Below are 71,837 nucleotides of genomic sequence, written 5' to 3' on the forward strand. Positions count from 1 at the left end.
ATGGCCCGCAAGTCCACCAGGAGTCTCCAGCGGCCTTTTCCACCGCGTTTTTTAATGACAAAGGCAGGAGAATTGTAAGGGCTAGTGGAGGGCCTAATTTGGCCCTGAAGGAGCAGACCCTGGACAATCTCCTCCATTACGACGAGCTTTTGCAACGGGAGGGGCCACTGGTCTACCCACACTGGCGTGGTAGATGTCCAAGTGATTCGGGGTGTGGGGGTGCCCGTGTCACGATCAGTGGCCCTCAAGAGTTTAAAGTATCCGGGCCGGACAAGGTAACCTCAAGCTGTGCAAGGATGTCACGACCCCATAGTGCATAGGTGAGACCGGGAACGCACAAAGGGCTAAACTGGCCCTCAAGCGCGTCCCGTCTCCAAGTCATAGGCCTGGCGGCCTCCCATGCCTCCACTACTCCTCCCACTCCCTTTACTGGCTTGCCAGCTCGTCGGCGTGGAATTTGAGGAGGCCACTGGTTGCGGGGCAGCGCGGAGCGATCGGCTCCCGTGTCTACGAGACCCCGCACTGGCTGTCCCTCCACCAGGAGGATCATCATGGGGCGGTCCATTGTGATCTTCTCCATCCAAAGGCAAGAATCAGCCTCTGTGTCCTGGAACGGCACTGCCTGAGCGAGGACCTCACCTGGGAAAATATCAACTAGAATAGGGTGTGGGTTAACTACTAGTAACGGGTCACCGGGGGCCAGCACCTGGGTGGGAACGGTATAGCGGGACTGAAAAGGGTTCCCCGTGGCCAGGAGCACTCCTGCTGGCCCTTGGACCGGGATTTCTATTGCCCCCCACGAGGGAAGGGTGGTTGAGTCTCGGGCCGTAAGGACTGGACCCGGGGGGGGCGAGTTGCCCGCTTTCTCGGCCCCCCGTGCTCGTTTCCCGACTCCTGGGTGGGGTTCCTTTGGTCGGAGCGGCAAAATTTCGCCATATGGCCAGGCTTTCCGCAGCGGAAGCAATTTGGGGTGCCTCGTCCCGACCCGCAGCTTTGTGGACACTGGGCCCGAAAGTGACCCAGCTGACCACATTTAAAGCACCGACGGTCGGATCCGGAGTCCCGGGAGACCGCGAGGCGGTTCAAAGCCTCTACCAGGGCGTCATTTCTCGCGGCCTCCTCTTTCAAGCGATCCCTCCGGTCCCGTTCTATGGCCGTCGCCAAGACTTCCATGGGACAGGGAGGAGCGAGGGACATCACCTTTTCTATCATTTGGTCCGGGGTGGCGTCGGGGGGCAAGGCCGCCAGAGCTGTCTTCGCCTCCCCCCGGAACCCCTCTCGGAGGATCTGCTTAATGATGAGTTCCCGGCCCGGCCCTGCAAACGTGCTGTCCACGTATCTCCGCACTCGCGTGGCAAACTCAAGTGCGCTCTCCCCTGGCTTCTGGCGCATATCGGCCAGGCCAGCTGGGGTTCCTGCAGAGGTACGCCCCAGCCTTTGCCATGCCTGTTGATGCACTACCCGCACATCCTCCAGCTCCTGGTTACTAAAAGTGGCCTGTACCCGGGGATCACTGTATTGTCCCCGGCCCAACAACAGGTCTACCCGCCCCGGGGGCCCCCCGGTGCGCGCTTGGAGCGCTCTAGCCTCCGATTCTTTGATAGCCTGGAACGCCGTGTAGTCCACAGGGCTCAGGACCCCCAACGCGAGGTCATCGAAATCACGCGGGGTCCAGACTGTGGAGACAGTCATATTAGAAAGAAGGCGCTGTGCCAACGGGGAAGCGGGGCCATTCTCCTGCACCGCCTGCTTAAATTCCCTAATGGTCTTCAGCGGCAGGGGCTGAAAAACTCGGGTACCATTATCCAGAAATAATGGAAATGCCTCAGAGATTTCTGAGTCCACCACCTCTCCGGACCGCATAGCTTCGCGGATCGCGCGAGGTATCAGAGGAAGGTACCCGCCTGATCTATCCCCCGGGCTGAGCCGCTCATAGCGGCTTTCGCTTTCGCCGTCAGAGTGGGGAAAAGAGGAAGTAGATCTGCGTTCCTGTTCTGGAGGGCGGGGCAGTGGGCGGCCCTCTGGCACACCACCCCTCCCTCGCGCCTCCCCTTCCCCGCAGGAGGGAATCGCCCGCGACTCCTCCCTCGGCCGGAAACCGGCGCCATCTTTGCTGGGTGCGCCCACCGCTCCAAAAAGTCGAACTGCGCCTGAAGCGTGGTAGCAGTTCTCCGAGACTAGTCTTTTCGTCTCTAAAAGGGGCCATTGTCCTGTATGTTCCGCCTGAGGCCGCTCATTTCCCGCCTCCTGCATATCCTCCCAAGGGTACAACGGGGGAGCAGAGGCCGCGGGCCTTGGCCCAGTTACCACCACCTCAGTCAGATCAGTCTCCCCTCCCGGGCCCCCACCGAGCGGCCGGGTCTCCGTCTGAGTCTCTGCCGTGCTGGTGTCCGGAGGAGGCCTGGGGTCGAGCAACCCCTTAATGGCGGCCATCAAGCCAAAGTCCTCCGGAAGAAGAAAACCCGGGCACTGTTTTTGATAAGACAGCATTTGCTGCTGTAAGACCGGAAAACGGTCCGGCTGAAACCCCGAGTGTATGAGCCACGGAGCCACCACCAGCAACTTTTCCACGAGCCGCTTTAGCTGCTCCGTGGAGGCGGACAACCCCCGTTTAGACAAAGCAGTTCTGACCTGTAAAGTTAATAAGTCCCGATCCTCTGGCCGCAGCAAAGGGAGGCTGCGCGCTTGCCCCATCTCCGGGCCTTTCCCCCGTTACCTGCACGGAGAAGCTGTCTGGTCCGCCCTAGTCGGGCTAGTCCCCCCTATCACCGGGGCTCTTCCGGAACTCTGCAACGGTCCAGCCGTCCTAGGCCGGTCCCTGTTCGGGCGCCAACCTGCCGCGTTCCCCCTAGGCCTCTTCCTGGGCCGGGGGTCGCGGGCAGTCCTCCCCGGGGGACCTCTTCTGCTCCTACACCGAGCCTTCGGTCGTCACCGGCCGGCCTGGCCTCCACCCAGACCTGAATTCACCAGACAGAACGCCAGAGGATCTCGCTCACGGTCTTTATTGGTACATCTTCCACGGCGACTGCTCGACTCTGACTCTCTTCCCCTATCCCCGTACATTATATAACCTATTGCAGCCAATCCAGTGGCGAGAGCTATAACATTGCCTTATATGGACGGGCTTCATCCTAAGCCGGCACCGCCCAGCGATATACCCGGAAAAGCGTTATACCCGGAAAGCTGTAGTCCCTGCCCCACCCTCCACCCAGCCCTAAGCGGTGTCCCACCCCCACCCAAATCCCAACAGGTTCCTTTCCCACCTGCGTGATCTCTTTGGGAAACAGCCCTGGAAGTGGTATTTCTGGGTCAAAGGGTATGCACATGTTTATTACCTTTGGGCATAGTTCAAATTGCTCTCCAGAATGGCTGGATCAGTTCACAACTCCAGCAACAATGTAATAATGTTCCAATTTTCCCACATCTACTCCAGCATTTACTATTTTCCTGTTTTGTCATGTTAGCCAATCTGATAGGAGAGATATGGTACCTAAGATTTGTTTTGATTTGCATTTCTCTAATCAACAGTGATTTCAAACATTTTTTCATATACCTATAGATATCTTTAATTTCTTCCTCTGAAAACTGCCTGTTCATATCCTTTGACCACTTCTCAACTGGGGAATGTCTTGTATTCCTATAAATTTGGCTCAGTTCCCCGTTTGTTTTAGATATGAGGCCTTTATCGGAGACACTGGTTGTAAAGATATTCTCCTCCCTCAGCTTGGTTGCATTGGCTTTGTTTATACAAAAACTTTTCTATTTAGCATAACCAAAATTATCCATTTTGCATTTTGTCTATCTATCACTTGTTGGATCATGAATTCTTCCCTTTCCCATAAATCTGACAGGTAAACTATTCCTTGCTCTCCCAAATAGCTTATAGTATCAGCCTTTATTCCAAACTCATGAGCCCATTTTGGTGTTATTTTGGTATATGGTGTAAGATATTGGTCTATGCGCACTTTCTGCCGTACCATTTTCCAATTTTCCCAGAAGTTTTTGTTAAATAGTGAATTCTTAGCCCAGAAGCCAAATTCTTTGACTTTATCAAAGAGTAGATTGCTATAGGCATTGACTCCTGTGTCTTGTATACCTAACCTGTTCCACTGATCCACCACTCTGTTTCTTAGCCAATTACCAAGTAATTTTGATGACCTGCTTTATAGTACAGTTTAATATCTGGTATGGCTAGGCTACCTTCCCTAGCATTTCTTTTCATTAAGTCCCTTGATATTCTAGACCCTTTGTTCTTCCAGGTGAATTTTGTTATTATTTTATCCAGCTCTGTAAAATAATTTTTGTTAGTTTGATTGGTATGGCACTAAATACATAAATTAATTTAGGTAAAATTGTCATTTTTATTATATTACCTTGGCCTTACCATGAACAACTGATGTTTTTCCATTTATTTCTATCTGACTTTGTGTGAAAAGTGTTTCATAATTGTGTTCTTATAGGCCTTGCATTTGTCTTGGCACATAGACTCCCAAATATTTTATAGTGTCTGCAGTATCTTTAAATGGAATTTCTCTTTCTAACTCTTGCTTTTAGGCTTTGTTAGTAATCTATAGGAATGCTGGGGATTTATGTGGGTTTATTTTATATCCTGCAACTTTGCTAAAGATTTTTATTATACGAAGTAGTTTTTTCCTTGATTCTCTAGGATTCTCTATGTAAATCATCATATCATCTGCAAAGAGTGATAACTTAGTTTCTTCTTTGCCCATTCTAATTCCTTCAATTTCTTTTTCTTCTCTTATTGCTAAAGCTGACATTTCTAGTACCAAATTGAATAATAGGGGTGATAATAAACATCCTTGTTTCACCCCTGATTTTATTGGAAATGCATCTAACTTATCCCCATGACCTATAATGCTTGTTGGTGGTTTTAGGTTAGATGCTACTAATAATTTTAAGGAAGATACCATTTTTTCCTATGCTTTCTAGTGTTTTTAATAGGAATGGGTGTTGTATTTTGCCAAAAGCTGTTTCTGCATCTCTTGAGATAATCACATGGTTTTTGCTAGTTTTGTTGTTGATATGGTCAATTTTGCTGATAATTTTCCTAATACAGAACTAGCCTTGCACTCCTGGAATAAATCCTACCTGGTCCTAGTGTATCGATTTCCCTCAAGTTGTCACATTTATGAGCATACAATTAGGGAAAATAATTCCTAATTATTGTTTTAATTTCTTCTTCATTGGGAGTGAATTCACCCTTTTCATTTTTGACACTGGTAATTTGGTTTTCTTTTTTTTTAATCAAATTAACCAAAATTTTATCGATTTTATTGGTTTTTCCATAAAACCAGCTTTTAGTTTTACATATGAGTTCAATAGTTTTCTTGATTTCAATTTTTTAATCCCTCCTTTGGTTTTCAGTATTTCTAATTTAGTATTTAACTGATGATTTTCAATTTGTTCTTTTTCTACCTTTCTCAGTTGCATGCTCAATTCATTGATCTCCTTTTATTTTATTCATGTAAGCATGTAGAGATATAAAACTTCCCCTCAGAAATGCTTTGGCTGCCCATAAGTTTTGGTATATTGTCTCATTATTGTCATTGTCTTGAATGATGTTATTAATTGTTTCTATGATTTGTTCTTTGACCCACTCATTCTTTAGAATTAGATTATTTAGTTTGCAATTAATTTCTAGTTTCTCTTTCCATGGTTCTTTATTACAAATAAGTTTAATTGCATCATGATCTGAAAAGGATGCATTGATATTTTTGCCTTTCTACCCTGGATTGAGAGGCTTTTATGCTCTAGTACATGCTTAATTTTAGAGTATGTGCCATGTACCACTGAGAAAAAGGTATATTCCTTTTTATCCTCATTCAGTTTTCTCCAGAGGTCTATCATATCTGTCTTTTCTAAAATTCTATTCACTTCCTTAACTTCTTTCTTGTTTATTTTGAGCTTAAATATATCAAATTCAGAGAGGGGGAGGATGAGGAAGATAGTGTTATACCCAGGCATCTGAGATTGGGATGGAGGGAAGACAAGGTTGGGGGAGGAGTGGGGATCAGGCCATTTGAAGTATAGATGACTACTGTTGATCCCATTCCACTCTCCCTCCTACTTTTTCTTTCTAAAGATCAAGGCCAGACAAAGAGGAAAGAGGATATGATGGAGAAAACACAATTATCCTAACAAAATGTGCTTGGGATGAAATCACCCATAAAAAAAGGAGGGTGGCAGAATGCATTAGGAAGCAGAACCTGACAACATGTGTATAAGAAACACCTTTGACAGGAAAATGTACATAGAACTAAAATGAAAGGATGGCAGTCTATAATTCAATTTGGAACTATGCCCCCAAACTCACTCAAATAGAAGTCCTTTGACCCAGTGATAACCGCTAGACCTCTAAACTCAACAAGTAACCCAAAACCATAAAGAACCATATAAGAAACACAAAAAGAGAGTATCTGTTGTTGCAAAGATCTGGCATCAAAGATGCTGCCCATATATTGGGAAGTGATTGAACAAATGATGGTCTGACAATAAAATAGAAGATAATTGAGCCATAAGAAGTAACAACAGACCCAGTGTCAGAGAAGCCTGGAAAAAGTTGATTGAAATAATATGGAGAGAAGTGAGCAGAACCAGGAGAACAGTTTAGAGTCTGTAGCAACACGGATCAATACAATGAACAACCTTGACTCCAGAATTCTGGTTCCCCAAATATTTTGTTCTCAGAACTCCTAACAAGATCAACAAAAAGTTTGTTGTGGAGCTCTGCAGATTTTTAATCTATTACTGATAATATTCTTTTAAATTTATGCATTAAAGACTTATAACAATGACCTAGATCAGTTGTGGCCTCCAAAACCCCAAATTAATCATTTCATTCCTTTGTGTAATTATAAAATATAAAATTTTATTCTATCTTAAATTCTGAAAATGTACTGTGGGGCTTTCTGTAAATGTTTTTTTTTTCTAATCTGGAAAGACCCCATACTTACTATTATCTAAAGACTTCAACTTAAATTGGTTTTATAGACTTTGCTGAATAACAATAGCATTTATTTAAAATTTGATTTATATATTTTTTTAGTTTTCAAAATTCACTTCTATAAGATTTTGAGTTTCATATTCTTTATTCCTCTCACCTTTTCCCCCATCCCAAGAGGACAAGCAATCCAGTACTGCCCCCATTTACCCAGGCCCCTTTCTGCCTAACGAAATAATGAATTAGAATGATTCACATTTATACTTCACATGAAGGTTTCTCAATCAGCTTTCAACAAAACACCATCACCTCATATCTGGACTATTACAATAGCTGCTGGGGGAGGGGGTTTGCCTGCCTCAAGTCTCTCCCCATTCTGGTCCAGCCCCAAAGTCATTTTCCTAAAATGCAGATCTAACCATGTTACCTCTCTCCTCCATTCAATAAACTCCATTGACTCCCTTCTGTTTCCTGAAGCAAGTGCAAAATTCTTTGCTTGGCATTCAAAGCCCTGCATAATAACTTGGCCCTCTTCCACCTTTCCAGTCTCCTTACACCTTTCTCCCCCAGATGTCCTCTTTGATCCAGTGACATTGGCCTCCTGGAGGTTTCACTCACAAGACCCTCTGTGTTTCAGCTCCCAGCATTTTCTCTGGCTGTCCCCCATTCCAGAAATTCTCTCCACCCTCTAGTCTGACCACTGACCTTCCTGGCTTCCTTTAAGTCCCAGCTAAAATCCTTCCTTCGACAGCAAGTCTTCTACAACCTCTCTTAATTCCAGTGCCTCCACTCTGCGAAGTATGTGCTATTTATCTGGTCTATAGCTTGCTATGTACATACTTGTAAGTTGTCTCCTCTTAGATTGTAAGGTCCCTGAGGGCAGGGACTGTCGTTTGCCACTTATTCTATCTCCAGTGTTTAGCATAGTGCCTGGCACATCGTGGTTGCTCTGGAGTTCAGTCCTGTCTGATACTTCCAAGGAATATTTGCCAGAAGCTTCATTGGCATCTTGGTGTGATGACCTTGTTGACATGCCCTGGGATGTGGAAACATCTGATTAACTAAGGCCATCACCTGCACTGACTGGGGGTTCAGTAGTTATATTTGTATGATAATCATTTGTCTTCAGTAATTTCCCCATTCTTAAAAAAAGACCCACTTGCTCCAAAAAATCAATATATGTCAAATAAAACAGTACATTTTACAACATAATACACTGCAATTGTTTGAAGAAAAATGAGTTTCCTCTGTAGTTTTAAGAAATGTAAGCAAATTTCCCTTGGGGAAGACCTGGAATTCTCTGTCTCTCTGACTATATCTCTTTCTCTTTCTGTCTCCCTCTCTTTCTCGTTTTAGTATCCATGTTTTAGCCAACTGACTTTACTATAAGACTAATAGTCCAAAGAAATGAAAATCATAAAAATTACCAGTATTTCCTGAGTGATCTAATATTTGCAAAGCATTTAACCAATATTGTTTAATGTAATCTTGACAGCACTCTGGGAGGTAGATGCCCTTATTATCCTCATTCCATAGTTAGGAAACTCAGGCAGGATTAGGGGACATGACTTGCCCAGGGACATAAAAGTAGGAAGTGCCAGACACTGAACTGGAATTCAGGTCTTGTGGTTCCAAGGACAACACTCCATTCACTGTGTCACCTAGCCCCTTAAAGAAAGCAGTACAGGCTCTTTCCCCTCGGAGGCGGTGGCAGCGTGTGTGATCGGCGATCATGGCAAAAATCAAGGCCAGGGATCTTTGCGGGAAGAAGAAGGAGGAGCTGCTCAAACAGTTGGATGATTTAAAGGTGGAACTTTCCCAATTGAGAGTGGCCAAGGTCACTGGAGAAGCTGCATCCAAGTTATCTAAGATCTGAGTTGTCCGAAAATCTATTGCCTGAGTCCTAACTGTCATCAACCAGACACAGAAAGAGAATCTCAGGAAATTCTATAAGGGCAAGAAATACAAGACTCTGGACCTTAGGCCCAAGAAGACCCGTGCCACACGCTGCAGGCTTAATAAGCACGAGGAAAGCCTGAAGACCAAAAAACAGCAGAGGAAGGAATGCCTGTACCCCCTTCAGAAATTTGCTGTTAAGGCATGATTTGTTAAGGTGCTCAATAAAAAGACAAATTATTGTAAAAAAAAAAAAGAAAGCAATACAGAAATTGATGTCCAACAGATACGAAAACATTGAAAGAAGGAATTTTCTGCCAGCAAACAAGAGGAAACAAAGTGAGTACCAATTAACAGGAGGATGGCTGAAGAAATGAAGTCTATGAATGTCATGAAATATTGAGGAGGGCTGGCAAACGTTAGGATTTCAGAGAAAAAACATCACATGTGTAGGTTTTTCTGTACAGGATAGAATTTGGAGATGGTCTTGTTGGGAGGTCTAATGAAGTTTTTGCTGCAGCAGGAGGCCTTCCCTTGTTAATTAGATCCCAAAGCTTTGTCTCCAGCATGATTTCTCCAAAGTACAGTCAAGTAGGAGCTCTAGAGGAAGCCCTTCTCACATCCATTGCCTTTTTCTACCTTCATTCCGGTAGGAACAAGGCTGTCCACTGATCACCCTACTCCAGAGAAAAGCATGGCCCCATGAGCACATTTGTGAGGCTTCTCTCCACACTGAAGCCTCTGATAGAAAGTAAGAGGTGATCTCTACTTGAAAGCCTTCCCACACAGAGTCCATAGGGAACTGCTTCTCAGAATGGTGTCTCTAAAACTGAAGAAACTCAGAACTTCATCTGAATGCCTTTCCTTATTCATGACAATGATCAGATTTCTATCTCATATGACTTCTGAGATGGGAAATAAAAGATGAATGTTGCCTGAAGGCATCAGCACTTTGATTATATTCATAAGGTTTCTCCCAAATGTGGAACCTCTTCTGTTAAATATACTAAGAGCTAAAAAACTGTCATGTTCATCACACTCATGAGGTTTGTCTCCAGTGTGGTTTCTTTGATGTTCAGCAAAATCTGAGCTCAGGGTGAAATCATTCCATATTGATTACATTCATAAGACTTTCCTTCATTATCAATTTTTTTTGTCTAACAATACTGGAGCTCTGTGTGATAAGCCTATCCACATTAACTACATTCATAGGGCTTCTCCCCAATGTGAATTCTCTGATGTAAAGTAAAATGGCACCTCTGTCTGAAGGACTTTCTACAGTGATTACATTCAAAAGGTTTCTCTCCACTGGATTCTCTGATCAGTAACAAGACTGGAGCTCTTTCTGAAAGTCTTTCCACATTGATTAAATTCAGAAGGCTTCTCTCCAGTGTGGATTCTCTGATGGGCAGCAGGATTGAAGCTCAGTGTGAAATTCTTTCCACATTGATTAAATTCATAAGGCCTCTCTCCAATGTGGATTCTCTGATAGGTAGCAAGACTGGAGTTGTGTCTGAAAGTCTTTCCACATTGATTATTTTCACAAGGTTTCTCTGCACTGTGGATTCTCTGAAAGCCACTAAGGAGTTATTTGTAGGAGAAAGCCTTCCCACATTCGTTACATTCATAAAGCTTCTCCCCAGTATGGCTCTTATAAGATCTATCAAGATCTGAGTTGCAACCCAAGGCCTTCCCACACCGAGGACAGGCATATCTTTTCACTCCAGGGTGAAATCTAGGCTGGCAAGGAAGAGATGAGTGATGGGGTAAACCTGTTTCATATTCTTTATATTCATCACACTCCTCTCTAATGGGATTTTGCTGAGGAGTAATGAGCCAACAGTTCTGACTCAAGGCCTTCCCACCTTTATTACTTACAGAAAGAATTTCTCAGTATCACTTTTCTGATGTCTAATGGGGTCTGAACTCTAGCTCAAGGCCATTTCCCATTGACTACTTGGATACACTGGCATTTCAGGAGGCCTCTCCTGAGACTGAAAAAGCTCTACACGTTCATCAAAGCATTTGCTATATTCACTATCCTGAGGATAGTCATTCCCTGAGGTCATTTCTTACAGTGATATAGGATTGAAGACCTTCTGAATCTCCAATTTCATCAAATTCACAGTCACTCTTTGGATTTCCCTCTACCTTATTAGAGTCACAGATTTCTCTCAACTTGAAGTCCAATGGATCATCACTCAGGAATCTTTGCAGATTATGTTTTTCTGAAAAATTTAAAGATTTCTCATCACCTCCTTTACTTTAAACCTGGTCTCCATGTCTGAAGAAAAATAACAATCAAACATATCAAACATATACATATACATGTACGTATATATACACACACCAAAACATATGCACACATAAGTATATGCAATAGCATGGGTTATTGAGACTTACGTGGTTCATGACCTTCTCATCACCAATCTAAATGCAAAAAAATTTGGGACACTGGCATCAAATAGACTGTATCAGTGTAAGGAGAGGAGACAGGCTGTGAGAGGGGCAAAGGAGGTGTACACCCTATAGTGCTGGACCCATGAGAGACTCCTTCACTCCAAGCCAAATATTCACATACAACAAAAGCAGCAGCCACAAGGCAAGATGGCTACCAGACCTAATGTCAACAGATTAGAGTGATTCTCCATGGGAGAAGAGTTTGTTACTGCTTTGGAGAGAAAACTGAGCCAACACAGGGTTTGCAGCATTCCAGCTGAAAAGAAGTGAGGAGAGTTCAGAGATTTCTTGTACAGTGACACATTTATTCATCTGGGCCAGAACACTTGTAAACATTCGAATTAGTTTGATGAAAACAATGGGGAAATGCAAAACCTAATAAAGAAATAATGAAAACGCTACAGGGGTACCTGTTAGTTCACCCACATCTGGGAAGACAGCCTTTAACTCCATTAGAAGTTAAGTACCAGTAAAGCTTCTAGAGATGCAATGATGAAATTCAGTTTTATGCTGATAGACACAATCCAAAGAACTCACATGACGCCCTTAAGTCTATTTATGGACCAAAGACCCATGGTGCACCTCAACTAGTCAGTGCTTGATAAAGCCACATTCACTAGTGAAAATTCATGATCCTGGAGAGATGGCATGAACACTTCCATAGGATTCACAACAGAATATCCTGAATCACTGCTGAAACCACTGACCATTTACCTCTGGTTGTACTCAATCCTCTCTAGCCATCCCCCATTGATGGGCATCCCTGCAATTTCCAGTTCTTTGTCAACAAAAAGAAATATTTTAAAGCATGTAAGTTTGTTTCCTTTTGCTCTAGTCATCTTGGGAAATAGACCTAGTAGTGGTACTGGGTCATAATTTGAGCATAATTCCAGAGTGCTCTCCAAAATACATGGATCAGTTCATGATTCAGCAAGCAATGAATTAATGTCTACATTTTTCCCACATCCCCTCCAACATTTGTCATTTCCCTTTTTAATTACTTTAGCAAATCTGATAGTTATAAAATAGGACCCTGAGGTTTTTTGAATTTGAATTTCTATATTGGATTTCCCTTTTGGAATTTTTGACTGAAAACTAGCGTTCCTGTCCTTTGAACACTTACCAATTGGGGAATGACTCATGTTCTTATAGATCTTGCAAAGATCTTTGTATAATTTGATCTATGAGACCTTTATCTGAGAACATTTATAAAATTTTCCCCAATTTTCTGCTGTCTGATTGGTTTTATTTGCACAAAACCTTCCTGATTTAATGTCATCAAAATTGCTTATTTCACACCTCCCTCTGCTCTCTATGTCTTGTTTATTCAGAAATTGTTCACCTATCGGTTAGTAAGAAAAGTACTATGTTCCTTGTTCTTCAGTTTTCTTGTTGTATCTCTCTTTAGGTCTAGCTCATATATCCATTTCGACCTGATCTTGATAAATAGTCTAAGATATGGGTCTTTACCCAATTCCTGTCATATTTCCTTCTAGTTTTCCCAACAACTTTACTGAGTAATGAATTCTTACCCCAAAATCTTAAGTCTTTCCAATTGTCAAATACAAAATTTCTGTATTTGTTTGCCACTGTAAATTGCGTGTCTTCTCGGTTCCACTGACCTATCTTTTTATTTCTTAGCCAGTGCCACATGCTTTTGAAAATGACGGGCTCATAACAGAGTTCAAGATCTGGTTTTACTAAGATTCTTTCCTCTTCATTATTTCTCATTAGTTCCTTTCATATTCATGACCATTTGTTCTTACAGATCAATTTGTTATTCTTTATTTCTGACTCAGTAAAATAAGTTTTTGGTAATTTAATCGGGTTGGCATTGATGATATTAAATAGTTTAGGGGAAAATGTCATTCTTATTATATTGGCCTCATCTATGCCAGAACAATGAATATTTCTCCAATTAGTTAAATCTGATTTCATTTCTATAAAATGTTTTATATATTTGTGTTCACATAGTTCCTGGGTTTGTTTTCACAGTTGTACTCCCAGGAATTTTATACTGTATAGAGTTATTTTCAATGTTGTATCTCTTACTATCTATTCCTGCATGATTTTGTTGGTGATATATAGAAATGCTTATGATTCATGTGGGTTTATGTTATACTCTGCTACTTTGCTAAAATTTTTAGCTGCTTTAATAAAGTTTTTGATCAAGTCTTTGGGATTTTCCAAGTTTATCATCATATCATCTTCCCAAAAAAAGTTAATTTGACTACCTCATTCCCTATTATGATGACTTCTATTTCTTCTCTTCTCATTGTTGGCATTTCTGATACTAATAGAAGACATTCCCGTAGTACAGTACGATAAAAAACATGATTGTACATGAAACTACAGATCTACTATGGACAACTTCATCTTCCTTTCAAATTTACAACAAAATTATCTTTTTTCTTCCTCCCCTCAGAATTGGGTACCATTATATACACAAAAAGATGTGTGTGTGTGTGTGTGTGTGTGTGTGTGTGTGTGTACAGAGTTTCAGACACACTGCTTTCCAGTTTCCCAAACAATTTTTACCAAATAATGAATTCTTGTTCCAAAATATGAAGTCTTTACATTTGTCAAATACAAGGTAATGATGTGTATTGGCTGCTGTATTTATACACTATTCCATTGATCTATCATTCTATTTTTCTTACCTAGTACCAGAGAGTTTTCATACTTACTGCCTTAAAATACAACATAAGATCTGGTACTGCTAAACCTCTTTCCATTGCATTTTTTTTCATTATTTCCTTTGATATTCTTGACTTTTTGTTTTCCCAAATCACTTTTCTTGTTATTTTTTCTAATTCAGTAAAAAATAATTTTGCCAGTTTAAGTGGAATGGTATTAAATAGATAAATCAGTTTGCATAAAATTGTCATTTTTATTATATTTGCCCTGCCTACCCATGAACAACTAATATTTTTATTATTTAAATCTGATTTCATTTGTATACAAAGGCTTTTAAAATTTGGTTTATATACTTCCTCTTTTTGTTTTGGCAGTTGCATTCCCAGGTATTTTATAATGTCTAGAGTTTGGGGCAGTTTGTTTTCTTCCTTTAAGGAGATTCTTGGACAGCCAAGTATTTCCCATCCTCTTCTTCCACCTTGCCAGAATCCTCTCCCTTTATTTTTAGCATGGCATTTTCAGTGATATTGTTAGACCCCTTCATAGAGGATGAATATGGCTCAGGGTCAGATTGCTGGTAAATTACTTACCTTGAAAAGGTGGCAAGGGAAGACTAAAGTAGATGGAGAATTGGTGCCTGCAGAAGACTGTTTACTCAGTGCAGCTTCTGAGGTTGAGATGCACCAGAGTATGGATCCATTCTCTACCATTTGTGCTAATTGTGGCCTGACAGTTAACACCAAGAAAAGAGAGGAAATGATCTTTACCCAGGGACAGCAGGTTCTGGACCTTTTCCAGCACAACCTTCTTGTACAGCTCTTTCTGAAAATGGTCCAAGATGTCCCATTTCTCCTTAGTGAAGTCCGTGACCATATCCTTGAATGTTACCAATTCCTAAAATGGGAAAAGTCACATCATTTAGAGCTGAGAGTTTCCAGAATTCATCTAGTCCAACAATCTTCAACTTAGAGAAGGGAACTGAAGAGAAGGGATTTTCTGAAACTCGTACAATCTTTTTTTTTTTTGAAACTCATACAATCTTTATGAGTGTCACAGCTCGAACTTGAAACCAGTCATTAAGAACCCAATGGAATAAATTATGTAAAGATAGTGCTAGAATTCTTTAATATTAGGGATCAGGAGTCAAGAGACAGACTTGGATAACATACAAGAGAGTGGCCCCACCTTTGATACTTTGAATGGGCCATCTATTGTTCCAACCTGCTACATGTAGAACACATATTTAGCCAATGCACTCAGTATTTCATGTTCTTACATTTCATTTTTTTTTCTTATTTCTAGGAGAATGATATGATTCACCTTTTCAGGAGCTTTATTACTTAGGAGCAGCTCTCTTTCTTGTCCGTTATTAGTCTTTTCCTGATTCTTTTAGATTCCCAAGAATTTACAAAATTTTCCTTTTCACTGAGTGTTCTGGGTCATAATCCTTCATTGTATTGTATTTATTCACAGTATGAACAATCACTATAGAAGACCATGCTTTTATTCCTTGATAATTCCTCTCTAGAATCCCTAGCTTGTTCATTTCAGAAGCTCTCAGACTTGTCTTTCCTTCTTCATCCTCCCACATTCTCTCTTCCCCACCATAAGACCAGTGTCTCTGATAAAGGCCTCATCTCTAAAATACACAGGGAACTGAGCCAAATTTATAGGAATACAAGTCATTCCTCAGTTGAGAAATGGTCGAAGGATATGAACAGGCAGTTTTCAGAGGAAGAAATTAAAGATATCTATAGGCATATGAAAAAATCTTCTAAATCACTCTTAATTAGAGAAATGCAAATCAAAACAACTCCTAGGTACCGTATCTTTCCTGTCAGATTGGCTAACATGACAAAACAGGAAAATGATAAATGCAGGAGAGGATGTGGGAAAATTGGAACATTATTACATTGTTGGTAGGTAGAGTTGTGAACTAATCTAGCCATTATGGAGAGCAATTTGGAATTATGTCCGAAGGGCTAAAAAAAATGTGCATACCTTTGACCCAGCAATACAGTTTCTGGGGCTGTATTCCAAAAAGATCATACAAGTGGGAAAGGAACCCATATACATGAAAATATTTATAGCAGCTCTTTTTGTGGTGGCATAAAATTGGAAATCAAGGGGATGCCCATCAATTGGGGAATGGATAAACAAATTGTGGCATATGAAATTAATGGAATATTATTGTGTTATAAGAAATGAAGAGCAGATGGACTTCATTACAACCTGGAATGACATATATGAACTGATAGTGAGGGGAGCAGAACCAGGAGATCATTATACAGGATTACAGACTCACCGCATCTCTAAGCACTAACTTTGATAGAGTTGACTCCTCTCAATGCAAGGTTCAAAGATAGCTCCAAAAGACTCATGATGGAAAATGCTATGGACATCCAGAGAAAGAATTACGGAGTCTGAATGCAGATTGAGGCAAACTTTCTGCTTTTTTTTTTCCTTTTCCTTTGTTTTTGTTTTGTTTCTCCTTTCTCATGATTCATTTCATTGCTTATAATTCTTTATTATAACTGGACTATTATGTAAATAAGTTCAATGTGAAGGTACATATAGAACCTACACTGGATTACATGCCATCTTGGGGGCTTGGGGGGAGGAGCGGGAGGGAGAGAAAATTTGGAACCCCAAAACTTGTGGAACTGAGTGCTGTAAACTAAAAATGAAAAATAAAGTAAAAAAAAAAAAAAGATCCCCAGGTTACCCTCAACCTGGGTTAGCCTCAGTATTACAAGAAAGGGCGAGAAGGAATTCACGTCTCCCTGCGACAAATCACGCTAGAGAGGGATCGCTGTGTAACCCTCGACAAACTTAGCAGCGTTTTCATTGTAAGGGCCGAGGTTAAGGGGAGGGGGCTTCCCTTGATTCCGAGAAGCTGGGGACCTCTCACTGTACCCACGTGGGCTGAGATCAATGACTGAAAAAGGAACACGCAGCCCAAATGTACCCCCACTGGAATCTGCTACTTCCTATAAAGGGAATAGTTGAGACAGAATGGAGGAATCAGGAGCTTGGGATGGAGGGAGATAAGAGGTTCCGTCCCTTGCAAGGGAAGGAATAGGAAGCGAGGGAGTTCTGGGAAACCGAGTCCAGCCGTAGAGTTCTAGGACACCAATGAACAGGCGATCCGGTAGGCTCATGAGCTGCTGGGAAATGGAGTCCGGAAGTGCTACTGGCGGGGAACGCCCTGGAAGTGGAGGTTTACGGGACCAGTGGGCAGGCGGCACCGGCGAGTAAGGCCACGGGACATCCTGTAGAAATCTGTTAGCTTCCTGGTGAGGTGGGATGCCTCACCTCTTAGGAGGAAGGGTCTGACAGAGGAGCGGGGGAGACATGAGACTGTGTACCATCCTGCTCCAGGAGCCGGAGCTCGTGGGTCCGAGAGAGGGGGATCATCAGGTGAGTGAGGTACGCCTCGTTGCCCATTTGCTGAAGCCAATTTAACAGGGGGCTCTCTGCATTGTTCCTGCCGCTCCGGGGTCCTGGGGAAGGGAAGTCAAAGCCAGTCGGGGGGAACTTGTGTCCATCTCCCTCCCGGAGGCAAAGCCGATGGCGCCCTAGAATGGCTCCGGAAACCTTCCTCGTTAGTGCAGTGCTCAGCATTCCCTCCTGTCACGCGGAAGGCTGGGGTTCCATTCCCCGACTGGGAGGTTTCCTTGTATTTTAGAGCGGCTAGGTGGCGCAGTGAGTAGGGCACTGGCGCTGGAGTCAGGAGGACCTGAGTTCAACTCCCGCCTCAGACACTTGACACACTTCCTAGCTGTGTGACCTTGGGCAAGTCACTTAACCCCAATTGCCTGGCATTTCCCCTTGCAAAAAAAAAAAAAAAGGCTCCGGAATTCAGAGCTCAGCCTCAGGCCGTTTGTCCCGGTGCTCCGGAGGTTCCAGACCAGGCAGTGTCGCCAGAGGACACGAGGTGCTTCTGCGTAAGGGCGGGAAGACTGAGGTGTTCCGGTTGTGTGAGAGACGCGGTGGGGGTGAAGCCCGGGTGTGCAGGGAGCCCGGTCTGCCCTGTCGGCCTGTAAGCCCAGGGAGCTCCTGGAGCCCACCTGGGCCGAGCAGCGTCATGGAGGAGACGGAGAGAGGGGCGGTGTGTCCCCAAACAAGGCGCCCCGTCAGGAAGGGGGATTATGCCCGATCCTGTGGGAGGGCTCAGCCCAGCGTCCCCTGCAGGCCTTGGGGGGAAGGGGAGAAACCCGACCGTAGGGTGGGGGAGGGGGCTTCCCTTGTCTGCAAAAAGCCTGGAGACCTCTCACTGCGCCCACCTTGGCCCCGAAATGTGGAGGGCGATGCCGGTGATATGAGAACCCAGAGATCAAGATACCGGGGCTAGGGCCTGGATGGATACTGGGACCCGAGCAGGCTTTAAGTCAAGGTGGCAAAAGTTCATCGTTAGGCTTTAGAGGGGCGAGAGTTCTTAGGTTAAACCATAGAAAGATGAGTGCCCAATGTGCTGCTTAGGTAATGGGGGCAGGGTCAGCGCATGGTTAGTTCTTTTATGTGCACTTTGAGTATCTACTGCGCGGGCGTCTTATCCAGAGTTCTCTGGGAAATGGACCTGGGAAGGGGGGAGGCTGCCACAAGGTTTTAGGTCTGAAACATCACTAAGTCAACTCGAGGTCAGACTGACCGGGAAATACCCAGGTTGTCCCATCAGGGTCCAGTTAGACAGGCTTAGGTTTAGGATACTAGTGTTGGGTCAGTGAGCAGTAAATGTCTCAGTGACCCAGGACAAGGCCAGGTCAGCCAGGGAACAGCTGGTTCGAGCTAATACATTCTATAGGGGCAGCTGGCCACTGTGTCAGGAAGAGAGATAAACTTTCTTTTTTTTAGCTAGGGCATGCTGCCCTCAGCCTGGAGAGAAACTGCCTGAGGCAGTCAAGCACCCCATCAACCAGACTGAAAATGACCGAACTACACCTGCCTTTCAGCACTGAATCCACTGAACTGCTAACAAAAAACATGAAATGCCCAGATCTCTCCCACCTTAAAATGACCTTCACTTAACCTTCTCGTCCTTGAGCTATCTTCTTTCCTCCTTTTTACAGGTAATTTGCTAGAAAAAGCTCCCTGTACTGGATGGTCTCAGCTTTTTCCATCCCCTGCCCCATTCTCCACCTCCTGCAAATCATGCAGGCACCTAAAAGCAATGGTCTCCTTATTTGTAAAGACCCTCACCCAGGAGTGGGAACCTGTGGCCTTTGTTACTGAAAAATTAACAAATAGTTTTCATTTTTTGAAATTATTCATAGTAGTTTGAGTTTTACAAAGGAATCTACTTTCTTAAATATATCTCATTGAAGTTTGTTGAATGCAGCCTTATTTGATGATAGCTAAATTAATAACATGAAAAGGTGATCTCAGAGATGAGAAACCTGGTGGTTGGTGATCATGGTGGAATTCTGTCCGTGGGGGAAGTTTGGAAGCCTGGGAGGAGGGCAGGAGAGAAGAGGGGTCAATCTGTAGGATGGACAGCAGGGATGGGCAGAACTCTTGGGATTGGGAAGACCTAGCCAGAGCAGGTTGTCTGGGAACAGAAGTCCTAGGAGCTGAGATGTCTCTGCCTTTCTTGGATCTATGGTCTCTTTCTCTTCTTCCATTGGAGCTAAGGTCTCTCTGCCTTCTTCGTATGGAGCTAAGACCACTCTACCTTCTTTAGAGCTAAGATCTCTCTGCCATCTTCCTTTGAGGCCAAAGCTTCTCTGCCCTCTTTCTTTGGAGCTAAAGTCTATCTGCCTTCTTCCCTCAGAACAGAGATCTCTCTACCATCCCTGGAGTTGAGATCTCTCTGCCTTCTGGGAGCCAGGTCTGCACATGCAGGTGCCAGGTAGGTCTAAACAAGGGCCCCTCCCTGCACAGCTCATCTGCTGGCTGACCTTTCCATTGGGTTTCATCTTCCCTCTCTGACTTCTTGCTGAGTGTCCCCCAGGCTTTCCAGGAGCAGGCCTCCCTGCAAGTCCTTCTCTGGAGGTTGTCCCTTCTACTTTTCCAGGCTCTCTGTCACCTCCCAAAAGTCCAATTGTGCCATCCCCAGTTCTACCATTGGGTCACAGTTGCTTGACCCACATATCTCACCCATAGTATCAGGTGGAGCCAGACCTCTGGATCTGGAGTAATTGAGGCTGTGACTGTTCTCATCCCATCTGAGATCCCAAGCCCCCTCTGCTTCTTGGGTCCCTGTAGGAGGATGGGGGAGGGGCATGAGGCAAAACAGAAGGAGTTCAAGAGAGTAGCAAGTTCCCTTCCTGCTAAGACCAAGTTCACTTCCAAGCCTGACCCTCTGTGCTTCCCTATTCCAGGGGTGGAGTCTCTCCCCTGAGGGCAGGGCAGGGTCTTTGTAACTGCTCCTAGAGCTCACCTGCTGTCACTCCAGCATCCACTCTAGGAAGAGAAGGTAAAGTCCCTGTCTCTCCCATCCTGAGGTTCTTCTCTCCCCAGCTCAGCTTGCTGAGGACCAAAGCCTATTCCTAGGAGAGAGACCAAGAAGAATGGCCCCTGGGAGCCAGAGACCCTCATCCCAGGTGAGTGTAGTCCATCCACAGACTGAAACAGCATCAGCAAATTTGGAATCCAAGAGAGCCAAGTAAGTGTTTCAGCAATCTGGCTAGCAGCTTCTGTGGGGGTGTAAGATCTACCCACAGCCAGCACCCAGAAAGCTGCCAACAGCACAGGTTCTTTTGATCTGCTTAACTAAGGAAAGCAAGGTGAAGGGGTTGACAAGTTTACTTTAATCCAGCATACAGACAGCATTTACTTAGTTCAGGGGAAAAAGCCAGCACCCTGAACTTCAGAACAAAATACAAACAAATTACAAATATCAACAGACAGACCCAATACAATTCATAGTTACCAACATCTAGGTTCAGCCCGGGAACTCAGAACAAGGGCTGGCCCAGAGTCACGGGCCACCACTGCTGTGAATAAGAGAGCTCCAAAAAACAGACAGCCAACTCCTGATTTTTATATCTTTTTCAGCATCAGGGGTGAGTCATACATGCGACTCACTCACGTGACCTAGAATCCTCACAAAGAGGTGGACTTAAACCCATGTGGTCTAAAAGCCTCTGCTCTCCCAGACATGTAAACTAGGCCCTCCCTGGAGTTAGCCCCACCTTGGGCCCCACCTTAGTTGCCAATCCACACCCACTAAGGTTTTACACCTAATAGGGGTTTGGGCCTGGGGCTTAGCACCTAGTAAGGCTCAATGAATTACTCAAAGCAAACAAAAGCCAAACTATTCAAGGGCACTTGTTGAACTAAGTGCTAAGGAGCCCATTTTTGGTTACCAACACAGTAAGCTTCATCTCCTTTAACAGAAGGGGAAACTGAGGCAGCCAGAAATGAAGTGACTTGGCCAGGGTCACACAACCAGCCAGTGCCTGAGGCCTCATTGGACCAATTTACTTGATAATTTCTTTGTTCTCTGCTCAGGGATCACTGTTAAGTTGTTTTTTTTCTCCCAGAATGCACAGTACTTACCAATTTCTCACAAACTGTTCATAGGCTATTCTTAACATGTCACTTAGGACACAGGAGGAATTAAACATGACCTCACTTTCTCCTCCACAGATTTTTGTGCATCACTAATAGAGCACATATCTTGTCCCTAATTCAATCAGGAAAAGCATTGTATAGTAAGACATTTTTCTAGCTTTTATGATTCCTTCATGATTCTCACTTCAAATATAAAATGCTTTTTTTAATATTCCATTGGAATCTTGATAACTGATTTCAAGTGTTGGATCTGACACTCATAAAGTTTATATGCAATTTAGACAAACCCCTTCTCTTTGCTTCAGTTTCCTCTTATAAGTTGATGAGAGTTGGACTAGATGAATTCTGGGGTCTCTCTCTCAACTCTAAGTCATGTGACTTGATGGTTTAGGATTTGGTGACCTTCAAGGATGTGGTCGTGGACTTCAGTGAGGAGGAGTGGCGCCTCTTGGACCATTCTCAAAAAGAACTGTACAAGAAGATCATGCTGGAGAATATCCAGAACCTGCTATCCCTGGGTAAGGACCATTTCCTCTCTTTTCTTGATTTTAATTGTCAGACCTAAATTTTCACAAGGGGCAGAGAATGGATCCATATTCTGGTGCAACTCAGGCTCAGAAGCTTCATTGAGTGCACACTTATCTGCACCAACTCTCCATCCACTTTGGTCTTGGCTTGTCACCTTTTCAAGTTAAATAATTTACCATCAATCATGTATCTGACCTTGATGCCATATTCCTCCCCCATGATGGTGTCTGACAACTTCACTGAAAATGTCACACTGAAAAGAATGGGAGGGTATTTTGGCAAGGTGGCAGAATAGGACAGGAAATACTTGACTCTCCAAGAATCTCCTTAAAGGAGAAAATAAATTTCTTCAAACTCTAGACAGTATAAAATACCCCAAAACAGGAACTATCTAAACCAAATTATAGAAACCTTTATATACAAATAAAATCAGATTTAAATAATTAGAAAACTATTAACTGTCCATGGGTAGGCAGGGCCAATATAATAAAAATGAAAATTTTATCCAAACTGATGTACATATTCAATACTATTCCATTGAAATTGCCCCGATTTTTTTTTTTATTCAGTTAGGAAAAGTAGTAAGAAAATTCATTTGGAAAAACAAAAAGTCAGTACTATCAAAGGAAATAATGAAAAAAAAATGTCAGGGAAGGAGGTTTAGCAGTATCAGATCTTATGCTCTGTTGTAAGGCAGTAAGTATCAAAACTCTCTGGTAGTAGGTAAGAAATAGAAAGATAGATCAATGGAATGGTGTATACATGCAGCAGCAAATAAACATCATAACCTTGTATTTGAGAAGGGTAAAAACAGTATTTTGGAATAGGAATTCATTATTGGATAAAAAAAATGTTTGTGAAAACTGGAAAGCAGTGTGTCTGGAACTATGTACACACATATAAACACACATAACACAGACAACATACTTACCTATTTGTATGTAATGGGAGCCAATTCTGAGGGGTGGGAAAAAAAACAAGAACAAAAAAAAAAAGAAAGAAATTGCTATGATAATTCTGTTCTAAATTTAAAAGAAATAGGAAGTTGTTCATAGTACATTTGCTGTTTCATGTACAGTCGTCTTTTTTCAGTACTGTGTTATTCAAATGCTTGTTCTATTACATAAATTTTAAAAAAATTTTCAAAAGTAATTTTTCCAAGATGTGGAAATCATATATTTCAGTGACCTGTGAATTCGCACTATTGAAAACCTGTGATGGGTTACAAGCAACACTAGTATGGGCCAAATGGACACTTCGTCTAAGGCTTCCTTAATTTCTAATCTGATCAAAGTGTGGTTTCATGACAATTTATGAAATATGTGTCAAAGTATGTGAACTGAATGCCAAAATATGTTTAAAAAAAAAAAGAGAGAAAAAGAAAACCCAGGAGTTACCACAACAGGAGGATGTGTTGCACATTAAAAGGTGTTTTAAAGGGTAAAAAAAAAATTAGGGAGAGGTAAAATGGAGCAATTGTCACATAGAAATTAACCCTCTTGGAATTAGGTGGAGGAAGTGAGGGCAGGTAGTGTTGGAACCTTATTCTCATGGGATTAACAGAAGAGGAACTAGAATATCTAAGTAAATCTGTATTAGAAAAAGAAATTAAACAGGCCATAAATGAGCTTCCTGAGAAAAAATCACCAGGAGCAGATGGATCTGAAAGGAAATTTTGCCAAACAATGAAGATAAACTGTTTCCAACATTAAATCAATGATTTGGAAAAATAGGCAAAGAAGGGTTACTACAAGCTCCTTTTATGAAACAGATATGGAATTGATACCCACACCAGGAAGAATAAAAAAGAGAAGGAAAATAATACACCAATTTTATGAATGAATATAGATGCAAAAATCCTGAATAAAATAGTAGGTAGGGAATAAGCACAATATATTACAAAGATTGCACATTGAGCCCAATTTGGATTTCAATAGGGAGTGGAGGGATGCTTGAACTTACAGAAGATTATTTACATAATTGATTATATCAGTAGTGAGTAACAAAACAAATCACATGGTTATATCAATAGCTGAAGAATAAGCTTTTGATCAAATATAAAATTGATTACTATTAAAAATCCTGAAAGTATAAGTATTAATAAAGTTTTCCTTAAGTTGATAAAAAAAAAAAGCATTTACCTAAACACATCAGCAACCATTATTTGTAATGAGGATAAGCTAGAAGCCTTTCCAGGCAGATTAGGTGTGAAACAAGGATGCCCACTGTCACCTATACTATTCAGTGTTGTATTGGAAATACAGTAACAATAAGAGAAGAAATAGAAATAATCTGAGCAGGGAATGAGGCAATAAAACTCACTTTTTTTAGTAGATGATATGAGGACATACTTGGAAAGTCCCAGGGACTCAATCAAAAGGTTTATTATTAAAGTAGTTAATAATTTTAGCAAATTAGCAGGATATAATTTAAACCCTTCTAAATGATCACCATTCCTAAATATCACATCAAAGCCGTGCAAGAAGAGATAGTAAGAGATACCCCACTTAAAGTAACTCGAGACAGTATATAATTCCCAGGAGTACAGCTGTGAAAACAAACCCAGGGACTGGTAGGAGCTGTAGAGTTTTCATTATTTCTTTATTAGGTTTTGCATTTCCCCATCATTTTCATTAAACTAGTTTGGATATTTACAAGTATTCTCACCCAGATGAGTAAATGTGTTGCTGTACAAGAAATCTCCTCCCTTCTTTTCTGCTGGAATGTAAGGAGCCCTGTGTTGGCTCAGTTTTCTTTCCAAGTTAGTAACAAACTGTTCTCCCATGATGAATCACTCTTGTCTGTTGACATTACATCTGGTAGCCATCTTGCAATGTGGCTGCTGCTTTTGTTGAATGTGAATGTCTAGCTTGGAGTGAATGAGTCTCTGATGTGTGCAGTACTCTTGGGTGTACATCTCTTTTGTCACTTTCACAGCTTGGCTCTCTCTTCTGTTTACAATGATACAGTCTGTTGAATGTCAGTGGTTTCTTTGAGAGCACAGAGAGTTTTGTTGCATTTAGGTTGGTGATGAGAAGGCCATGAGCCACATAATTCTCAAGTAATCATTGCTATTGCATATACTTACAAGTGTATATCTTTTGATGTATGTTTGTTTGATTGTTTCCTTCAGATTTAGAAACCAGTTTCGAAGTAAATGAGGTCACTAGCAATCTTGGAATTTTTCTGGCAAAACATGACCTGCAAAGATTTGTGAGTGATGTTCCCTGGGACTTCAAGTTGAGAGGAATCCATGACTGTGATATCAAGTTAAATAAAAATCCAAAGAGTGACTGTGAATTGGATGAAAATGGAAAGATACTCAGACAGCCTTCCATGCAAAATCACTGTAGGAAACTGACCTCAGGGAATGACTGTGTTCAGGATAGTGAATATAGTAAATGCTTTACTGAAGAGGTAGAGCTTTTTCAGTCCCATGAGAAGCCTCCTGAAGTGCCAGTGTATCCAGGTAGTCAATGCAAAATGGCCTGGAACTGGAGTTCAGACCTCATGAGAAGTCAGAAAAGTGATACTGGAGAAATGCTTTCTGTAAGTAGTAAAGGTGGGAAGACCTTGAGTCAGAACTCTAAGCTCGTTACTCATCAGCAAATTCCCATTAGAAAGGAGCCTGTTGAATATAGTGAATGTGAAGCAACTTCATCCCATCACTCATGTCTTCCTTACCATCCTAGATTTCACGCTGGAATGAAAAGACATGCACGTCCTCAGTGTAAGAAGGCCTTTGGTTGCAACTTACATCTTGATAGATCGTGTAAGTTTCATACTGGGGAGAAGTTTTATGAGTGTCATGAATGTGAGAAGGCTGCCTGCTACAGATCTCTCCTTATTGGCCATCAGAGGATCCACACTGGAGAGAAACTATTTGTATGTAATCAGTGTGGAAAGGCTTTCACACAGAGCTCCAGGCTTTTTGCACATCAGAGAACCCACACTGGAGAGAAGCCTTTTGAATGTAATCAGTGTGGAAAAACGTTTACAGAAAAGGGCAGTCTTGCTATACATCAGAGAATTCACACTGGAGAGAAGCCTTATGAATGTAATCAATGTGGAAAGACCTTCAGAACGAGATCCCAGGTTGCTGGACATCAGAGAATCCACACTGGAGAGAAGCCTTATGAATGTAATCAATGTGGAAAGGCTTTTATAGACAGGGGCAGTCTTGCTATACATCAGAGAATTCACACTGGGGAGAAGCCTTATGAATGTAATCAATGTGGAAAGGCTTTCACGCAGAGGAGCCATCTTGTTGGACATCAGAGAATCCACACTGGAGAGAAGCCTTATGAATGTAATCAATGTGGGAAGACTTTCAGAACGAGATCCCAGCTTGCTGGACATCAGAAAATCCACACCGGAGAAAAATCTTATGAATGTAATCATTGTGGAAAGGTGTTCACACAGAGGAGCCATCTTGTTGAACATCAAAGACTCCACACTGGAGATAAACCTTATGAATGTAATCAATGTGGGAAGACTTTCAGAACGAGATCCCAGCTTGCTGGACATCAGAGAATCCACACCGGAGAGAAATTTTATGAATGCAATCATTGTGGAAAGGTGTTCACACAGAGGAGCCATCTTGTTGGACATCAGAGAATCCACACCGGAGAGAAGCCATATGAATGTAATCAATGTGGAAAGGCTTTCACACATAGGAGCCACCTTGCTGCACATCAGAGAATCCACACCAGAGAGAAGCTTTATGAATGTCATCAATGTGGAAAGGCTTTCACACAGAGCTCCAGGCTTGCTGCACATCAAAGAACCCACACTGGAGAGAATCCTTATGAATGTAATCAATGTGGAAAGACTTTTACGGAAAGGGGCAGTCTTGCTATACATCAGAGAATCCACACTGGAGAGAAGCCTTATGAATGTAATCAATGTGGAAAGACCTTCAGAACGAGATCCCAGGTTGCTGGACATCAGAAAATCCACACTGGAGAGAAATCTTTTGAATGTAATCATTGTGGAAAGGCCTTTATAGACAAGGGCAGTCTTGCTGGACATCAGAGAATCCACACTGGAGAGAAGCCTTATAAATGTAATCAATGTGGGAAGTCTTTCACACAGAGGAGCCATCTTGTTGGACATCAGAGAATCCACACTGGAGAGAAGCCTTATGAATGTAATCAGTGTGAGAAGACTTTCAGAACGAGATCCCAGCTTGCTGCACATCAGAGAATACATACTGGAGAGAAGCCTTATGAATGTAATCAATGTGGAAAGACTTTCATAAACAGGTGTAATCTTGCTACACATCAGAGAATCCACACTGGAGAGAAGCCTTATAAATGTAGTCAATGTGGAAAGGCTTTTACAAAAAGGGGCAGTCTTGCCATACATCAGAGAATCCACACTGGAGAGAAATCTTATGAATGCAATCAATGTGGAAAGCTTTTCACACAGAGCAGCTATCTTGTTGGACATCAGAGAATCCACACTGGAGAGAAGCCTTATGGATGTAATCAATGTGGAAAGGCTTTTACAGACAGGGGCAGTCTTGCTGTACATAAGAGAATACACACTGGAGTGAAGCCTTATGAATGTAATCGTTGTGGGAAGGCATTCACACAGAGGAGCCATCTTGTTGCACATCAGAGAATCCACACTGGAGAGAAGCCTTATGAATGTAATCAATGTGGAAAGGCTTTTACAGGCAGGGGCAGACTTGCTGGACATCAGAGAATCCACACTGGAGAGAAGCCTTATGTATGTAATCAGTGTGGAAAGGCTTTTACAGAAAGGGGCCATCTTGCTATACATCAGAGAATCCACACTGGAGAGAAGCCTTATGAATGTAATCAATGTGGAAAGGCTTTTATAGACAAGGGCAGGCTTGCTGGACATCAGAGAATCCACACTGGAGAGAAGCCTTATGAATGTAATCAATGTGGAAAAGCTTTCACGCAGAGGAGCCATCTTGTTAGACATCAGAAAATCCACATTGGAGAGAAATCTTTTTAATGTAATCAGTGTGGAAAGGATTTCACCCAGAGGAGCCCTCTTGTTGGACATCAGAGAGTCCACACTGGAGAGAAGCCTTATGTATGTAATCATTGTGGAAAGGCTTTTATAGACAAGGGCAGTCTTGCTGGATGTTGGGGAATCCACACTGGAGAGAAGCCTTATGAATGTAATCCATATGGAAAAGCTTTCAGGCAGAGGAGCCCTCTTGTTGGATATCAGAGAGTCCACACTGGAGAGAAGCCTTGTGTATGTAATCAATGTGGAAAGTCTTTCACACAGACCAGTCATCTTGCTTCACATTGGAGAATACATACTGAAGAGGAAACTTTTGAATGTAATCATTGTGGAAAGACTTTCGTAGACAGGTACAATCTTGCTGCGCATCACAGCTTGCTGGACATCAGAAAATCCCCACTGGAGAGAAACCTTGTGAGTGTAATCACTGTGGAAAGCCTCGTACAGACAGGGGCAGTCTTGTTATCCATCAGAGAATCCACACTGGCAAGTAGCGTTATGGATATAATCAATGTGAAAGACTTTTAGATGTACTTCCAATCTTGCTTCACATCAGAGAATCCACACTAGGGAGAGACCTTTTGAATATAATCAATGTGGAAAGTCTTTCACAGAGAGCTGAAATCCTAATGTTTTTCACCCCTCCTCAATATGACATGACTTTCATAGGCTTCATTTTTTTAGCCATCCCTCCATTAATTGGTATTTACTTCTTTTCCTGCTGTTTGCTGGCAGAAAAATTCCTTCTTAAATGTTTTGGAACCTGTTGGACATTAATTTCTCTGTTGCTTTCTTTAAGGGGCTAGGTGACATGGTGAATGAAGTACTGTCCTTGGAACCACAAGGCCTAAATTTTAATTCAGTCTCTGGCACTTCCTTTTTGTATTTCACTGGGCAATTCACGTTAGCTAATCCTGCCTGAGTGTCCCCATCTGTAGAATGGGGATAATAAGAGCATCTACCTCCCAGAGTTGTGGTGAGAATTTAATTAAGCAATATTTGTTAAATGCTTTGCAAACATTAAATCAGTATGGAAATACTGGCTATTTTTATGACTGTCTTTCCTTGGATCATCAGTCTCTTAGTAAAGTCAGTTGGCTAAAATAAATGGATAGCTCAACTGAGAAAGAGAGAGGGAGAGAGAAAGAGAAACAGACAGTCAGAGACAAAGAGTCCTAGACCTTATCCAAGGGAAATTTGCTTACATTTCTCAATAGCACAGAGCCAACCTTTGTTCTTCAAACAATTGTGGTGTATGTTGTAAAACATACTGTTATTTGAAATGTATTAATATTTTTATGTGGGTTGCTTTAAAAATTGAAATGGGGAAATGATTATTATATATATATACATCTATACACATATACATATATCATATGAATGGTACTGCCAAACACCCAGTCAGTGGAGGGGGTGGCCCTAGTTAATAAGGTGTTTCCATATGCTAGGAGCCATCAGCAAGGTCATCAAACTAAGATGACAAATGAAGCCTCTGGGGAAAGTTCCTGGGAAGAAGGAAATGGGGGAATGACCAAAGACCAATGATTATCATATGAATGTAATTACTGAAGCACCCAGTTCATGGAGGGGGTCCACCTAGTTAATCAGATGTTTCCATTTCCCAGGGGACATCAGCAAGATCATCCAACCAAGATGCCAGTTGAAGCCTCTCAGAAATTTCCATGGAAGTGTCAGCCAGGAGTGAACACCAGAGCAACCACAATGTGCCAGGCACTGTGCTAAGCACCAGAGATAGAAAAAGTGGCAAACAACAGCCCCTGCCCTCAGGGAGCAACCTATAAGTATGTAGAAAGTATGCTATATACAGGATAAGTAGGACATATTTAGTAGAGTTAAAACAATGGAATTAAGAGGAGTTGGAGAAGACTTGTGGTGGAAGGCAGGATTTTTGCTGGGCCTTAAAGGAAGCCAGGAAGATCAATGGTCAGAGCAAAGGGTGGTGAGTATTTCAGGAATGGGGGACAGCCAGAGAAAATGCTGGGATCTGAGAGATGATTGTCTGTGAAACCTACAGATGCCAGTGTCATTTGATCAAAGAGGACATGGGGGAGAAAGGTGTAAGAAGACTGAAGACATGGCTATTTTTATGACATACCAGAGGGTGGTTATGCAGGGCTTTGAATACCAAGCAGAGAATTTTGTACTTGCTCCTGGAAACAGTAGGGAGCCACTGGAATTTATTAAGTGGAGGGGGGAGGTGACATGGTTAGACTGCATTTTAGGAAAATGACTTTGGGGCTTGACTGGAATGGGGAGAGACTTGAAGAAGGGAGACCACTTCCCCAACAGGGGCCAACCTTCCTCAATATAATAGGATGTGAGGTGATGATGTTATGTTGAAACCTGATTGAGAAACCTTAATCTGGAGTATGTGGGTGAATGATTATAATTCACTATTTTGTTAGGCAGAAAGGGCCCTTAGTAAGTGAGAGCAGTAGCAGGCTACAAGTTTTTGGGTTTTTTTCCTTCCTGGCACAGAAGAATAATTGAGATCTCTCTGGGGAGTCCAAAATCTGATTCAGTCTGGCATCAGGGTGGATAAGGGATCAGATCCCCAAGATCAACAGAAGGAGTTTCTCCTGGGAGACATCTCTGCATTATTAGGGCAGGGGTGGCAGCACTGAACACAGGCCACCTAACAAACTCAGGCTGGGCAAAGTGACCTTTGGACTTTCAGCCCTTTCCCCCACTTACCTCTACCCCACCTGGACTAATGCCAACCAAGCAGGGTGGAATCAAATTTGAACTTGCCTGCTGAGAAGTTCCGCTGAAATTAATATGTCCATTTTCCATGAGTTACCTTACCAGGCCAGCTATGTCCTGTTTAGGCCTCATTAGACCTCTACAAAGCAGCCTCCTAGATCTCTTCATGGCAGGGTCACTTGAGGATAGGTCTATGCATGGCAAAGGCTATTTTAGGAGGAGAAGACGTGGCAAAGAAAACCCGCCTTCGTACCTGCTATTCCACGTGGGAAAGAACAGAAGTGTTTCAATTTGGTTAGCTGGTAGGAGACTAGCATCTCATTCCCAGGAGCAAGGAGATAAAAAATATATTAACCATTATTTCATTGTACTTTTCTGAGAAGTCAGGATGACTCAGCAATTAACCTGTATAAAATACTGTCAGTTACTCCATTAAAATCAGTCTATACCCCGACTATACGACTCCCTAGCCCCATGTTTGTGTCCTTTTGTGTTCATTACTTCACCCTACACTAGCACCATCTGCTGGCACTGGCCACAGAGTAAGCATGTTTATGGGAAAAGCCTGTAGTGCGCCTTGCTCACTCCTAGATGCCTTTGCTGGTATTCACTGGCTGATCTTGCTGTTGTACACCCTCCCCCCTCCACAGACTAAAACAAATCAGGTTTGCAGTCAACTGTTCCTGCTAAATGTCCTGTTTTTGTGTCTCCCTGTTCCTGGGAAAGATTGTCCATCCTTTTCCCCAATACCCAGGAACTTCACCTTTGCAGTTCTCATGCATAAATCTCCCCAGCCCCTCCTGGACTGTTGGCTTTTTGTATGGTACTAGTGTCTGATTTTCTTCTTAATAAAACTGGTCTACTTTCAAGCCAGCTTGGACTCCTGCATTTTTAGGGATGGGCTTCCCCTGGTTGACAGACATTCTTCTTTCTGCAACTGGCATACTGGCTACTCTGTCACAGAAACTGAAATGACTGACTTGTGTTACCAAACAGTTCCCTTGGAAATCTCCTAGATAGAAGAATAATAACAAACAGAAAATTAGTTCAAATCAGAAAGTAGCCTTAACACTTCAATGGGAGGCAATGTAAGGTCTGTTTTTTAAGAATGTTTGGGGTGGGTGGCCCATGATGGTTTTGAGATGGTTTGTAAGGTGCATGCCTATTAATCATGTTTTTCAAAGAGTCTGCTTTGTGCAAGGAAAAAACACAAACATTTCTAGCATCTTGATGTGGTGATTACAGCATTGATGAGATAAGATTACAAAGTAACATTGAAATGAAGTGACTACTTTGATTAGTGTACAGAAAAGAAATGAAGATTTGTGTATAGCTTTGGCCGTCACTTAGGAATTCATTTGCACTTGTGTGTCATAGTTGTCTGGCAGTTTGAAAACAATTTGATGTCAGGTTGAGAAACTCAAAGAATTTGTTGTATTTAGAAGTGAACAGAGTTTGATGAAATCATTGCATAAACACGCACATCATTGTATAGTGTACATGAATTCATCATGATAATTTGGAGTCACTGAAGATACATTTTAAAAATATATATATATCCTAAAGAAGCCATTGTTCAAAATAATCTATTCTACCTCAGGGAAATAGAAAAATTGCCTGCCAGTCATGTTGTGGTCTTATATCTGTCAGCAGAAAAAAAAAATAAGATTAACAAGCTTCACCAGGGAAATTATTATACTTAATGATTTAATAGACAAATCATGTGAACATTTTGGATATGTGTAGTAAATGACAAAATATCAATTTTTCTTAATGAAATATGAGAAAAGTTGGATACAACACTGAATGATTTTGGTGTATATTATTACATGACAATTCAAAAGAGCAACCCTATTTCTAATTTTATCAGAAGAAGTTGAAAAAGAATAACCATGTGATAGTGCACCAAAAACTGATTAGTACAGAAAAGCAGGAAGATTATGTCAGATTGGCAAAATTAAAAGTACAATGAAATAGGTATTTGAGAAAATATTGAAAGTGCAGTGAAGAAAAGCCCTCTAGTTCTGTGGAAGGAGCCCCCCAGTCACCGGGTTTAAATCCTAGTTCCAGCTGCAGGGATTGGGGTCAGCGTTCATTCTGACCTGGTCTGAGGTGTGAAGCCAGGACATGCAGGTCGTGATGACCCCAGAGATGTTCCAGGGGATCTGGCGATTGCTGCAAGTAAGGTAAAGACTTCCCTCCTTGTTCCTTTGTTTGAATGATTTTGGATCTGTCACTCTGCCATCCTGAGCTTATGGCCTACATTGTAAAGTGTCATGAGAATCCTGCACTGACTGTGTCATAGGTCTGTTGTGAAGATCCAATGTTGTGTATGTGAGGCTTTTTGTAAATTAAGTCATCCTTCTGATGTGAGCTCTTGGCTTTTTCAGATGATTAATTCTGCCTCTTCAAGTTTGAAAATTTTTCTCTTCGACTAGGGAAATAGAGGAAAAAATCAGTTTCCTTCCTGCCATCAGAGATAGCAGATATATTTGCATGTGTTTGTTTATATTTGTTTCTTTCTTCAGATGCAAGGACCAAGTCTGAAGTGAATTAGACTAATAAAAACCTGGGCATTTCTGAGAACAAATCTTGCCACCTTAGGTTCATGAGTAATGGCCCCTGTGACTTCAGTTGGTGAGAAATCTCTGACTCTGATAGCAAGGTAGATAAAAATCCAGAGACTCCCTGTAAATTTAATAAATTTGGAAAGAAACTAACATGATATTCAGTTTTAAATCACTGTAAGAACATGACCTCAAGGAATGACTGTTTCCAGTAACCGTAGAAAATGCTTGGGGCAGCTAGGTGGCACAGTCAGTAGAGCACCAGCCCTGGAGTCAGGAGGACCTCAGTTCAAATCTGGCCTCAGACACTTGACACACTAGCTGTGTGACCTTGGGCAAGTCACTCAACCCTAATTGCCCTGCCTTCCCCCCTCCAAGAAATAAAAAAAAAAATTAAAAAAAGAAAGTGCTTTATTTCACAGAGCTTATTCAGTCCCATGAGAAGCAAATTTATCAAAGCAGTCAATGGGAAAGGCCTTCAACTTCATGTTCAGCTCTCATTGGAGATCAGAAAAGTTGTATTGGCAAAAAAGATTTACATATGTGGTGAAGGAAGACAGCCCTTCAGCATGAACTCTGATTATTAGCCATCAGAAAATTTGCTCTCAAAAGAAACCTTAAGAATGTAATAAAAGTGTGACTACACTATCATCTCTTCCTTCCCAAATCCTAGATTTGAATACTGGGATGAAAACATATATATGCAATTGTTCAGTTAAGCTAAGTTAGGTTTGGATTCGGATTTGCACTGGCAATAAAGCACGCTCCTGAGAGAACATGGTTTTTATTGAAAGACAGGGGAGATACTCTAACAAACACAGTTAACACAACAAACACAAAGACACAAACAACATAGATTCATCACCTCTCGGGGGAACTCCAGCACTTAATCCTCTCAAAGCTGAGGGGGGATCCCGGTTTACACAGCCCAGCTCAATCAAGGCCCAAGAGGGAAACTGATCCCAGGAAGCTTCCTCTCCATAAGTGAGATCCCACTAGCTTGTTCCATGTGGGGACTTTTATAGCTTCCTGAACAAGGAGGGCCTACTGCTAACTGTCCCAGATGTTTCCCTCCAGAAGGGCCAGCCACTCCCCTTGGGAGGGGAAGATCTTGTCAATCATTTTCTTTTTGAGAACTGGCAACGTCCTCAAGAAGCAGTTTCGGAATTTCCTGTCCTTTGTCTTAAGGGTTACCTGTTCTTTGTTCGGGCCTATCTCCTAGTGTATTCCATTGTCTGGGCCCATCAGCCAGACAGCATATGTCTAAGAGGTTAATGTCTGATCTAAAGATCTTGCAGGAGCTGGAGCGTGGTGGGGGGGGGGGGGGGGAAGGAAGAAAAGCCAGGCTTACACTATAATATGGAAGATCTTCTATAATGATTTATCATTCAGCAATCAGTGTGGAAATGCCTTTTGTTGGAACTCAGATCTTATTAGGCATAAGAAAATTCATACTGGAGAAAAGCCATGTGGGAAGGATTTCTGCTACAGATCGACCCTTACTGGCCATTGGAGGATTCACACTGGAGAGAAACCTTTTCAAATAATGAGTGTACAAAGGCCTTCAGATGAAACTCCTTTCTTTTTCCAAATTTTATTTTTCCCAGTTATATGTAAGAACAATTTTTAACATTCACTTAAAAAAAAAGAACTCAGTTCCTTTCCCTCTTGATGCAGCTGTATGCTTGGTAAACATCAGCATATCCACACTGGAGAGAATCCTTATGAATATAATCAGTGTGAAAAAACTTTTAAATGCAGCTCTAATCTTCATGGCATCAAAGTATCCAAAGGAGAAAATCTCATCCGTGTCAGAAATTTGGTAAAGCATTTGGTGAACACCTTTACCTTATTCTATATCAGAGAAAGCACACTAGAGAGAAACCTTGTGAATGTAATCAACATGGAAAAACTTTGCAACAGAACAAGTAATTTGCTGAACATCAGAGAATTCTTACTGGAATGAAACCTTATGAATGTGTAAAAGCTTTCCAATCAAATTCCAATCTTGTTGCCTGTTGATAAGAGAATACATGCTAGAGAGAAAACTTATGAACCTAATCAGTGTGAAGTTTTCTGATTTAATTCCAATCTTGCTAAACACCAGAGAATCCATAGTGTAGAGCTAGCATCTCACACCATAGACCAACATTTGATCTCAATTCATACATGGCTTAGATATGGAAGGTCACCTTCAAAAACCATTTCTTCTGACCTAAAGACATTAGCCACTCTTCTCCCTTGTCTTTGTTTGTCCTGGTTTATTTCTGTGTTTGTAGGCACCAAGTTGGACAGATATACAGGTGGTCAGAAGAGTTGCCATTTCTGAAGTGTTTCAAGGTTCTCAAAGCATTTTGCCCACATAGTCTCCCTTGGGGATCAGAAGAGCCTTGAGAAGGAAGTCCTACAGGGACTATTGGCCTCATTTCACAGAAGAGGAAACTGAGGCTCATTGTGGCAATGGTCACACATCCAGGAAACTCAGCTCTTTTTGAGCCCAGCTGCAGCATTTTCCCCTTTCAGATAGTCTTTAGAGTTTAAAGAAGCAGCTTGGTATAGGACCCTACAGCTTTAGGTCTAGAGTTAGAAGGCCTAAGTTCCAGTCCTGATCCTTGGCAAGTAACAACCTGAGTCCCAATTTCCTCATCTGTAAAACGGGAATACTGAGATGTGCAGCCCTGACCTCAGAGGGTTGCTGTGAAGAAAGTATGAGAAACCGTCAGGTTAGGGCTGGAAATGCCATGCCCCTCCCCCCCTCCAGCTCCCTCTTGTTCAGTGTCTTCACTTTCCAATGGAAGCTCCTGGAAACCATAAACTGGCTTTTTCCTTGTGTTGGTATCCTGACACTTTGTCCACCCACTCTTTGGCACACAGGGGGTGCCTAATAAATGCTTTTGACTTGATGACATAGGAATCATCAAGTGTGACTAGAAACTGCTTCTATGCTCCTCTCTGTAGCCAGAGTGGCCTTTGTTTTCTTTGAGTGACTCAGCTTACCTCATTGAGCGACGCTGGGGCATGCTCTTCCGGGGCAGGAAGCCCAGCGACCATGCCAGGAATCAGAGAACTTCCTGTGTGATGAGTCATGGGGCTGGCTGAGGGGAGTTGTTAACTCCAGAGCCACGCCCTATTGGGTGTTAACCTAGCCTACGCTAGGGGGAGGGGCCAGCTCAAGAACCATTCAGGCAGAGCTTGATGATGTCAAAAACTCTATAAGAGGGGAGAGGACAGCTTGAAGATTCTCTTTCCTTTTCCAGTTGGTGTGGGAGCAGTGGCAAGCAAGTGTGACTCTGGGCCAGCCCTTGCTCTCGGGCCGAGTCCAGATGTTGGTAACTATGAATTGTATTGGGTCTGTCTGTTGATATTTGTAATTTGTTTGTATTTTGGTTTTGAGGTTCGGGGTGCTGGTTTGTTTTCCCCTGAACTAAATGAATGTTTTGAACCTCAGGGTGCTGGCTTTTTCCCCTGAAGTATGTGAATGAATCTGTATTTGGTATATCTCTTGATGCTTGTCTCTTTGCTCCCCTGAACTAACTGCGTGCCAACTGAATGCTGGTGTTTTTCCCCTGAACTAAATAAATGTTGTCTGTATGCTAACTGAATGCTGGATTAAAGTAAGCTGGTCAACCCCTTCACCATGCTTTCCTTGTTTAAGCAGATAAAAAGAACCTGTGCTTTCCTGGCTTCCCGGCAGCCTCCTAAGTGCTGGCTGTGGTGGGGATCTTATGCCCCCACAGAAGCTGCTGGCTGGGTTGTTAAAAAACTCTCCCTCCCACATCTCTCTTTTCCTAGGATGTCCTCCTCACTTAGGTTCATGGTTCAGTGTCCCCTTCTGGTGAGGGGTACGGTAGGGACGTAAGTGTGGGGGCCTTTCTTGTTGTGCTAGGATGTAGAAGGCCAGCTCTGAGATAGTCCATGGTGAGAAAGGTACATGCCAGCTTTTCCTTTGAGCCTGAGCCTGTTCTTCTCTGGGCTGTATACTGAGGGTGTGGGCTCTCCAAACCCCCTTCCAGCTGCCCTTGAGAACATGCAGAACAGCATGTGGAGATCCTGCTATATCTTGTTTAAGCCTCCTAGGCCTCTGCAAGGCAGGGCCATTTTAGGGAAGGTCTCTGCAAAGCAAGACCATAAAGAGATAAGAGGACATGGCATGGAATCACCCTCACAGCTGTTATCCACATGGGAAAGAACAGTATTGTTCCAATATGGTTATCATCTGTGGAACTAAGTAACAATATGTCCCAGGGCTACGTGAGCAATGTGTCAGGATGTTCCAGTAAAGTAATAAAGCAATGCAATGCTTGGTCCACTTATCTGATTCCATAGAATAAATAAACTCACCACCTTGGCTTAATAAACAGAGTTGTTCTATACTCTCCTGCCTGGCCCGTGTCTTTCTTTCACTGTCTCCGGAAATCTTTTAGCACAGTGCCACCTCCGCAGGTGGCAGGTGGCGCCCAAACACAGGAATGCTGGGTTCCGAGGACAGGGGCTCTGAGTGAGTCTCCCGGAGAGAGGCCCTGGACATTCAACAGTGTCGGCAAACACAGTCAACTAAGGAAAGGGCAATAATCATTTTCCTTTCAGTTTTCTTTACTAAGTATCACCAGGCCTATATGGGATTATATTTCACAATGGGACAAGGACAGTCAGGTGAAGAGGATCAAGAATATTATCTAAAAGTCTTAAAAAAGTTAGTTAGAAAGAGAGGACTCTTGATAACCTCCAGCCAGTTACAAGAATTCTTGGAAACTGTAGAAAAATATTGCCTTTGGTTCCCCACCGAAGGTACTATAGATCTAGAGAGATGGGAGGTTGTAGGAAACCAGATGAGTGAATATTTTAGGGAGACAGGATCTGCAGCTTTCTCAATAACTGCCTTTTCGATATGGAATATTTTAAAAATGTGCTTGCAAAAGCCTGAGCAGTGCCTCTTGCTACAAAAATTTTAAAAACAGATGTGGCTACGGGAACAGAGCAAGAGGAGGAACTCACACACTTGTTAGAATCTAAGTGCAAGATACCAGAAGAAGGCAACTTAGAATACAACTTAGAGGAAAGACTGAAGTCTTCTTTGGCCCCTCCTCCAACTCCTCAATATAAATCCAATCCATGCATTTGGGAACATGAAATAGCCCCAGAACTGGAAGGTGTTATAGAGAAGATTATAAGAAGGGCTACAGAGCGTGGGGATGATGTCCCCTTAGAATTTCTTCTCGCACTGCCTGTTTCTGAACAGTCGAATCCCCAAAATAATCAGCAGGTTATTAGGGAGCATATAGCCCTGGATTTAAAAACCCTAAAAGAGCTCAAACAGGAAGCTTCTAACTACAGAGCCAACAGCCCTTATGTACAGACCATCATTGAAAGTATTTCCCGCCAGGCAATATGCCCTCAGGATTGGTACACCTTGGCAAAGACCACCTTAGAGGGTGGGGATTATTTGGTTTGGAAATCTGAGTTTTTTGAAAAATGCTTAGAACAAGCAAAGAGAAATCAAAGAGTACAGGTTAACATAAGCTTTGAACAGCTCACTGGAACGGGCCAGTTTTCTGCACTCCAGGACCAACTCACTTATGAGCTGCATGCATATGAGCAGATTATGAACTGCACAAAAGATGCATGGCAGAGAATTCTGAGAAAAACAGACTTCTTCCTTTACGAAAACCTTTCAAGGACCCCAAGAGGTATTTCCTGACTTCTCAAATAGGCTCACCCAGGCTATTCAGAGAAGTGTAGGAGATACTGATGCTGCTACCGTACTGTAACAAAAACTAGCTTTAGAAAACTGCAATCCCGACTGTAAAATGGCTACTGGGAGGGGCCCACCTATGACAATCTCAGAAGTGATTCAAAGGTGCCAGAAAGTAGGCACTATTGCCTAAAATGCCGAAGTGATGGCAGCTGTGCTTGATCAGCGACCTGCCAGATCCAGCCTTAAGTGTTACAATTGCAGGAGGCCTGGTCTTAAGAAAGAGTGCAGAGCCCCCATTAGGGGAATAAAAAGAAATCCAACCATGCTTCCAGCAACACCATGCCCTAAATGTGGAAAGGGAAATCACTGGGTCTCCAAGTGTTGGTCCAAGTTGGGAAACTGCTCCTGTAGCCAGCCCTGGCCCCGCCAAACAGTAGGGGCAGCACTCTCACTCTAGCTCCCCCACAGACAATCCCAGCCTCACAGATACTTCATCCCTCACAGTGAACGACCTTATTCATGCCAGGGAGTGCTGGTCTCGATCTCTCCTCTACAATTCATTACTTACTATCTTCATCCACTGGGGTGCACTCAATTTCTACTGGCGTATATGGCCCACTACCACCCAGGACGGCCGGACTCATTATTGGCCGGAGTAGCACCTCTCTTAAAGGCTTAATGATAATCCCTGGCACAGTGGATTCTGACTATACTGGAAAAATCGAAGTACTCATATCCACCACCTCTCCCACTGCCCTTTGTATACAAAAAGGAGAGAGGATAGCCCAGCTAGTCTTAATTGAATACAGAACCACCAGTCACCATCGATCCAGGGCGAGAGGTGCCCAGCGATTTGGAAGTACAGGCAGAGAAGCATTCTGGGCTCAAAGTATGACAGACAAAAGGCCCACCTTAAAGATTGCAAGAGGGTCAAGAGTTTGAGGGTCTCATTGACACCGGGGCAGACAAGTTGGTTATTGCTGCACAATTGTGGCCGAAGGCTTAGCCAATCAAACAGAGCCACATGGCTTTACAAGGAGTAGGGACAGTCACGACCCCCAGTCAAAGTGCCAGGTGGCTAAAATGGGAACTAGAAGGATAAGCAGGGAGGTTCAGGCCATATATTTAAAGCAGCTGTCTATTAACCTTTGAGAAAGAGACCTCTTAGAGAATATTAGAGTTATTATGCGGTCAAACCCTATTCAGAATTTTCGGCAAGGACCACTGTGAACAGAAACAAGATACAGGTACCCAAAATAATGTGGAAAGAGGGACCACCGGTATGGGTCGAGGAGTGGGCCTTAACAATAGAGAAAATACAGGCCCTTACTGAAATGATTCTGGAACAGTTACATGCCGGACACCTTGAGTCATTCCACAACCCATGGAACTCTCCCCTTTTTTCAATAAAGAAAAACACAGGAAAATGGAGAATGTTAACTGATTTAGGAAAGGTTAACGATGGAATGGAAGCCATGGATAGTCTGTAGCCAGGCCTCCCAAACCCAGCCTTGATTCCCAAGGATTGGCCCTTATGGGTAATCGATTTAAAAGATTGCTTCTATACCATTCCCTTACATCCTGAAGACTGCAAATATTTTGCTTTCTCCCTTCCCTCTATCAATCTTAAGAAGGCCCACAAAAGATTTCAGTGGAAAGTTCTGCCCCAGGGCATGAAAAACAGCCCCACTACGTGCCAACAATATGTTGCACAGGCTTCACAGCCTATAAGACATCATTATCCTGAGGCATATTTTATTCATTACATGGATGACATACTCTGCTCACATCCTCAAGCTGAGGTTCTGAGCCAAATTCTAGAAGACACAAGAAATCAGCTACATAACTGTGAGCTTACTACTGTGCCCGATAAAATGCAGCTGGCCCCTCCTTACAATTATTTGGGGCAAACTATTAACAATACCCGGATCACACCGGCAAAAATCTATATCCGTAGACAGAAACTTAAAATGCTCAATGATTTTCCAAAATTGCTGGGGGATATCAATTGGGTTTATCCTTATCTTAATATCCACACTCAACAGCTTGGAGAATTGTTTAAAATCTTAAGGGGAGACCCCAATTCCAGTTCTCCTCATCAATTAATGCCACAAGCCTCACAGCAGCTCTCAAAAATTGAAGAGGCACTCCAAAAATGTCAGGTCAGTAGGATTCAGCCTGACCAGCCATTAGAGGTCACTGTTTTGCCCACCCCTAAGATTCCATTTGGAACTTTACATCAACAAGGGCAGATTATAGAGTGGATATATTCACCTTTTCAAGCCTCCGAGAGCATTTCCTCTCATCCACAATTGGTGGCACAGTTTCTACTAAAAAGCATCAAGAAAGCTACTTTATTAACAGGAGAGGTCCCAAGTGCTGTTCATCAGTCTTATACTAATGAGCAGGTGGACTATCTTATTAATAATAATCCTGATTGGCAGATTCTCCTATCGATATATTAGGGGTGCCTTGACTCAATTGTAACGCATCCTGTTTTTTGATTCGTGACCCCTTATCAATGGATATTCCCTGAAGTAATCAAAACCGAGTTGTTGATACAAGCTGTTAACTGTTTTTACTGATGCAACCCAGGACCATCGAGCCTGCTACTATGCACCCCCAACATAAAGGAGATACTCCATACACCATTCACTTCTCCCAACAAAATGAGCTTTATGCTATAACTGCTGCAATTCAAGACTTCCCTGGACCCATAAACATTATTTCTGACAGTAAGTATGCTATCTATGTGCTCAAACATATTGAGACAGCCAATATAAAATATGCTCAGAACTCCACCATATATCAGCTTCTTATGACCCTACAAATCCTCTTAGAAAAGCATAGGGAACCTATATTCTGTGCACACATATATTTTCACACCAACCTTCCCAGTCCTCTAGTACAAGAGAATCCTATAGCTGATCAACTAACCACGTATTCTTTCACCCTTGTTGTGGCACTACAATCTCACGAGTAGTTTCATCAGTCTTCTCAAATGCTTGTATTAGGAAGGCAGAGTTTATAATCTCAAAGAGGATCATATATATGTCTGAAAGGTTCAGAACCACCAGATATAAGAAACTCTCAAAGTAGGAGGCAGAAGAATCAAAGCATATATTTAGGCTCCACAGTAACCAACCCATGAACCAGCATCCCGATTTTGATATATTGATCAAAAGCTTCCAGGCCCAATAAGTACGCCTCACAAGAGTAACCAGGAGGCCACAGAGAAGCATGATGGTATACAGCAAAATCATACACATGCTTCCCCTCTATGGTAAAAAAGATTACCCACTGGCCTCAAGTCCTTGTTCAGCTTCCTCCTGTAGGTCAGCTCTGCTACCGGCAGCTCCTGCTTCAGCTTTGGCTGTAGCTGTAGCAGCCTCTGGCTCCAACGGAAGCTGTTTTTAACCATCCGGCTTCTGCGGGGGGGAGTAAGGTACACCGGGGAAAGCACAGGTTCTTTCAATCTGCTTAAGCAAGGTGAAGGGGTTGACCGGGAAAGCACAGGTTCTTTCGATCAGCTAAAGCAAGGGAAGCAAGGTGAAGGGGCCGACAAGCTTACTCCAATCCAACATACAAACAGCATTCAGTTCAGGGGAAAAAGCCAAACTAGTCAAGGGCACTTGTTGACTAAGTGCTAAGGAGCCCATTTTTGGTTACCAACACAATGCCCCACAAGCAATTTCACATCACGCGAGAACAAGCCTGGAATACAGTCAATTCCTGTCCACAATGTATCCCTCACCTATCTTCCCCTCCTAATATGTCCATCAATCCTCGGGGCTTACAGCCCTTACATATTTGGCAGATGGATGTAACCTATTACCAAACCTTTTGAAAGTTACAATATATACATGTCACTATAGACACATTTTCCTCTTATAGTATGGTCTCAGGCCATGGAACAGCTCAAAAAGGACTTGGAAAAGCAAGTTAGAGAAGTAGAGGAAAAATTGGGAAGAGAAATGAGAGTGATGCAAGAAAACCATGAAAAGCAAGTCAATGACTTGCTAAAGGAGACCCAAAAAATACTGAAGAAACTAACACCTTAAAAATAGACCAACTCAAATGGCAAAAGAGCTCCAAAAAGCCAATGAGGAGAATGTCTTGAAAGAAAGAATTAGCCAAATGGCCACTGAAGAAAATACCACCTAAAAAATTAGATTGGAGCAAGTGGAAACGAGTGACTTTAGGAGGAATCAAGATATTATAAAACAGAACCAAAGGAAAGAAAAAATGGAAGACAATGTGAAATATCTCATTGGAAAAACCACTGACCTGGAAAATAGATCCAGGAGAGAGAATTTAAAAATTATTGGACTACCTGAAAGCCATGATCAAAAAAAAAAGAGCCTAGATATCATCTTTCAAGAAATTATTGAGGAGAACTGCCCTGATATTCTAGGGTAAAATAGAAATTGAAAGAATCCACCAATCACCTCCTGAAAAAGATCCCAAAAAGAAAACTCCTAGGAATATTGTCGCCAAATTCCAGAGCTTCCAGACCAAGGAGAAAATACTGGAAGCAGCCAGAAAGAAACAATTTAAGTATTGTGGAAACACAATCAGGATAATACAAGATCTAGCCCCTTCTACCTTAAGGGATCAAAGGGCTTGGAATATGATATTCCAGAGGTCAATGGAGCTAGGATTGAAACCAAGAATCACATACCCAGCAAAACTGAGTATCTTGCTCCAAGGCAAAATATGGATTTTCAATAAAATACAGGACTTTCAAGCTTTCTCAGGGAAAAGACCAGAGCTGAATAGAAAATTTGACTTTTAAACACAAGAATCAAGAGAAGCATGAAAAGGTAAACAAGAAAGAGAAATCACAGGGGACTTACTAAAGTTGAACTGTTTTGTTTACATTCCTATCATGGAAAGATGTGTATAATTCATGAGACCTCAGTATTATGGTAGCTGAAGGTTATACACACACACACACACACACACACATATTTTATATATATATATATATATATATATATATCATATATGTGTAGACAGAGGGCACAGGGTGAGTTGAATATGAAGGGATGATATCTAAAAAAAATAAAATCAAAGGATGAGAGAGGAATATATTGAGAGAAGGAGAAAGGGAGATATAAAATGAGGTAAATTATCTTGCATAAAAGTGGCAAGAAAAAGCAGTTCTGTTCGGAGGGAAGTGGGAGCAGGTGAGGGGGAATGAGTGAATCTTGCTCTCATCAGATTTGACCTGAGGAGGGAATAACATACACACTCAACAGGAAAGAAGGAGGAAGGAGATAAAAAGGGGGGATGATAGAAGGGAGGGCAGATAGGGGGAGGAGGTAATCAAAAGCAAACACTTTTGAAAAGGGACAGGGTGAAGGGAGAAAATAGGATAAAAGGGGATAGGATAGGAAGCAGCAAAATATAGTTAATTTTTCACAACGTGAGTATTGTGGAAGGGTTTTACATAATGATACACATGGGGCCTATGTTGAATTGCTTGCCTTCTTAGGGAGGGTGGGTGGGGAGGGAGGAGGGGAGAGAATTTGGAACTCAATGTTTTAAAAGCAGATGTTAAAAAAAAGGTTCTGCATGCAACTAGGAAATAAGATATACAGGCAATGGGGCATAGAAATCTATCTTGCCCTACACAAAGTAAGGGAAAAGGGGACGGGGGGAGTCAGGTGACAGAAGGGAGGGCTGACTGGGGAATGGGGCAATCAGGATATATGCCATCTTGGAGTGGGGGGAGGGTAGAAATGGGGAGAAAATTTGTAATTCAAACTCTTGTGAAAATCAATGCTGAAAACTGAAAATATTAAATAAAAATTTAAAAAAATTGTAAAGCCAAAAAAATTACTATGAGGGACTCCCAAGGGATCATCATAATATGTATTTGCAGTTCCTGTCATGATAGCAGTATTTATTACCTCCTCCTTTAGTTTTATGATACAGTCTCTAAGTGAATACCAAGGTTTATTCCCAGTTGGCCACATAGAATCAGTAGCATATTTGTTATTACATCCCTCAGTGATTAACGCCAATAGATTAGTTCTGCTATCACCATCTTCTTGCTGATAATATTCCCTAAATGCTTGCTGAACTGCAGGATCCTGGCTGATACCTATGAATCTCATACAATACACCCTATCTACTGATATTCCACTGGCCCCTTGATCACTGAGTCTTACCATCCAAGATATTAATGATTCTCCCATTCTTTGGGTGGATGTACTCAAAATGTCTGTGATTTCTTGCTGTGAATAATCTTCCAGAATTTCCCTTGTAACTGAATTTCACCGTGGGTTTCTGTCCTTCTCCTTTGTATGGGACGAACGTCTGTCTGAGTATTTGACCATCTCTCATTCCCTATGCAAGGGACATCCTGAACTCTAGTAGTGTTTTGTGCCTCAGCCCCTGACATTGTCTCATTTTCTCTCCACTCCCTTCCCCTGCCACCATGGCAAGGACAAAGCAGGCAGTCAGGCTCGACCTGGGCTGAGTTGAAATGCACTCTTGGCCTATTTGGCCTCCTGTTGCTCCTAGCCACATTAACAGAAAAATTCTCATTTGAGTCAGTAGACTCTTGAGCAACAATTTGTTCTCCTGCTGTCTGAGATTCCCCATCTTGCCATGGCATAGGAGTGTCCCCATTTCTTTCACTTAATCTCAATCTTTCATATACCAGCCAGTAGGCTGATAACACTATCCAGCTTTACCTAGATAGTGATGCCCCTGACTGAATTCTAACCTCTTGTAAACATCTTTCCAAATCCCTGGGATCTCCTCTCTGTAGCCTTGGTTCCCAGTTTTCACAGAGTCCAACTCTTTTAGCCTGTTCCTTTGCTAGGGAGGAATAAAATGGATATTCATCTCTTCTTTTGAAGTTCTTCTGCTTCTAAATAGAGATCCTATACCTAGTGGTCCCATCCTCGTTGCCAGTTATATCATTAAGGCAGAATTCATGATTTCAAAGAAAATCATAAGTATGCCTGAATGGTCCAGAATCACAGGATATAAGGAATTCTCTAAGTAGAAGGCAGAGGAGTTAAAGCATTTATTCAAGCTCCACAGTAGCAGACCCACAGACTAGTGTCCCCAATTCAATATCCTGGCAAGAACCTTCCAAAACCAATATGCCCATCTCACAATAGTGATCAGGAGGTTACACAAAAATATTATGGCAGCAAGCCAAACCATACTGGTGCTTCCCCCCAATGCTAGGATCCTCCAGTGAGAAGATTACCCACTGACCTCAAGCCCTTGCTCAGCACTCTCCTGACTGCATGAAGGTCAGTCCTGTTTCAGTGGCGCCTGCAGCTGCTTCTGCCGCTGCCGCTGCCACTTCCACTGCTGCCGCTGGCGCCACCACTTCTGCTTTCTTCTGCCTCCACTACATCTCAATTTCCAAGCTATGTTCTCTCCTTTTATATAATCGCCAGACATCATCCTGTCGACTAGAATGTCATCTGAGCAATCAGAACTCAGCCGCCTACCATTAGCTCCGGTCTTAGCCACTCCCCCTAGGACCCTGAGAGCTCCCGCCCCCCCAAGCCTATTCAAACGGGCCAGGAAGATCTTCTCATTTACTGATTGCCTTTACACATACTGAGGGGTTGAGGTCACACTGGGTAAGATGTGTCATGATCAAAAGCATTTGCTATCATTGCTTTATGACTGCTTTCAATTGTTCGAGGAATATATTCATTCGTTGTATTATTTAGATAGATATGCTTTTTTGGAGGGGGAAGGCAGGGCAATTGGGGTTAAGTAACTTGCCTAAGGTCACACAGCTAGTAAGTGTGTCAATTGTCTGAGTCTGGATTTGAACTCAGGTCCTCCTGACTCCAGGGTGGGTGCTCCACTCACTGTGCTACCTACCTGTCCCCCCATTGTATTATTTAATGATAGAGAAACAAAAGTAACTATATGAGGAAAGGAGAAATCCTTATTCGGTAAAAATGTAATATGAGCTGGGTTTGGAGATTGAACTAATGCATAAGAGAGACACTGACATTACTAATGGAAAATAAACTATTTTAATATGCTGCTAGAACTCGAGAACACTGGAGATCAGGACTGAAGAGGCAGACTGAGAGATATCATACAAGAGAGTGCGGACATCTGTAAACTCTTTGCTACTTGGGAGGGCTCATCTATTTATCCAACCTGCTACATGTAGAACACATATTCAGCCAATGCACTTGGCATTCCATGCTCTTCCATTTCATTTTCCTTCAATTGTAGCAGAATGACACACTCACTTTTTTAGTTCTATCAATTTAGAACAATTCTCTTTCATGTAGGTATAAATCTCTTTTCACTTTTTTGTCATTTTGATTTTGATTTAAGATCTCTGATTTATATTCTATTTGTAATCTGTATTTTATTTTAGCTTTAATTTTTTCTAGTATCAAACTTCTGAACAATTAAAGAATTTATTCGACTTTTCCTGATTCTTAGGTTTCCAAGAATTTACAAAATTTTGCTTTTCACTTGGTGTTCTGAGTCATGATTCTTCATTGCCCTGTATTTATTCATAGGATGAACAATCACTAGAGGAAGGCCATGCTTTTCTTCATTGATAATTCATCTCTTGAATCTCTAGCTTCTTATCAGAAGCTCTTGCCCATCTCTTTCTTTCTCCATCCTTAATAGGTATGTGACTCTGGGCAATTCACTTAATGGTATTGGCCTTAATCCATTGGAGAATGGAATGGCAAAACACCCCAGAAGTTGCGAAGAAAACCCTGTGGACAATATTGGCAAACTGTGGTCCACAGGGTAAGGGAGAGTCAAACAAGACTGAGCAACAACAATGTGCCAGCCACAGTGCCAAGCACCAAGGATACAAAAAGAGGCAAAAGACAGTCCCTGCCCTCAGGGGGCTCACAGTCACATGGGGGAGGGAACATACAAATAAGTTCAAAGTGAGCTATATAGAGGACAAATAGGAAATAATTAATGCTTCAATGAAGGGGGGTTGGAGAAGCTTCCTGTAGAAGGGGGATTTTAGCTGGGACTTAAAGGGAGCCAGGAAGGTAAGTGGTCAGAGCAGGGGAGGGAGAGTTTTCCAGGCATGGGCAATGGCCAGAGAAAATGCTGGGAGCTGAGAGCTGGAGGGTCAAGTGAGTGAAACCCTCAGGAGGCCAGTGTCACTGGATGGAATAGGACAGGTGGGGGAGAAAGGTGTGAGAAGGCTGGAAAGGTGGGAGAGGGCCAAGTTATGCAGGGCTTTGGATGCCAAGCAGAGCATTTTGTATTTGCTGCTGGAAGTTTATTGAGTGGGAGAGGGGGGTGAGACCTGCACTTTAGGAAAATGAGTTTGGAGCTGGACTGGAATGAGGAGAGACTTGAAGAAGGCTTACAAGTCTTTGTTTCCTCTCAAGCATAGAAGAATAACTAAGATCTCTGGGGAGTCCTAAGTCTGATTCAGTCTGGGGCAGAGGGCCAATCTGGGATCAGATCTTCCAGCTCAAAGGAAGGAGGTGTCTTTGCTTGGAGACATCTCTCCATTATTTGGTCAGGGTGGCAGTATTGTCCCCAGTCCACGTAACTTTGGACACTTGGCCCTCCCCCACCCACCCCCACACCTGAGCTGGGAGGAGGCGGGGCAGGGAGGAGCCAACCTTACCTGGCTAGGAAAAGGGGTGGAGGGAAAAGAGATATGAATATTGGGAGCTATGGAAGATTGGAAAAAAGATTCCAGAGAGCAGTCACTTCATTCAGCTCTATAACCAGATGGAGAAGACATCAAACAACCCAGAGTGTTTGGCGAGAGAAAGTAAGTCTGGGTCTCAGGTGCCCCGACCCCTCCCAAACCCTGGTGTGGGCAGCCCCTATGTGCCTACCCCCTACCTCTTTTGGTAGATAATCCACCTCCAGACTAGGAAGTGAAGCTTTTTTCAGAATCCTTTTGTCTTGTGGCCCTCTTCCCCAAGAATCCTCCTTTCCTCTCAAGAGAGAACTCTTCAGGGAGGCTGTCTAGTAGTGGTGGGGAAGTGCTGCATTTGGGATCAGGACCTGGGTTTGAATCCGGCTTCCCAGGTTGCACTACTAAACTCTAGACAGTGCTTTACATGTGTGATCTCTTTGATCCTCACAACAGCCCTGCCAGATAGGGGCTATTATCCCCATTTCACAGATGAGGGAACTGAGGCTGAGAGGTGCAGTGACTTTCCCAGTCTTAGCCAGGACATGTCAGAGGGAGGATTCTCTCTGGTCTAACTGACTCCCGGCTCTCTCCATTTAGCCTTGGCTGCTAAGTCACTGAACCTCAGTGTTTTCCTCTGTACAATGAGGGGGCTGGACTTGGTGACCTCAAACTAAGCCCCTTTCAGGTTTCAGATATATGTGCATTCCTGTTATCTGTAGATCAACTCAGAAAACAACAAATCAGGGATGTTTAGAGTTGGAAGGATGTCAGAAAATGATCTTGGAATTCCCTACTGGTGTAACTCTATGACCCAGGCTGGAATCCTGGCATCCTTAATGCCCCTGTGACCCTGGGCAGTCATTGATCATTCTGAGCTTTGTTTCTCCAGGTAAAATGAGGGCCTGGATCTCTGAGGCAACTCCTGGCTCTAGCCTAGGGTCCTTTGCGATCTGGCCCCTTGAATAGTGGACTCCAGCCTGTGAAACCATCTCTGTCTCCACTCATTTTCCTGGTTTCCTGTTACTCTCCTACCTTGGACAGCACCCCAACCCATGCTGGGGACCAGGCTCAACTGGTAGAATCCTTCAAACACACTTTGGAGACCTGAATGAATCCTAATCCAACCACAAATTTTCTCCTCTGCTCCAATTTTCCCAGGCTAGCTAGATTCCTGTGGGGTCTTTTTATTCTCCACACCTTGGTGCCCTGTGCTTCTCTCAGGGACAGGCTCTGACCTCCTAGTCATTCTCTTATCTCATCTTTAAGTGAAAAAGATAAAACACCCTTCTGCCCTCCTCCCAGCACTAGAGTGGTTTGCTATCTCCTCTACCTCCTTTTTACAGATGAGGCAAATGAGGCAAATAGGGTTAAGTGACTTACCCAGGGTCACACAACTAGTGTCTGAGGCTGGAATAAGAACTTAGGTCTTCCTGACTCTAGACCAGGCACTCTGTTCACTGCATAATTAATGTTTATTAATTGATTGGACTGTTCAGCCTTATTGGCTGAGGAGGGCATGGAAACTGGTGACCTCCAAGGTTCCTCTTTTATCTAAGAACTGATGAAAATTTTATATCATTTTTGTAATTTCAATAAGACTCAGAGTCTGAACTGATTAACCAGAAGAAAAGCCTGATCCTAACAGTCTCTTTGTTTGCTGAGTAAACTCAGAATACTTCTATCTTATGCCAACAAGCTCAGATGGAGCATTCCTTCCTCTGTCCATGGCCATTAAGGATGAGACTTTTAGCCCCGAGGAATTATCTTGAATTATGTGACTTTTCCTTATCTTAATATGTTATGGAATGTTAATGGTAAATTAAACACAGAAATCCTGGGTTGTAATTCCAATTGACACTTTGTCAACTATCCTGACTTGTTGTATTTACAACTTATTCCATTAAGGAAAATCTTTGTCTTGTGTCACGGGTAATATACATTGGGGTCATAAAAGTGATGTAATACAGGCTGCTGTGTTGAGATTAAAAATGTATTTAAGCTTTCTCATTTCTTTGTTCAGGGAGTCAGATCTTGGTCTGACACCATGCATGCATATCCACTATGCTTAAGGGAATAAACAAATAAGTAATATGAATTTTTCTATCACCTAGCTCTGTTTGCCTCCTTTAACCAAACTTTCAGGTTAACAGAACCTAGGAGCCTTGGTGTTGTAATCCCTTTCTGCTCTAGCTCAGCTTCACTGCTAAGTGCCCAGTGGGCAGGGACTGGGGTCCCCAGAGCTAGGGAATCTGTGGCTACCTCTTAAATGACTGGGGACCTGGAACTTGCTTCTCACTTCCTCTTACCTGTCGGCGGCCGGACGGGATGTGCCCCACTTTGGCACCCCGTACTCCCCGACTACCGCCTATCACTCACCCTGCCCTCGGGTCTTCGGACGTCTCCGGCTCCTCTCGGGGGATGCGAGAGGAGAATCACCAGGCAGAACACTGGAGTCAACACACACACAGCTTTATTGCATGGCGTACCAGAAATCTCACACAAATCCCCCTGACCCTCTCTGGGGAGCGCCTTATATTGGGTGTTTCGGGTTGGCTCCTCCCCAGTTCCTCCCCGAGGGTGGAGCTCCTCCAGTAAGAGCCGCCCTGGTACTGACGTGGTGGAAGCCACACGAGCACTGCCGCGTCAGCAGGTCCAGACTCTCTGGCGTCTCACTACCCTCTCGGGGGGCCCAGGCCCAGAGCGCCCCTAACATCTCCCCCTTTTTGTTTTATGAGCGGCGCAGAACCCCAATCGTACAAGAAGTCAGGCAGGGTAAGCACAAACAGGTGAGAAGGGCAAGGACGAGGACAAACCCCCAATGGAGGCCCATTGGAGTAATTGATGGAGTGTCCCACCAGTCCTTGGCGTTGTTACAGTTCTTGTCCCGGTCGCCATTGAATTGTAGATTCGGGGTAAGGGCCCAATGCGTGAGAGTCACTGCCAGGGGTGGCAAGACGGCAGGAGCAGCTGTGGATGGGGTCGCCAACTGGATCATGGCAAGCAGGCAGCTAAGGGCGTTGTTGAAGGCAGCCCTCTGTCTCCGGACGGTCCTGTTCTTCCGCCGTGGCCTCCTTCCCCTGGGGCATCGACGGGGGCGCAACCTCACGGACCCGGCGGAGGGGCACCCAGATTTGTTCTCCCGTGGCATCATCTGTAGAGACACAAAGATACCCTCCTCCCTCTGATTACGACCCTTCCCGGCCCGTGCCACTCCCCTTTCTCATCTTCCACCATACCGTGCTGCCTTGAAGGCACGCAGTTGGTGGTGTCTCCTTTTGGCCTGGTTCCTGTTTTTCACACCGGTCCCCAGCATAGTATTTTAACGCGGGTGTGAGGCCATCGTCACGGAATTGCAAAAAATTGGCAGTAAAGGTGGCTGTAGCAAGCTGCGCATGGGTCAGCCTCCCCGCCATTCCCCCTTTTTGTTTTATGACAATAGGACTCACATACATAAGGGATTTAATTAAACATCTTTCATTCTCTACGTGAAACTTGTCCCGGTGTAAAGGCTAAATATTAGAATCCTTTCTATCTATTGTACATAAACTTTCAGTTCCTCAGCAAGCCAAGTGCATTGTTTAGGACCCACATAACTCAAACAAGTTCTTTTTCTGGGCTGATGACCTTGCCCATGCAGAGAGTTTCCAAGGGCCTTGGCAATGTTACAAAATAAGGAGAAGCAACATGGTCTCTAGGAAGGGGTTACATAGAGAATTCTGTGTGCTATCTTTTGCTGTTCCTCTGAGCAAACTTAGTCAAGGTCTTCAAAAATCATGCAGAGGAGTTCACAAACCTTTCCTACATAAAAAATCTCTCTTACTCAGAAACAGCGTATAATTTATCCTGATATTATTAATTCCTAGTGCTAGCAATTCTTAAATTTTGATTACCAAACCTTTTCCACATAAGTAAACAAAGAAAACTAAACTTACTAGTGCAAATACTATCTCTAAGCAACAACATCAATAGCTTAATTAATGATCTCACAAATTTCCCAAATGATAGCAAAACAATTAAAGATAAAATTTGGTAATTTAAGATTTCTCAAATTACAGTTCGGAAAATAACAGTTAGATTATAAAAGAAATTGCGTTTCTAACAACACAGATGATATAGCTGCTTACCAATTTACGCAATAAGAAAAATTTGAGACGTATAACAAAATATCAAAAAACCATAATTATCATCCATTTAAACTTGAAAACCAAGACCAATTAATTTCCATTTTGGTGGCTTTACCGCAGTCAGATATGACCCCAAATTGCTTAAGATAGAGAATCATTCATCTCATTACCAAAACTTCACATTGAAGAAAATCCACATAAAATTAATATAAAGCAATTATTTTTAACTTAAAACAGTTTACATTTAAATAGCATGTATCTTATTACAATTATGCGATCTTTGTAACATCCCTGGGAATGGATTCCACCACCATTCCCTTATTGAACAGCAAACTACAGTAAATAGAATTTTCTTGGGGCTATATAGTTATAATTAATTGAACAGCAATCATAACAACTCATAATAAGCAACATCTTTACCCTAATCAATATTCGTATAAAATTTAATAGAACCCACCCACAAATCTAGGTCAAAAGGTGGGTGACATAATTTCTTTTATCTCCTCAGAACTCAACTGGTTTTCAACACCAAAACAGCAATCCCAAATAACCCAGGCAACAATCCTACAAGTTTCCTAATTGCTGGCAGAAGTGTTTTAGCTGTGATCTTAACAAGGTAGGGTTAGCAAGGCTGAGAAAGACTCACACCTGGAGTTAGACTCAGAAAAACAGTCAGTTAACAGTCCCATAAAGTCTGTGAATGGCAAGATTGAATGAATATAATAGCCACTTCCTTTCAAGCAAAAAGAGCAAGCTAAAACAATTTCAGTTGCTGAGCAGAACTGGCAAAGGTGAGTTAAAAAAGGAACTCAGGATTATCCATGATAAAAATCTCAGCCGCAGGTAAATTACCTTGGGCCGGGAAGTCCCATAGAAAAAGAAAAGAGCCTGCTTATGTTAATTTCCCAGGCAGGGAGCTTCCTTGACCAACGGTAAAATTTAAGCATTTTTAACACAGTCATACCTTACATAGAGCTTAATGAATCAAAATCTTTCTGATAGTAAATACCCAGAGATACACTAAAACCTTTCATCATTAATTACAGGTTACAAATTTTTTAGTTTCAGCTCCTAAGGTGGAGTGGGGGGGAGGGGATGGCCCCCAAGCCACGTGGACCCCGAGGCCACGTGGACTGAACTACAGCTTCTACCCCCCACAATCAAACTCCTCCATACCAGCCTCTCTCACCTTCCCAAACTTTTACCTTAACTTTTTTCTTTTTCTTTTTACCCTCTGTATCTCCAATTACAATCTTTCTTTCCCAAACTACCTTGAACATTTCAAGCAAATAAATTACACACTCACCCAGCGTTCCCTATCCCCAGCTGGCTTACTTTTCACCTTAAAACTTAAAGATCAAAATGAGCAACAGCTTAAAACTTTTTGAAACAGAGAACTTTGAATTTGCCAGTCAAAGGTGAGTAGGACTCTGGAAAAAATCCAGTGGTACCATGTCCCTTTCTCCTCACACTGGGGAGCTCAAAGTGTCTCTTTAGTAGAGATTCATGCATTTTCCGAATTTGCCTTAGTGCCAAATGGTATGAGAAATTCTGACTTTATCTTAAGCATCAAATCAGGAGTAACACATTTGAATTTCAGGGAAAAGGTCCCCGCCTCCTTTCTTATCTCTCCTCACATTCCAAATTGGCCAGATTTGGGATGAAGGGAGAAAGAAAGAGCATTATTTCCAACAACTATCAGATTACACACACAGAAACACCACACACAGAAACACAGATACAGCACACAGACACAGAGACAAAAAACACAGAGAGGATTTTTTGAATCCTATGCACAAATTGCTTGGCCCTCTGATGTAACGGAGGCCAGGTGCCGTGCTTTATTGGGACTAACTTCTTCAGAACTTTACTTCATTCTTTCCTTTTTCTGGTATCTTGTCCTTGGAGTCTACCAAGTGTGCAAGTTCCTCCTCTTGCTCTGTTCAGGTAGCCACATCTGTAATTCGGGGAGTGATTGTACACCCCTGATCTTGGCCATCTTGTATATGAGTCTTATGAATGTGGCCTGATCCGTGGCGGTTCCTAAGCACTCCGCCTGCCGCGGAGACGGGCAGATCCACCCCGGTATGCTCCAGCCACGGGCTGACCACCCAGATCTTCTCCACCCACTCTCTACATGTCCTTATGTAACTGTTAACGCCTTGTTCTTTGCAGACCTTGTAGATCTGGCAGGCGAGTACGCCTTTGTCCTCCGGCTCAACACGGGCTTCACAGACCTTTGGTCCCATCTTCCCAAGGGCTCAACCTGTCCCTTGAGGCTGCCTGGTCTTCCGCTCCCCCGTATATGGGGAGCAGGAGCGGCCTCACTGGTCAAGCCCCACGTTTGGGCGCCAGCTGTCGGCGGCCGGACGGGATGTGCCCCACTTTGGCACCCCGTACTCCCCGACTACCGCCTATCACTCACCCTGCCCTCGGGTCTTCGGACGTCTCCGGCTCCTCTCGGGGGATGCGAGAGGAGAATCACCAGGCAGAACACTGGAGTCAACACACACACAGCTTTATTGCATGGCGTACCAGAAATCTCACACAAATCCCCCTGACCCTCTCTGGGGAGCGCCTTATATTGGGTGTTTCGGGTTGGCTCCTCCCCAGTTCCTCCCCGAGGGTGGAGCTCCTCCAGTAAGAGCCGCCCCGGTACTGACGTGGTGGAAGCCACACGGGCACTGCCGCGTCAGCAGGTCCAGACTCTCTGGCGTCTCACTACCCTCTCGGGGGGCCCAGGCCCAGAGCGCCCCTAACACTTACCTCTCCCAGCAAATGAATGAATGAATGAAAAGTCATTTATTCAGCTCTTCATTAATCTGTGCCAGGATTTGCAGTGTTATGGACTCTAGGACCAGAGCCCAGATCTGTCCCCATTAGCTCACCCAATTACAGGAGCCGGCCTTTGGAAACCCTTTCATGAAATCCAAGTCCTTTTGATAGCTGAGCCACAGACTCCACATAGAATGGGAGTGGGGGTTGGGTTATTGACCCTTCTCCCACCTCTGACCCTTCCTCTAAGAGCAATAGCTTGGATTAGCATAGTAGTTAGATATTTACAAAATAATGGATAGTTTTAAGCATATTTAATTGAAGTTTGTTGAATGCAACCTCATTTGATTATAGCTAAATTAATTATGTGAAAAACTTCCTCATCCCTGCCTCTGCCCTTTTTTGGCTTTTGCCTGGCTTCTCTGTAAGGATTGTTCTGGTCAGTCTTCCCCACCTATTGGATAAATATATGTCCTTGGAGAGTCTCCCCTGTCCTGGTTCTCCTCCTGCTTGTTGGACTGATAACCAAGGGATCCATAAGTCCTTAGAAAGTCCTTTCCCTGACCTGGCCTCCTTTTCTCCTTTCCCACCTCCTTACCCATGTGGGTAACTCTCCCTTAGTCCTGGGACTGTTTTTTTGTAGCTAACTCTCATCTCCATGAAGGGAAGAAACTGGGTGGTGCAGTGGGTAGTGCTGGTCCTCGGTCAGCTAGACCCGAGTTCAAACCTTGCTTCAGATACCCATCAGCTGTGTCAGGTCATTTGATCTCTTAGCCTCAGTTTCCTCCTGTGTAGGTTGCAAACACTGCACTGGGGTCCAAAGGAGAAATAGTGTCTCACGTTAATGAAGGTGAGGTTAGTATTGGGGAATACCTCAGCCCTGAAGTCCTAAGAACCCTTCTGGAGAGAAACAAAAATAATAAAAGCTAGCATTTATATCGCACCCATGTGCCAGGCACTGCCAAGCTCTTGACCAATGGAATCCTCAAAGCGGCCTTTGTGGGGAGGTGCCATTATTCTCCCCACTTTATAATTGAGGAAAGTGAGACAAACAAGTCAAGTGACTTGCCCAGAGTCACATAGCTTGGAAGTGTCTGAAGTCAAATGGGAACTCAGTTCTTCCTGACTCCAGGCCCAGGCCTCTCTTCCTGTTCCACCTAGCTGGAATTCCTCCCAGAAGATAAAGTTGCATCAATTCCCTGAAAGTTGCCCTGTGGGTAGCATCTCAAGAGAATAAGGGGAACTAGAGACATACATGGAGTTTGGCACAGCCTTAGTCCTTCTAGGGAGGCTGGGCAGCCACTTTCCTCACTGAGGTGTTTCGGTAATATAGACAGGAAGTCAGGTGATCAGGGTTTGGGAAGAATGTTAACCTTGGTCTCAGGAGTAACAAAGTTTGTTTCAGTAAGGATGCTTTCTTTTGCCCAAAATGTCTGATGGGGTCAGAGGAGGTAGATCTGTACTTAATTCCCTCAGAATATCTTGGTGGGGACTGCAGTTCTTGGAGGGCTCCTTCAAGATAGAATCAGTTGGCTTATCCTGTGAATAAAGTACAAACTGAGGGTCTGTCTGTCTCTGTTTACATAACCCTGTAAGGAAGCTCAGCTTCTTTGACATCTAAGTGAACTGTTCCTGGGGAAAACCCATTTCCCCCAAATTCAGTTTATTTCCTCCACATTAGAATGCTGGAAGCCATCCCCAACTTTTCACTGTCTTGGTCCCCTCTCCTGATAGTAAATGAGGTGATAAATCTTCTTTCTTGTTCATCCTTTTAATTTGTGTAAGTCTGAAAATGGTATATTTTTATCTCCCAATATTAGTCTTACTCTCTATTTTTGCCTTTCATTTTTTTCTCTGAGGAGGTCACATTAGGGAGAGGGGCCTTTGCAAAAACTGCTTTTGGGTGAAGGTGAGGATTACCCTGTGGATGGGGGTGACATACCCAGCAATCCTGGGGTTCCCCTCTGCCCAGAGAATTTCCAGGTTTAACTAAGAAGTTGTCATCCCATTTGCGAAGGCCAAGGGAACTCAGGATATCAGGCAAAAGAAGGAGGAGAGATACAGTTGACATTGTCAGCACAAAGGAAGGAGGCAGGAGAGAGAAAACAATTACTGAAAAGGAAGTGAAAGACAATTGTGATAAGGCTAAAATATAGGAGAAGAGCAGATACGGCTTCACCTCTCTCCATCCACCTGTGCATTAGAGAGGACAGGGGTCCTTCCAAACAGCTCTATGGGGTCATAGGAATACTCCAGAGGCCCTGAGAGGGAAGCAAGAGGTGACACTGGTTTTATTCTAGAATTATGAGTCCAACTATGAGACGTTCAAGCTTCACTGCTGTTTGGGTAGTAAGTATGACTCGATAGGGTCCCTTCTGAGTGACATCTAGCTGCTCTCCCTTCTGGGCTTTCCAGGATTTCAAATATACCCAGTCTCCAGGTTGTACAGGAGTAGGGTTTGCAAGGGTATTTGTTAGAATACTCTGACAATGTATTCCTTACTGCACCTAGGTGAGTTGCAAATTGAGTAATTAAATGTTCAGGGTCCACTAGGATGTCAGATGTCAGGAAGGGCCTCCCATATTTAAGTTCAAAGGGGCTCAGCTAAATGTTTTCCAGAGGAGTAATATGGACTCTGAGCAGCCCAACTGGGAGGTTAGTCACCCAATCCTCAAGAGTCTCTATACACAGCATAGGTAAGACTCCCTTGAGAGTATGATTCATTTTCTCCATTTTCCCTGAGGATTGTGGATGCCAGGCAGAGTGAAGGTGATAAGTAATTTGAAGTGCCTCTCCCACAGCTGGAGTTATTTGTGAGATGAAGGCAGGGCCATTGTCACTCTGCAGAGAGCTGGGCAGGCCAAACTGAGGTATAATTTCCTTTATTAGAAACTTAGATACCTCCTGAGGCTTTTCTGTTCTGCAAGGAATTTGTCAAAGTGTGAAGAAAGACTAACACTAGTTTGAATTCCCTGCATGGGGGCATATGTGTAAAATCTATCTGCCAGTCTTCCCCTGGGTAGGTATCCCTCCTCTGGAAAAGTTTTAAAAGAGGAGATGGTCTAATTGCTCCTTCAGGATTTACCTGGGCACAAGTAGGGCAAGCCCAGCAGACCTGCCAAATGGTCTCAGTCATCTTGTGACCTATGAAAAGAGGCTTTATGAGGAACTGAAGGGCATTCTTCCCCAGATGTGTAGCCTGATGTAACCCAGACAGTAATTTCCACTGGCTCTCTTCTGGGATAAGAAGTTGGCCTGTGGGTGTCTGCAGCCACCCAGAGGGGGAGAGGGTATATCTCCTCTCCCTACCAAGGGCCTTTTCTTGAGGACTATAGGAAAGATTATAAGAGTCAGGGATCTGTGGTAGTGGTGTCATCATAGTTAGTTGGTGGGCAGCATCCTTTGCTGCAGTGTCTGCCAGGCAATTCCCCAAGCTTGATCCTTTTGATTCCCCACAGCTTGATCCCTTTCTCCCTTCTGATGGCCCTTGCAAAATACAACAGCTACCTCACATGGTTTATGAACAGCCTGGAGAAGTTGTAAAATCTCCTGGGCATGTTTAATGGGAGAGTTCTTTGCTGTTAGATACCCCCTTTCCTTCCCTATTGCCCCATGGGCATGTAAGACATGGAAGAAGTATTTAGAATTAGCAAGAACTTTTACTCTTTTGTTTTCCCCCAGCTCTTAGGCTCTGGTGAATGCTATTAATTCTGTCTTCTGGGCAGAGGTCCCAGGGGGCACAGGCTTAGCTTCTATGGTGCAGTGCAAGCTAACTACTCCATACCCTGCCCTCCTCACCCCTTGTTCTATAAAGTTGGACCCATCAGTGTACCATTTTTTCATCAGGGTTAGAAAGGGGGACATCCTTAGGATCAGGTCGACTCAAGTAAACCGAATCTAATGTGCCTTCCCAATCATGGACAAGGCCATCTGTATGGGCAGTGTCTGGGAGGAGAATTGCCAGGTTGAGGGTATGGCACACTCTGAGAGTCAAGTCAGGGGTATCTAGGAGCAGGGCTTGATATTTAGTGAGCTGGGCTCTTGCCAGCAACCTGTGACCTTTAGCTTCCAGAATGCTCTGGACCCTGTATGGGGTTAAAACTTCTGAAGGCTGTCCAAGTGTGAGTTTATAGACTTCCTCAATTAGGCTGTTGCTGCTACAGCATGGAGGCATGAAGGCTATCAGGCAGCCACGAATCAAATTGCTTAGAAAAATAAGCAACTGGCCTAAGGTCAGGTCCTAGGGACTGAGTTAACACTCCCAGAGCCTGACCCCTCCTCTCATCAACATACAAAGTAAAAGGCTTATCTAAGTCAGGCAAAGCTAGTGCTAGGGAGGCTTTCAGGTTAGATTTCAAAGTTGTAAAAGCCATAGCCTGGTCTAGTCCCCACTCTAAAGGAAGTATATCAAGACCCTAGATAGAATAATAAAGAGGCTTAGCAATAAGTCCAAAGTTGGGGATCGAGAGCCTACAAAACCCGGCCATGCCCCAAATGTTTTTTCTTAGTAGCTGGGACAGGAATAGACAATATTGCCTGTTTCCTCTGGTGTTAAGGAGCAAGAGGTGGGGGTTAATTTATGGCCTAGATATTTAACATTCTCATAAGCTATTTGAACCTTGGCCAGAGAAACCCGACATCCTTGACTGCCTAAGAAATTAAGAGCACTCAGAGATTTCTCCCCGTAGGGCTGCAGATAAGAATATCATCCACATATTGAATTAAACTGCTTTTAGGTAACTCCAGATTCCTTAAATCTTTTCCCAAGGCCTGACCAACTAAGTGGGGGCTATCCCAGAAGCCTTAAGGCAACAATGTCCATGTTAACTGGCATGGATTTGATTTCCCAAGGGGTGTCCACTCAAATGCAAATATAAACTGGGTGTCCTTGTGGAGAGGTATACAAAAGAAAACATCTTTAAGATCCAGAGTGGAAAACCATTGGGTGTTCCCTGGGATTTGAGTGAATATGGTATATGGTTTAGAAACTATGGGGTGAATAGGAATAACAGCTTCATTGACTGCCCTAAGATCCTGAACCATAGATAATTCCCCACTAGGCTTTCTCACAGGAAGAATAGGGGTATTACAAGGGGATTGGCAGGAAACAAGAAGCCCATGCTTTAGAAATTTTTCAATCAGAGACTGCAACCCCTCCCAGGCATCAGGTATGATTTGGTATTGGCGCTGGTGAGAGTATACACTAGGGTCCTTTAAGTGGACAACAGCCAGGGTGGCATGAGAAGCATGTCCAGGAATCCCCTGGTCCCAGACAATAGGGTTGACCCCCTCTCATACTTTAAAGGGAATATGAGGGGTCTGATAAGCGCAGTTAAAAGGGAGAAGATAGGCTTGACTAAGGAGAATGGGCTCCCCAATTTTACCATCAGATCCCTTCCCCATGGAGGGGAAGAGCAGGAGGAGATGATAAGGAGAGGTTAAATAACAGATCCCCAAATTGGCAGGGCAAGGGATATGTCTCCTGACAACTCCTTGCCTTTCCTTCAATGCTCCTCACCCAGCGGCTAGAAATACCGGTGGGGCCAGAATGGTGTAGTATCACAGAGCAGGTGCCTGGGTATGTTGATTAGCAGATTGATAGGCTTAGTTGTCCTGCCAATTGTCCCCCAGGGTTCCGCCAATGACATGGAGAAGGTGGGAGCCAAGCCAGGCCCTGGGCCAGGTCACTCCAGAGAGGACTGGAGGGCAGGACTCTAAAAGGAAGCTGCTGGACCCACCTTGGGGGCCATCCTTCTTCCAATGGCCAAGAAGTTTGCAGGTTGGGCATGGTCCCAGAGGCTTCCCCTGGGGAGAAGTCCTAGAGGGCACTGGTGGGACCAATGGCCCCTGTCCTGGCATCAGGAGCAGGCATCCCCATCACACCAGGTAGCAGGAGCACCACTGGGTCCCCAGCCATGACAGCAGCCAGGAGCTGAGCCTGGGGCTGGCCTGGTCTCCGTCTCTACCCCCAGCCCTCTGGTCTTCCTCCGCCACATTCTGGTCTCTTGTACTACAGCCTACAAAGGTGCCTCCAATAGTTGGGTCTGAGGCGTTAGGGGTCAGGGCCAATGTCCTGGGCTTCAGCCCAAAGTCTGGGGGGAACTGACTGATAACACACCTGCCAAGGATGGCTGCTGGGGTGGGGGAGGGGGATGGGTCCGGGTGAGTGAAGCCCCTCCAGGCTGTAATGACTGGCCCAGGAGAAGGGGCTTGCCCTCCTCAGCCCCTGGGAATCTCTGATCCATTTAAAATCCCATTTTCATCCCCTCTATGAGGCAGAACAGCACAGGATCTCTCTTTCCGTCTGCATCCCTTCAATTGTTCCATCCAGGATCCGCCATAGCGACAGCGACAGCTCCTGAAGGGGCCTGGGGCCGGCCAGATCCTCCCCAGACTTCGGGGCTCGATCCCAGATTCTTTATTTTTCCTCAATGGTGCAACCAGAGCAGAGGATGAAATCAACATTTCCCCACGATAATTCAAATTGGAGGGGCATGATTCAAACTGGAGGGGGATCGCTCTGAAACCCTCTACAAACTGGGCAGGATTTTCTTTATAAAACGGCCAAGTTTCTCCTCAACCTGGCTGAAATCAGTGATTGAAAAAGGGACCTGTACCCGGATGTTCTTCAGTGAAACCTGCTACTTTCCGCAAAGGGAGTAGATTTGCAAGGACGGGCCAATCAGGAGCTGGAGATGGAGGGACATAGGGAGTTCCGCCCCTAAGAAGGAAAGGTCTAGGGAGCAGGCGATTCTGGGAAACCGAGTCCGGCTGCTGAGGTCTGGAAGACCATTGAGCAGGCGGATCAGGTAGGCTCAAGGGCTGCTGGGAAATGCAGTCCGGAAGTGTCGCTGGCGGTGAACGCCCTGGAAGTAGAGGTTTAGGGGACCAATGGGCGGGCGGCACCGGCGGGTCAGGGGGAGGGACATCCTGTAGAAGCCCGCTAGCTTCCTGGTACGGTTCCTGCGTTACCTCCCGGGGAGAAGGGGCTGACTGAGGAGCTGGACAGACTGCCCACTGTGTTGGATCCTGCTTCAGGAGTCTGAAGCTTGTGGACCAGAGAGAAGGGGATCATCAGTTAAGTGAGGTTCGTGCAGTTTCCCTTTTCTGCCTTAAATTTAACTAGGGGCTCCCACATTGTTCTCGCAGCTCTGGGTCTTGGGGGAGGGACGTAAAAGCGGGACGTAGGGAACTTGTGCCCGTCTCCCTTCCGTCGGCAAAACCGATCTCGCGGTAAAATGGCGCCGGAATTCAGAGCTCTGGCGAGGGCCATTTGTCCGGGTCCTCTGGAGGATCCGGACCAGGCAGTGTAGCCAGAGGACACGGGGCGCTTCTGTGTAAGCGCAGGAAGACCGAGGTTTTCCGGTTGTGTGAGAGGTGTCCTAGGGGCGCGGCCCGGGTGTGCAGGGAGCCCGGCCCGGCCTTTGTGCCCGTCAGCCTTAGGACGTGGGAAGGGGGAGCCAGAAAGCTCCTGTAGTAACTGGCCCGAGCAGCGCCCGGAGGAGGCCGAGAGAGGGGCCGTGTGTCCCCAAACCCAGTGGCCCTCCTTAGAAGGGGAATTGTGCGGTATGATGCCAGAGGCTGAGGGAGGCTTCACCCAGCCTTCCCTGCAGGCCTTGCCTGGCGCGGGAGGGGAGAAACCCGACTGCAGGGCGGGGGAGGGGGCTTCCCTTGTCTGGTAGGACATCTCAGACTGGCCCCGCGTGGGCGAGGGAAATGTGGAGGGAGATCAGGGATACGGGAACCCCAAGACTAAAGTTCCGCGGGTGAGGGCACCAGCGATGGCTTTTCGAACCCGAACAATCTTTAAGTAAAGTTGGCAAAAGTTTATTGTTACGCTTTTCAGCGGAAAAGAGTTCTTAAGGATCCTGCCATCCAAGAGGGGACACAGTATAGGTTGTAGAGGAGATTCTGCAGGTAAAACAGAGGTAAAACATCTGCCACGTATGCTAATGAGGTGTTTTGGGTAAGGTTAGGGAGGGGTTAGGGAGTGGTCTGTTCTTAAATAACATGCACATTTAGTATTTACTGCACAAGTCTTTTACCCATAGTTCACTGGGAAATAGCCCAAAGGTCAGGGCTGACCAGGCAATGCCCAGGCTGCCTCTTAGTGTCCAGTTAGACAAGGCCGGCAAAAGGGGGTATACGTTTGTCCAGGTCTAGGATACACGTGATGGTCAGTGAGTGGTAAGTACCGTTATGATCCAGGGCACTGCCAGGTCAGCACGTGCCCCGCGTTTTCGAATAAATCCTCCAGGTGCCGCCACCACTGTGTCTGGAGGAGAGATGAGTGTAAGGCTGCCCTCGGGCTGGACCTGCTAGTAATGACTTTTCCCGGCCAGGGAGAGAGGTTAGAGTTTGAGCCAGATGTGAGTTTGGGACTGGGGTCCAAGCACCCCATCAGCATTATCAGCAGCTCCAGTGAGAAATGTAAATTCACCCCTCCCTGTGTCTCTGTTGTCCTCCTCATGGTCCAGAACCAGAGTGACCCGACCAGAGTCTGGAGCCCAAAAAGCTCCTGTGTTAGTTACACTCGGGTTTTGGGGGGAGACACGGACCTGAGGCCCAGACTTCCTGGAGAGCCAAAGTCTCTGGCTCTTTTGATGTCTTCTCCATCTGGGTAGAGACTTAAGTGAAGACAGACACTGACTGCTCCCTGGAATCTATCCCATCACCTGCTATGATTTCCTTTATTTATATCTCCTCTCCCCCTTCCCCTTTTCCTTCCCAGCCAGGCAAGGTTAAACTTGGCTCCTGCCTGTTCGTTTGGCCTCGTTCCAGCCCAGGTGTATGGGTGGGGTGGGAGGAGGGCCCAATGTCTAAAGCTCCCTTTACCTAGCCTGGGTTAGTTGGGCGGCCTAGGTTCAGTACTGGCCCCTCTACCCCAATAATATAGAGAAGTCTCTAAGTAAAGGTACCTCCTTCCTTTAAGCTAGGGAGGCTGATCCCAGATCTGCCCATACCCCAGACTGAACCAGATTTAGCACTTCCCAGAGATCTCAGTTATTCTTTATTCCTGAAAGAAGAAAAAGACCATTAGCCTGCTAGCCTCCCCACTTACCCAGGCCCCTTTCTTCCCTACAAAATACTAATGAATTATAATCATTCTCATTTATACTCCACATTGAGGTTTCTCAATCACCTTTCAACAAAACGCCATCATCTCACACCTCCATTATCACAATAGCTGCTGAGGGAGGGAGTCTACCTTCCTCAAGTTCCAAAGTCATTTTTCCTACAGTGCGAGTCTGACCATGTCACCGCCCTCTCCCATTCCATAAACTCCAGTGGCATAATTTAGCTGTCTCTTGCCTTTCCAGTTTTCCTTTGTGGTATTAAGAAAAATAGAACAGAGAATGAAAGCAAACTTGCAAGGAAGCAAAGAACAGATGGACAGCTCCGAACACGATGCATAGGATTTATTATATAGGCTTTCTTGAAAAGGAGATTTATTGTTGTATATGTTGAATCTGAAGGGATGATGGGACCTGGCCCCCTAGCAGGAAAAATCTATGTCTCTGAAAGAACCCAGTGCCTGAAATTTCCCATATATCACTGGTGCCTCCTCCCAAGGCAACTGCCCAACTAGGTCACCTCATTAGCCTACTTGATGCTGTTGACCTAAAGTTTGGTTAAAAGAGGCAAACATGCTAGGTAGTGTGTGTGTGTATACATATATATTATTAAAGCTAGCAGAATGCATACATGTATGTTGCCAGATAAAATCTGACTGCCTCATAAAAGAATGAGAAGGCTTTAGTTAGATTTTAGAATCATCCCAGTTCAGGGTGGCTGTGTCACTCAGATTTATGATCTCCATGTATGTTTAATCAGATTATGAAAAAGGGATTTTCTTTCTTTTTTTTTTAGAGGGCAGAAGGTAGGGCAATTGGAGTTAAGTGACTTACCCAAGGTCACACAGCTAGTAAATGTGTCAGGTGTCTGAGGTCGATTTGAACTCAGGTCCTCTTGACTCCAGGACCCATGCTCTACTCACTGTGCCACCTAGTGCCTTGTGAAAGGTATTTTCTTAATTTAATAGGTGGTAAATACAATAAGAAAAGACAGTTGACAAAGTGTCAGTTGAAAGTATGATCCAGGACATCTGTATTTTCTTTACCACTAACATACCATAACGTAGTATATGTCCATAAGATATTAAGATAAGCAAATGTCCCAATATAGGCGCCTGTCCGTGGTAGTCATTAACAGAAGAAAGCCCTGGTCAGCTCCTTCTGGCCTTGTTGACACAAGAAGAGGTATTCTCTGAGTTTACTTAGAACAAAAAGGCCGTTAGGTCCAGGTACTTCTGCTTTATTAGTTCAGGCTCCGGCCCTCATTGAGCTTATTAAATTGACTTTAAATGACTATCAGTACTCTTCTCACTATCCGACTTGGCCCACCCAGACCACTTAGCACTTCTCAGTCCCATCCAGATTTCACTGTCCTTTTTTTATATTAGCATCAGCACCATCCTTATCAAATTGCAGATTCATTGCACTGCCCATGTCTATTTGTCTTACAGTAAACCTTGCCACATTGCCTGGGAAATGGTTTGAATGCATGAAATGTCAGGGTTCCCAGTCCCCCCAACCATATCAAATCCTCTCTTATGACCTGCTGTGCACACAGTAATGGTTTTTTTTCTGTTCTTAGTTTCAATTTAAGTTTCACTGTTTAAGTTTATATTTTGCTTGTTTTTCTTTTCTTATTGTGTACTTAATTTATTAGAAAAAAGAAATTAAAATAAAAGAAATGTGGGCAGCTTTCCCCTTGAGAAAGATCTGGGCTCTTAGTCTCTCTGTCTCTTACTGTCTCACTTTTTCTCTCCCTATTTCTCTGTTAAGCTATCCATAGTTTTAGCCAACTGAATTTACTATGAGACTAATGATCCAGGGAATGATAATCCTAAAAAAAAAAATCCAGTATTCCCATAGTCATTTAATGTTTGCAAAGCATTTCACAAATTTTGTTCAATTTAATCCTCACTTCAAGTCTGGGAGGTAGATGCCTTTATTATCCCCCTTCTACATATGGGGAAATTGAGGCATGATTAGGCCACATGGCTTGCCCAAAGAAATACAGCTAGTAAGTGCCAATGGATGAATTGGAATTCAGGCCTCCTGGTTTAAAGCCCAGCACTTCACCCACTGGGCCACCTAGAAGCTTAAAGGAAGCACTAGAGAAATTAACATACAACATTTAACAAAACATTTAAAGAAGGGCTTTTTGTACCAACAAACAACAGGAAACAGTTAGTACCAATTAATTGGGGAATGTCTGAAAAAATGATAGTCTATGAATGCCATGAAATATTGGAGAGGGATGACAAACATTGGGGTTTCAGAGAAAAATCATTGCATGTTTGGGTTTTATGCAGAGGATGGAATTTGGGGATGTTTAATGAGGTCTCTTGTTGGGAGGCCTAATGAAGCTTGCGCTGCAGCAAGAGGTCTTCCCTTGGTAATGAGATGCCTAAACTTTTATCTCCAGCATGTTTTCTCTAAAGTCAAGTCAAATATAAGCTCCATAGAAAGCCCTTCCTACAAACGATGCCTTTCTCCACCTTCATTCCAGCAGGAATAAGGTTGTGTACTGATCGCCCTCTTCCAGAGAAAAGCACAGCCCCCATGAGCCCATTTGTGAGGCTTCTCTCTGCAGTGAATCCTCTGATAGAAAGTAAGAGGTGATCTCTTCTCACAGTGAGCCCATAGAGATATGCTCTTCAGAATGGTTTCTTTAATCCTGAAGAAGCTCTGACCTCCATTTGAATGTCTTTCCTTCTTTATGGCAATGATCAAATTTCTATCTCATGAATTCTAAGATGGGAGATAGGAGATGATTGTTGCCTGCCGGCATCAGCACATTGATTATATTAGAAAAAAAAAGTTTCAAGAAGAATGCTAACTAAAGGTTCTACCATATTCAACATACTTACAAGGTTTATCTTCAGGGTGGATTCTCTGATGTTTAGCAAGACTGGAGCTGTATTTGAAAGTTTTTCCACATTGATTACAGACAGTAAGGTTTCTCCTCAGTGTGGAGTTTGTTGAGTGGGTGAGGGGGGTGACATGGTCAGACCTGCACTTTAGGAAAATGACTTTGGGGCTGGACTGGAATGGGGAGAGACTTGAGGCAGGCTACAGGTCTTTGTCACTTCTGAAGTAGAGAAGGATAACTTAAGATGTCTGGGGAGTCCTAAATCTGATTCAGTCTGGGGTGGGGGCGGATCTGGGATCAGATCCCCCAGCTCCACGAAGGAAGTCTTTGCTTAGAGACATCTCTGAGTTATTGGGGCAGGGGCAGTAGCACTGACCCCAGGCCACCTAACTAACTCAGGCTGGGTAGAGGGAGCTTTGGACATTGGGCCCTCCCCCTACCTCACCTCCACATTCCTGGGCTGGGAGGAGCCAAGTTTAACTTTGCCTGGCTAGGAATGCCTAGGTTGGAGGGAGAAGAGATATCAATATTGGGAGCAATGGAAGGTCGAAAGACAGATTCCAGGGAGCAGTCAGTCTCTGTCTTCATTCAACTCTCCAGCCAGACGGAGAAGACATCAAATAACCCAGAATCTTTGGCCAGAGAAAGTAAGTCTGGGTCTCTGGTGACACCCCCAACCCCAGGCCCTCCCAAATCCTTTCAGCAGCCCCACAGCTATCTGCCCTTCCCTCACCTCCTTTGGTAGATAGACCACCTCAGGAGCAGGAAATGAAGCATTTTCAGAATCCTTCTAGTCTCATCTCCCCTCCAGAAGAATCCTTCTCTTTTCCTCCCAAGAGAGAATTCTTTTGGGCCCCGCCCCCTAGCTCCAGGCTGGGAGGCTGCCTGGGAGAGGTGGGGAAGAGTTCTGCATTTGGAATCAGGACCTGGGTTTGAATCCAGCTTTCCAGGTCCCAATACTAGACTCTAGACAGTGCTTTACATGTGTGATCTCTTTGATCCTGTCAACCTGAAAGTTTGGTTAAAGGAGGCAAACAGGCTAGGTGATATATAAATTCATATAGTTTATTCCCTTAAAGCTAGCAGATACATTATCATGGAATCAGAAGCAACGTTCTGATTGACTGAAAGAAGAAAGACAAGGTTTAAGTAACAATCCCAACTCCAGTTTATGATCTCCCTATCATAAGAAAGAAAGTTCTTAGTTGAACAAGACAATTGACAAGGTAGTGTCATTTAGAGAGTATGATCCCAAGATGCAAACGTCCCTAGAATATCAACATAAGAGAAATCCCACTGTTCTGGTGGCAGACATCCTGTCACCAACAGGAAAGATACCCCTTGTCAATCTTACCTGGTCTTTGAAGTTGCTGACACAGAAAGGGCATTTTTAGAGTAGAACAAATCAGTTTGGATATTATTTGGATATCCTTTGGATATTATTGGGGTTCAAATAATCTGAAAGGATCATCAGTCCTCACAACAGCCCTGCCAGATAGGGGCTATTATCCCCATTTCACAGATGAGGAAACTGAGGCTGAGAGGTGCAGTGACTTTCCCAGTTTTAGGACATGTCAGAGGGAGGATTCTCTCAGGTCTACTTGATTCCAGGCTCTCTCCACTTAGCCTTGGCTGCTAAGTCACTGAACCTCGGTGTTCTCCTCTGTAAAATGAGGGGGCTAGACTTGGTCACCTTGAGCTAAGCCCCTTTCAGGTTTCAGATATATGTGCCTTCCTGTGACCTGGAGATCAGCTCAGGAAAAAAAAAAAGGAGGTTTAGAGTTGGATGGATGTCAGGACATGGTCTTGGAATTCCCTGCTGCCTGTAAATCTATGCCCTAGACTGGCATCCTGGCTGTTCCTTAATGCCCTTGTGACCCTAGGTCAGTCATTGATCATTCTGAGCTTTGTTTCTCCAGGCAAAATGAGAGCCTAGAGCTCTGAGGCCCCTCCTGGCTCTAACCCATGGTCCTCTGAGAGTTGGCCACTTGAAAAGTGGACTCCAGCCTGTGAAACCATCTCCCCATTCATTTTCCTGGTTCCCTGCTACTCTCCTACCTTGGACAGCACCCCAGCCCATTCTGGGGCCCAGGTTCAATTGGGAGAATCCTTCTAACACATTTTGGGAACCTGAATGAATGCTTATTCAAGCCACCAACTTTTCTCCTCTGCTGCAGTTTCCCCAGGCTAATTAGATTCCTGTGGGGTCTTTTCATTCTCCACTCCTCTATGTTCTGCCCTTCTCTCAGGGATAGTTTGTGGCCTCCTAGGCCTTCTTTCATCTAATCTTTAAATGAACAAACATAAAATCTCCTCCTCCCCTCCCCCCAGCCATGGCCCATTTTCAAAAATTGCTCCAAAAAGCCTTGTTGACTTTAGCCCAGTGCCTGGCACATAGTAGAGGCTCTCTTTGTCACAGTTTTAGTGGTTTTCAGTCATGTGTGACTCTTTGGGACTTCTTTTGGGGAATTCTTGGAATGAATACTAGAGTGGTTTGCCGTCTCCTCCATCTCCTGAAACTGAGCTAAATAGGGTTAAGTGACTTACCCAGAGTCACAGAGGTAGTGTCTGAGGTTGGAATATGAACTTAAGTCTGACTCCAGACCAGGCACCCTGTCCACTGCTTAATTGATGTTTATTGATTGGCCTTCTCAGCCTTGCTGGATGAGGGGGGCATGGAAGTTGGTGATCTCTGAGATTCCACCTTCATCTAACAACCTAGGAGCCATGGGGCTGTTATCCCTTTCTCCCCCAGTTCAGCTTTACTTCTGAGTGCCCAGTGGGCAGGGACTGGGGTCCCCAGAGCCAGGGAATCTATGGCTTCCTCTTACCTCTCCCAGTGAATGGTGAGTGAAGAGTCATTTATTCAGCTCTTCATTCATATATGCCAGGATTTGCAGTAAGTGCTATGGACTCTAGGACCAGAGCACAGATCTGCCCCCATTAGCCCACCTGATTACAGGCGCCTTTGGAATCCCTTTCCTGAAATGCAAGGCTTTTTGATTGCTGAGCCCCAGACTGCAGATGGAATGGGAGTGTAGGGGTTGGGTTATCGCCCCTTCTCCTGTTGAGGATTGAGGGAGCCAAGGTTCAGGAACCCCAAGACTGGAGTTCCCAGATGGGGTTGTTAGGGGGAGTACCCCTCAAAGACCTGAGTACTGGAGAGGGTCAGGGCCATCTGGAATGAATTCATGATCTCAAACATTCTTCAAGTCAAGGTGGCAAAGATTTATTATGCTTTACAGCGGGCAAGAGTTCTTAGGGAACCTGCAGCCTTACAGAGGTGCAGGGAAAGTTTATATATGACACTTGGGGGTGAAACATGTCAATTAGGTGTTTTGGGGTGGGATTAGGGAGTGGTTAAGGGATGGTCAGTTCTTAAAGGAACATACACCTTTCATATCTACTGTTCAGGTATCTTACCCAGAGTTCACTGGGAAATAGCCCAAGGGGAGGATGACCTGGAGGTGTGGTTTTGACTGACTAAGTCAACTAACAGTCAGGGCTGACTGGAAATATCCAGGTGGCTCTCAACAAATATCTTGTTAGACAAGATGAATGTAAGAGAGTATACGTTTGAATATGTATAGGATACATATCAGTAAGGTCAGTATTTAGTAAATATCATTATGGCCCAGTGCACAGCCAATTAGCATGTACACAGGTACTGCAATAAATTCTATAGGTGCAGCTGGCAGAAGTATCCAGTGGAGGGATAAGTGTTTTGCTAAGGCATGCTGCCCCTGAACTGGAGAGGAACTGCCTGAGACAGTATTTTGAGTCTAGGAAGAGATGTGATTTTAGAACTGGATGTGGTTTTGGAACTGGGGTCCAGGCACAAGCACCCAAGCAGAGGCTAAGGAGAAATGTTAGAATTAGGGTCCAAGCACAAGCACCCTATCACTCCCACCTCTGACCCTTCCTTTTACTTGGATTAGCATTTATTGCTTCATTCCGCAGCCCCCCCTCCTCACCCCCACACCTAGATTCTGGAATTCCCATTTCCCCTCCCTCATTTTTCTGGGCCTTCCTTCCTGTACCCTCTCACCCATCCCCCTTTCTCTATTCCCACCCCCCACTTCTCTTAATCTTGGATAGACCAGGAGGGACTTGGGGCTCCTGCCATTGAGACTCTCCCCTCCAGGTATTCCTTGAGCTCCCCCAAAGTTCTCCCTAGTTCTTCCCAGTCTTGGAAGCTCAGATCCCCTCAGGTCTCTTTGTTTTAATTTTTAAAATACAAGTGAAGCCTTGGATTTCTCTTCTAGTCTTTGTTGGGGATCTGCTGGGACAATGAAATGCTAATGGTTCTCCACAGAATAAGACCCACCCAAAACCTAAGCTCTCCTCTAGTACCCCGCCCCCCCCACTC

The 71,837-nt window shown here is 43.9% G+C and overlaps 2 protein-coding genes and 1 pseudogene across 2 annotated transcripts; 2 read left to right on the forward strand and 1 right to left on the reverse strand.

The window, feature by feature from the left end:
• The first annotated feature begins 8,693 nt into the window (after positions 1-8,693).
• Positions 8,694-9,065, forward strand: LOC118839741 (annotated as a pseudogene).
• A 1,082-nt stretch (positions 9,066-10,147) lies between these two features.
• Positions 10,148-17,225, reverse strand: LOC118836179 (zinc finger protein 624-like). The gene is made up of 4 exons (XM_036743540.1): positions 17,181-17,225; positions 14,722-14,848; positions 14,545-14,621; positions 10,148-10,426 (listed from the first exon to the last, which is right to left on the reverse strand). The coding sequence occupies exons 1-4, from the start codon at positions 17,223-17,225 to the stop codon at positions 10,148-10,150; spliced, it is 528 nt and encodes a 175-aa protein (XP_036599435.1).
• Positions 17,193-28,986, forward strand: LOC118839516 (zinc finger protein 665-like). The gene is made up of 6 exons (XM_036746985.1): positions 17,193-17,374; positions 18,809-19,023; positions 19,725-19,802; positions 20,414-20,496; positions 21,861-21,987; positions 25,131-28,986. The coding sequence occupies exons 3-6, from the start codon at positions 19,790-19,792 to the stop codon at positions 27,983-27,985; spliced, it is 3,078 nt and encodes a 1,025-aa protein (XP_036602880.1). The 5' UTR covers positions 17,193-17,374; positions 18,809-19,023; positions 19,725-19,789; the 3' UTR covers positions 27,986-28,986.
• Positions 28,987-71,837: the final 42,851 nt, after the last annotated feature.

This window comes from Trichosurus vulpecula, chromosome 2 (assembly GCF_011100635.1).
Source record: "Trichosurus vulpecula isolate mTriVul1 chromosome 2, mTriVul1.pri, whole genome shotgun sequence".
NCBI lineage: Eukaryota > Metazoa > Chordata > Mammalia > Diprotodontia > Phalangeridae > Trichosurus > Trichosurus vulpecula.

Coding starts and splice junctions, on each gene's coding strand:
- LOC118839516 (XM_036746985.1), top strand. Junction 20,497..21,860: donor GCCAGAGACCCTCATCCCAG/GTGAGTGTAGTC, acceptor TTGATGGTTTAG/GATTTGGTGACCTTCAAGGA. Junction 21,988..25,130: donor CCAGAACCTGCTATCCCTGG/GTAAGGACCATT, acceptor TGTTTCCTTCAG/ATTTAGAAACCAGTTTCGAA.
- LOC118836179 (XM_036743540.1), bottom strand. CDS start 17,225: ATGTCCCGTGGCCTTACTCGCCGGTGCCGCCTGCCCACTGGTCCC. Junction 14,622..14,721: donor CCAGAACCTGCTGTCCCTGG/GTAAAGATCATT, acceptor TCTCAACCTCAG/AAGCTGCACTGAGTAAACAG. Junction 10,427..14,544: donor TCCCTTGCCACCTTTTCAAG/GTAAGTAATTTA, acceptor AGTGGCTTTCAG/AGAATCCACAGTGCAGAGAA.